The 72089-nt window shown below is 45.0% G+C and overlaps 1 protein-coding gene across 2 annotated transcripts; it reads right to left on the bottom strand.

The window, feature by feature from the left end:
• Positions 1-56087: 56087 nt before the first annotated feature.
• LOC118472060 (probable pectinesterase 8) lies at positions 56088-57976 on the bottom strand. Of its 2 annotated transcripts, none has more exons than XR_004849586.1 (2): positions 56877-57976; positions 56088-56786 (listed from the first exon to the last, which is right to left on the bottom strand). XR_004849586.1 is itself a non-coding variant. In XM_035959140.1 (2 exons), exons 1-2 carry the CDS (start codon positions 57221-57223, stop codon positions 56612-56614), a joined length of 522 nt encoding a protein of 173 aa, XP_035815033.1. In that variant the 5' UTR covers positions 57224-57961; the 3' UTR covers positions 56088-56611. The 2 variants fall into 2 exon arrangements, 1 of the variants encoding a protein (XP_035815033.1); XM_035959140.1 differs by having other exon boundaries at positions 56877-57961.
• Between the last annotated feature and the right edge of the window lie 14113 nt (positions 57977-72089).

Genomic DNA, 72089 nt, shown 5'->3' with positions numbered 1-72089 from the left:
GAACCACATGCCATACAGCAGCAACGCTGTTTGTTAATTTTGTATCTTTAAAATTAAAACAGCGGTGATATCAAACAAATACTCTAGGAGTATCTACACAAAATACTCTACAACTTCAGTATTCAATAGATAATTAAATTCTGCCATCTACAAGTTCTAAAACATCTGACAAGATAACTGACTGAATCTGTTTTAGACAGCAGTATGGTTAACTTTAAAATTCGATATCTCCCAAACTACTGAACCAAAAATTATGAAATTCTGCTGGAAGTAAGAACTTTTATTCCTCTACAAAAGTCTCCATAGTTGGAAGAGCCAATTCGGCCATTTACTAGATGAAACCCACCAGTGAACAGACCCACTCATTTTTGTCAGGTAAACAGAAACAGCCACAGTAAAACAAACATAACTGGAGTTTCACAAATCATATGAATGCACTCTTTAACAATCTGGAAAGCTTATGAAATTATCTACAACTTCTTTTACCAACCCACAGTTTAATTCTGTTGATAAAATTTCCTAAATCTTAAGAGAACAGATTCTGCACAGAATTATGAGACTGAAAAACTGCTATAGTAAAACTGCAATAACTTTCTGGTCGGATGTCCGATTGAGGTGTTCTTCGCGGCCACGGAAAGATCTACAAATCATCTACGACTCATACATAGACTTTTCATTTTTTTGAGGCCACTAAGACCACGGAAAACTGGCATGAACAGAAACTGTCGAATCTGCCATTCTGCAGAAAACTAAATTCGGGATCAAAACCTAACCCCACATCAAATCCAACCTCTAATCCTTTAATTCCCATGATCCACAACCTCCAAAAGCCTATAATTACAGGGAGGAACAAGGATCTCATCCATACCTAGGGTTTCCCCAAGAAATCTTCAAGAAGAGATGGGGAAGAACATCTCCTTGATCCTCTCTTCCTCTTCAATTCAACGTGCCCCTCCTTTTCTCGATCCTTGCTGCGTAGGGGGAGATCTTGGGGGAGGAAGCAATGGATGATGGCTGCCATAGGGGGAGGGGGCGTCCAGCCAAGGGGGAGAAAAGGGGGTGGCGGCCAAGAGGGGGGGTGAAGGGAAAAAAAAGGGGTGGCCACCTAGGGTTTTTGTGGGAGAAAGAAACGACGCCTCAGATGACTTCTATCTTTGCATCCAATGGCCCACAACCATTTACCTCATCCACGCACCAGAGATTAACTTTTGGTCAACATTTTTTTGGGATATTGCAGAAACTCCTCCGAGCTGTCCTCCAGAATGACTCTGTTCACCACACGAATGTGAGGGAGATTCACAAGGATTTCCTCAACTACCACTGGGTAGACAGGAACTTGGCGTGCCGGAGGGATGTAGTTGGTGTTGATTCGAGTGGTTTGAATCGTACGAACCATCTATAAGAGAAAATGTCAACTTAGTTGATGTTTAAAGAGGTAAGGTTAATAAAATAATTTTGTAAGAACAAAATTAGCATGTTTTGAACAGACTAGGCTTTCTATTTCTAACTAGTCTAACGACCTAGAGTCAGCATAGCTTTGATACCACTTCTGTCACACCCGGTTCTAGGGGCAAAACCGAACGCATAGCATTTGTGAGCCAGGATCCATTTTCCACACATATGTTGATGTCACAAGTGTAATATATCAAAAGACAATGCAATAAAGGCGTAAAGAGAGTAGAGTAACTTTATTACATCATCCAGAACATTGTATCTTAACAAGTATCATAATCAAAGTATGACGAAACTAAACATGGACACTCTTCCATAGGAAGGTGACTGGCGCATCGTTAGATTCAAAACTCATCAACGTCATCTGCGAAGTCTTCGTCATCACCCTCTGATCAAAATATTAGCAAGGGTGAGCTCACTTATGGTTGGGGCTCAGCAAGTGGGAGAAATTAATGCAAGTTAACAAGGTAGGCTATAGATAAGCGGTAAGCATTTTAGTTGGTCAATATTTTACTAGCAACACCTGTCTTACTAATAAGTGTGTATCCCAAATTTCACAATTAATCAAAGGCATAAGATTGTATCAAAAACACTTAAGTGAAATCACTTAAGCAAACCACTGGTAGATCCTCAGATCATGATTTATTTTCCATCTTTAAGTTCAATTATCATGTGAGGGTCCAGGTTGCTCTTAACCGTGAGCACGGCTGACATATCAGTTTTACACCCTGCAAAGGTGGTACAACTTTACCCACAAGCCATGTATCCAATCTAGTCTGGGTTGATCAGACCCATAAACACTGCCGAGGTGAATGGCTAGTGTAACACCCTGATTTTGGGGGTATAAAATTTCTTTCTAATTATCACCCAAAATCATGGGTTACTCTTCTTTTTCTCACTCTAGGTTTTCTCTCTCTCTAGATTCATTCTCCCTTTTTTCCTTTTTGATTAGAGATAGCCTAAACTAGTGGAGGTTAATTATTTATTTTTGCCAAAACCTTATGAGTCATGACATGTTGCATCATGCTGAGTTTAAAATATTCTTTGAAGTGTTGCACAAGTTTGAATTTATTTGAATTTGAAACCTAGTTTGAATTTGGATTTGAAAAACCCAATAGAAAAAGAAATGAAAAAGGAATTAGAAAATTCAAAGAAAAAGAAAGGAGAAAGCAGCCCAAACCAGCCCAGTCGGCCCAGCCAGGCCGCGCGCCCGCGCCGTCTGACAGGCGGACCCCGCCTGTCAGCGGCAGTTCTCCCTCACGCGTGCCCTCCCTCCCTCGCTCGCTGCCCAGTGGGGCCAGCCTGTTGGCGCCAGTTTTCTGCGCGCGCGCGCTCCCTCTCTCTCTTTGTCTCGCGGGCCTGGTCCGCTAGTCGCCGAGCCGTTGCCCCGCACGCCCCTTTCTTCTCTCTCTGCGCCGTGGACCCTACCTGTCTGTTCCGCCCCCTCCGCACTCGCCGTGGACCAGCGCGTGTGCACTCGCGCACGTCACCAGATTTCTCGGCCACGACGCCCGCCTACGCGCCCATCTCCCTTCTTAGAGCCCCGCAAGTGCCCCGTGCACACCCCTCACCTCATTTCGCGCTGCTTCACCCTCTCTCGCGCTCTGCCCACGCCGCCAGCCGCCGCCGGAGACCCGCGCCCGTGTTCCCGGCCATCCAGCTCACTAGAGACTGCTCCAAGCCTCCCCGAGCTCCACCCCGAGGTGAGACACCCGTCCCCGTGCCCAATTTCCCTTATTGCGCCCTGTGCTCGGCCAATTGCGCCTTCGCCGGTGCTCGGTCACGGTGGTCCACCGTGCTCGCGCGGTGTCTGGCCGATTTAGCCCGGTCTAGTTCCCCGGAGTAGGTCCCTGTGTCACTGAGAGCACCTAGAGGGGGGGTGAATAGGTGATCCTGTAAAAACTTAAACTTAAAGCCACAAAAACTTGATTAAGCATTAGCACAATAAGGCCAAGTGGCTAGAGAGGAGTTCTTGCAAAACACAACAACCACAAGAGGATCAACACAGATAGACACAGTAGTTTATCCCGTGGTTCGGCCAAGTACAAAACTTGCCTACTCCACGTTGTGGCGTCCCAACGGACGAGGGTTGCAATCAACCCCTCTCAAGCGGTCCAAAGACCCACTTGAATACCACAGTGTTTTGCTTTGTTTACTATATCCCGCTCGCGAGGAATCTCCATAACTTGGAGCCTCTCGCCCTTACACTTTGATGTTCACAAAGAAGCACAGAGTAAGGGAGGGATGAGCAACGCACACGAGACACAAAATCACAGCAAATACGCACACACAAGACCCAGACTTGAGCTCAAAAGAATAACACGAGGTTCTCACTAGAACGGAGCTCAAATCACTAAGAATGTCGAACAAGTGCGCAAGAATGAAGTGTGAGTGATCAACAATGCTCAAGGGATGCTTGGTCTTCTCCTCCATGCGCCTAGGGGTCCCTTTTATAGCCCCAAGGCAGCTAGGAGCCGTTGAGAGCATTCCAGGAAGGCAAATCTTGCCTTCTGTCGCCTGGCGCACCGGACAGTCCGGTGCACCACCGGACACTGTTCGGTGCGGATTTCTTTCCTTATTTGGTGAAGCCGACCGTTGCAGATGTAGAGCCGTTGGCGCACCGGACACTGTCCGGTGCACACCGGACAGTCCGGTGCCCCATTGTGACCATTGGCTCGGCCACGCGTCACGCGCGGAATCCCTGGCCGACCGTTGGCCTGGCTGACCGTTGGCTCACCGGACAGTCCAGTGCACCACCGGACAGTCCGGTGATTTATAGCCGTACGCCGTTAATCACTTCCCGAGAGCGACGACTTCGCGTGTGAATGGCTCACCGGACATTCCGGTGCACCACCGGACAGTCCGGTGATTTATAGCCGTACACCGCCGTCGAAGTCCCGAGAGCAGCAAGTTCGCCAGAGCCAGCCTGGCGCACCGGACACTGTCCGGTGCACCCAGACTGAGCAGACTTTGGCTGAAAGAGCCAAGTCATCTCCAAATTGATTTCTCTTGTTTCCAGCACTTAGACACAATACATTAGTTCTCAAAACAATGTACTAAGTCTTAGAAACATACCTTTACTCTTGATTTGCACTTTGTCCATCAATTGGCATAGATTAACAATTAAGCACTTGTGTTGGCACTCAATCACCAAAATACTTAGAAATGGCCCAAGGGCACATTTCCCTTTCAATCTCCCCCTTTTTGGTTATTTATGCCAACACAACAAAAAGCAACTAAAAGAAGTGCAACATCAATACAAATGAGAACTCATTATTGTTTTGATTCAAAATTGGCATATATGGATCATTCTTTGCCACCACTTGGTTTGTTTTTGCAAATCAAACTCAATTTCCTATCTCTAATTCAAACACAATTGTAGAGACATAAAGAGAGTTGTTCCAAGAGAAATTGATCAAAGATTTCAAAAACTCCCCCTTTTTCCCATAATCAACTATTCTTCCCACAAGAGGCCAACTTTTGACAAAAGAGACAACAAAAGAGTTTTGACAAACCAAAAGCTCTATTCTACTATTTTCAAAATTCTCAAGTGGTAGCTGATCCATTTATTGCTTTGGCCTTATTTTCTCCCCCTTTGGCATCAAGCACCAAAACGGGATCAATTTTGGCCCTTTAAACCCCATTGCCTCACCAAAATCTTCAAGTAAGAGTACCAAGGCAATAAGAGCATGAAGATGAACTTGGAATAAGCTACCCTCTCATCGGAGTGCATTGGAAGTCTTGCATGGTCCAAGTCCACCTTTTCCCTTTCAAACCTCCTTTGAGACTAAATTAAGAAAACTCAAGCACATGGTTAGTCTCAAAGGGTCAAGTTGTAGCACGTCTCCACCTAAATATGTGCATCACATGCAAATGGACTTGTGAGGTCCGGGGAGTGTTTGTACAACTTGAGCACCATAAGTAAACAACAAAATTCATAAGGAACATGATCAAAGGCATAAACACATGTAAGCTATAAATCAATCCATGTTCCGCGAATCTAAGACATTTAGCTCACTACGCAGCCTACAAAAGGTCTTCTCATCTAACGGCTTGGTAAAGAGATCGGCTAGCTGGTTCTCGGTGCTAATATAAAACACTTCGATATCTCCCTTTTGCTGGTGGTCTCTCAAAAAGTGATGCCGGATGTCAATGTGCTTTGTCTGGCTGTGCTCAACAGGATTATCCGCTATGCGGATAGCACTCTCATTATCACATAGGAGTGGGTCTTTGCTCAGATTGTAGCCAAAGTCCCGAAGGGTTTGCCTCATCCAAAGTAGTTGCGCGCAACACTGTCCTGCGGCAACATACTCGGCCTCAGCAGTGGATAGGGCAACAGAGGTTTGTTTCTTAGAGCTCCACGACACCAGGGACCTTCCTAAGAATTGGCACGTCCCTGATGTACTCTTCCTATCGACCTTACATCCAGCATAGTCGGAGTCTGAATATCCAATTAAGTCAAAGGTAGACCCCTTTGGATACCAGATCCCGAAGCAAGGCGTAGCGACTAAATATCTAAGAATTCGCTTCACAGCCACTAAGTGACACTCCCTTGGATCAGATTGAAATCTAGCACACATGCATACACTAAGCATAATATCCGGTCTACTAGCGCATAAATAAAGCAAAGAACCTATCATGGACCGGTATGCTTTTTGATCAACGGACTTACCTCCTTTGTTGAGGTCGACGTGTCCGTCAGTTCCCATCGGAGTCTTTGCGGGCTTGGCGTCCTTCATCCCAAATCGCTTTAGCAAGTCTTGCGTGTACTTCGTTTGGTAGATGAAGGTGCCGTCCTTGAGTTGCTTCACTTGGAACCCAAGGAAGTAGTTCAACTCGCCCATCATCAACATCTCGAATTTCAGCGTCATCACCCTGCTAAACTCTTCACAAGACTTTTGGTTAGTAGAACCAAATATTATGTCATCGACATAAATTTGGCACACAAATAAGTCACCATCACAAGTCTTAGTGAATAAAGTCGGATCGGCTTTCCCAACCTTGAAAGCATTAGCAATTAAAAAGTCTCTAAGGCATTCATACCATGCTCTTGGGGCTTGCTTAAGTCCATAGAGCGCCTTATAAAGCTTACATATGTGGTCGGGGTACCGTTCATCATCGAAGCTAGGGGTTGCTCCACGTACACCTCCTCCTTGATTGGCCCGTTGAGGAAAGCGCTCTTCACGTCCATTTGGAACAATCTGAAAGAATGGTGAGCGGCATATGCTAGCAAAATACGAATGGACTCTAGCCTAGCCACAGGAGCAAAAGTCTCCTCAAAGTCCAAACTTGCGACTTGGGCATAACCTTTTGCCACAATTCGAGCCTTGTTCCTTGTCACCACCCCGTGCTCGTCCTGTTTGTTGCGAAACACCCACTTGGTTCCCACAACATTTTGCTTGGGACGCGGCACTAGTGTCCAAACTTCATTTCTTTTGAAATTGTTGAGCTCTTTCTGCATGGCCAACACCCAGTCCGGATCTAGCAAGGCCTCTTCTACCCTGAAAGGCTCAATAGAAGAGACAAAGGAGTAATGCTCACAAAAATTAACTAATCTAGAACGAGTAGTTACTCCCTTGCTAATGTCACCCAAAATTTGGTCGACGGGATGATTCCTTTGAATCGTCGCTCGAACTTGGGTTGGAGGTGCCAGTTGTGCTTCTTCCTCCATCACATGATCATCTTGTGCTCCCCCTTGATCACACGCCTCTTCTTGATGAACATGTTCATCGTCTTGAGTTGGGGGATGCACCATTGTTGAGGAAGACGGTTGATCTTGCTCCTCGAGTTCCTGTGGTCGCACATCGCCAATCGCCATGGTGCGTGTTGCGGCCGCTGGAACGTCGCCTTCATCTACATCATCAAGATCAACAACTTGCTCTCTTGGAGAGCCATTAGTCTCATCAAATACAACGTCGCTAGAGACTTCAACCAAACCCGATGATTTGTTGAAGACTCTATACGCCTTTGTATTTGAGTCATAACCTAATAAAAACCCTTCTACAGCTTTGGGAGCAAACTTAGAATTTCTACCTTTCTTTACTAGAATGTAACATTTTCTCCCAAATACACGAAAGTAAGACACATTGGGTTTGTTACTGGTTAGAAGCTCATATGAAGTCTTCTTGAGGAGGCGGTGAAGGTAGACCCGGTTGATGGCGTGGCAAGCCGTATTCACGGCTTCCGACCAAAATCGCTCGGGGGTCTTGAACTCTCCAAGCATCGTCCTCGCCATGTCTATGAGCGTCCTGTTCTTCCTCTCTACCACACCATTTTGCTGTGGTGTGTAGGGAGTGGAGAACTCGTGCTTGATCCCTTCCTCCTCAAGGTACTCCTCCACTTGAAGGTTCTTGAACTCGGACCCGTTGTCGCTCCTTATCTTCTTCACCTTGAGCTCAAACTCATTTTGAGCTCTCCTTAGGAAGCGCTTGAGGGACCCTTGGGTTTCAGATTTATCCTGCAAAAAGAATACCCAAGTGAAGCGAGAAAAATCATCAACAATTACTAAACCATACTTACTTCCCCCGATGCTTAGGTAGGCGACGGGTCCGAAGAGGTCCATATGCAGTAGCTCCAGAGGTCTTGATGTAGTCATCACGTTCTTGATGTGATGAGCACTTCCCACTTGTTTACCTGCTTGACAAGCTGCATAAGGTCTATCTTTTTCGAAATGCACATTAGTTAGACCTATCACGTGTTCTCCCTTTAGAAGTTTGTGAAGGTTCTTCATCCCCACATGTGCTAGACGGCGATGCCACAGCCAGTCCATGCAAGTCTTAGCAATTAAGCATGCATCTAGACTGGCCTCCTCTTTTGCAAAATCAACTAAATAAAGTTTGCCGTCTAGTACACCCTTAAAGGCTAGTGAACCATCACATCTTCTAAAGACAGACACATCTATATTTGTGAACAAGCATATATCCCATATTACAAAGTTGACTTACAGATAACAAATTATATCCAAGCGACTCAACTAAAAACACATTAGAAATGAAGTGCTCGGATGAAATAGCAATCTTTCCTAACCCTTTCACCTTGCCTTGGTTCCCATCACCGAAAATGATTGAATCTTGGGAATCCTTGTTCTTGACGTAGGAGGTGAACATCTTCTTCTCCCCCATCATGTGGTTTGTGCATCCGCTATCGATAATCCAGCTTGTACCCCCGGATGCATAAACCTGCAAGGCAAATTTAGGCTTGGGTTTTAGGTACCCAACTCTTGTTGGGTCCTACAAGGTTAGTCACAATGGTCTTAGGGACCCAAATGCAAGTTTTATCTCTCTTGCATCTTGCCCCTAACTTCCTAGCAATTACCTTCTTATCCTTTCTACAAATAGCAAAGGAAGCATTGCAAGTATGAAAAATTGTAGAAGGTTCATTGTTTACTTTCCTAGGAACGTGAACAATATTTCTTCTAGGCATAGCATTTTTTCTAGCTAAATTTCTATCATGCATAATAGAAGAACTAGAAGCAAACATGGCATGAGAATCAACAGCATCATAACTTCTATACGCATTTCTAGAATGTCTCCTATCATGGTACATGAAAGCATGATTCTTTTTAGCACTACTAGCCATAGGGGCCTTCCCTTTCTCCTTGGCGAAGACGGAAGCCTTATGGCTTGTTAAGTTCTTGACTTCCCTCTTGAAGCCAAGACCATCCTTAATTGAGGGGTGTCTACCAACCATGTAGGCATCCCTTGCAAATTTTAGTTTGTCAAATTCACTCTTGCTAGTCTTAAGTTGGGCATTAAGACTAGCCAATTCATCGTTCAATTTAGAAATTGAGACTAAGTGTTCACTACAAGCATCAACATTAAAATCTTTACACCTATTGCAAATTATAACATGTTCTACACAAGATGTTGATTTATTAGCTATTTCTAACTTAGCATTCAAATCATCATTTATGCACTTTAAGCTAGAAATAGAGTCATGGCATGTAGACAATTCACAAGAAAGCATTTCATTCCGTTTAATTTCTAAAGCAAGGGATTTTTGAGCCTCTACAAACTTATCATGTTCTTCATATAAAAGGTCCTCTTGCTTCTCTAATAATCTATTCTTATCATTCAAGGCATCAATCAATTCATTAATCTTATCAACTTTAGTTCTATCTAAGCCCTTGAATAAGCATGAATAGTCTATTTCATCATCGCTAGATTTTTCATCACTTGAGGAAGCGTAAGTACTAGTATCACGAGTGCTTACCATCTTTTCTCTTGCCATGAGGCAAGTGTGATGCTCGTTTGGGAAGAGGGATGACTTGTTGAAGGCGGTTGCGTCGAGTCCTTCGTTGTCGGAGTCGGACGACGAACAATCCGAGTCCCACTCCTTGCCAAGGTGTGCCTCACCCTTAGCCTTCTTGTATGCCTTCTTCTTTTCTCTCTTGTTCCCTTGTTCCTGGTCACTCACATTATCGGGACAATTAGCGATAAAATGACCAATCTTACCACATTTGAAGCATGATCGCTTCCCCTTTGTCTTGGTCTTATTGGGATGCTCCTTGCGACCCTTTAGCGTCGTCTTGAAACGCTTGATGATGAGGGCCATTTCTTCATCATTAAGCCCGGCCGCCTCCACTTGCGCCACCTTGCTAGGTAGCGCCTCCTTGCTCCTCGTTGCTTTGAGAGCAATGGTTTGAGGCTCTTGGATTGGGCCATTCAACGCATCATCAACGTATCTAGCCTCCTTGATCATCATCCGCCCGCTTACGAACTTTCCAAGTACCTCCTCGGGCGTCATCTTGGTGTACCTAGGATTCTCACGAATATTGTTCACAAGATGTGGATCAAGGACAGTAAAAGACCTTAGCATTAGGCGGACGACGTCGTGGTCCGTCCATCGCGTGCTTCCATAGCTCCTTATTATGTTGATGAGGGTCTTGAGCTGGTTGTATGTTTGGGTTGGCTCCTCGCCCCTGATCATCGCGAATCTCCCAAGTTTGCCCTCCACCAACTCCATCTTGGTGAGCATGGTGACGTCATTTCCCTCATGTGAGATCTTGAGGGTGTCCCAAATCTGCTTGGCGTTGTCCAAGCCGCTCACTTTATGATATTCATCCCTGCACAATGAGGCTAGAAGAACAGTAGTAGCTTGTGCATTTTTGTGAATTTGCTCATTTATAAACATGGGACTATCAGTACTATCAAATTTCATTCCACTTTCGACTATCTCCCATATGCTTGGATGGAGAGAGAACAAGTGACTACGCATTTTGTGGCTCCAAAATCTGTAGTCCTCTCCATCAAAGTGAGGAGGTTTACTAAGTGGAATGGAGAGCAAATGAGCATTTGTACTTTGCGGAATACGAGAGTAATCGAAAGAAAAGTTCAAATTGACCGTTTTCTTTTTCTCGTAGTCATTGTCGTCGTCCTTTTGGGAAGAGGAAGATTCGTCGCTGTCGTAGTAGACTATCTCCTTGATGCGCCTAGTTTTCTTCTTCTTCCCGTCTTTTCTTTTGTGGCCCGAGCCCGAGTCAGTATGCTTGTCATCTTTCGGCTCGTTGACGACGGACTCCTTCTCCTTATCATTGATCACAATCCCCTTGCCCTTAGGATCCATCTCTTCGGGCGATTAGTCCCTTCGTGAAGAGAACGACTCTGATACCAATTGAGAGCACCTAGAGGGGGGTGAATAGGTGATCCTGTAAAAACTTAAACTTAAAGCCACAAAAACTTGATTAAGCGTTAGCACAATAAGGCCAAGTGGCTAGAGAGGAGTTCTTGCAAAACACCACAACCACAAGAGGATCAACACAGATAGACACAATGGTTTATCCCGTGGTTCGGCCAAGTACAAAACTTGCCTACTCCACGTTGTGGCATCCCAACGGACGAGGGTTGCAATCAACCCCTCTCAAGCGGTCCAAAGACCCACTTGAATACCATAGTGTTTTGCTTTGTTTACTATATCCTGCTCGCGAGGAATCTCCACAACTTGGAGCCTCTCGCCCTTACACTTTGATGTTCACAAAGAAGCACGGAGTAAGGGAGGGATGAGCAACTCACACGAGACACAAAATCACAGCAAATACGCACACACAAGACCCAGACTTGAGCTCAAAAGAATATCACGAGGTTCTCACTAGAACGGAGCTCAAATCACTAAGAATGTCGAACAAGTGCGCAAGAATGAAGTGTGAGTGATCAACAATGCTCAAGGGATGCTTGGTCTTCTCCTCCATGCGCCTAGGGGTCCCTTTTATAGCCATAAGGCAGCTAGGAGCCATTGAGAGCATTCCAGGAAGGCAAATCTTGCCTTCTATCGCCTGGCGCACCGGACAGTCCGGTGCACCACCGGTGTGATACCCAATTTCCAAAAGGAAGAGAAATTGAAGATTATTCTTTTTTTCCTTGTTTTCTCTTTCGGGTCCTGTGCTACAGGGGATTGGAACTTTTAGGAAGCATTCACTAGTAAAACAGTAGAATTCTTGTTGGACTGGTGCCCTGGGATCGGGAACGGTCGTGAGAGCGAGTTTGGGCCGTGGATCTCGATCCGGCGGTGGGGAGCCCATTAGTTCTCCCCCCTTAACCCTAGCCGCCCCCTCCCCTATTCCCCTTTGGTTGCAGCCGCCCCCCCTTCCCTATTCCCCTTTGTGGCCGCCACCCCCCCTCTCTCTCCCTCTCTTTCTCCCCCAAGTGATTGCAGCACCACCCCTCAACCCTAGCCGCCCCCCCCTCCTCCTCTCCATGGTGCATCCTCCCCGCTTGGTACCCCGTCGTGTGGGTGCGAGTCTTCCATTGGAGTTTGGAGGGAGGAAGAAGGAAGAATGGAAGGAGGAAAGGAGGAACCCAAGGTGATTTTAAGATCATTCTTTTTAGTATTTGTGCTGCAATCCAATTGTTTACATGTTTACCTATGCGAATCGGTATAGGTGCTGTCCAGATTTTTGTGGGAGGGCGAACAGCAGTAGTATTAGCAGTTTCTGGGGATTTTTCGTGGGAAATTAGTGATAATCAATATGAGAATCATGTAGATCTTTGTCATACCTTTCCAACGAGTACTTATGCGCTCGATTCGGAGTTATAATTTAGGAGATATCGTTGTTTGAATCCGGTTATGTTGCTGTCCAAAAAAACAGATTTTCAGGTGAATGAACAGCAGTAGTATTAGCAGTTTCTGGGGATTTTTTCGTGGGAAATTAGTGATAATCAATATGAGAATCATATAGATCTTTGTCATACCTTTCCAACAAGTACTTATGCGCTCGATTCGGAGTTATATTTTAGGAGATATCGTTGTTTGAATCCGGTTATGTTGCTGTAAAAAAAAACAGATTTTTCAGGTGGGTGAATAGCAGTAGTATTAGCAGTTTCTGTGAATTTTTCGTGGGTAATTAGTGTTAACCAGTATGATAATCATGTAGGGCTTTGTCTTATCTTTCTAATGAGTACTTATGCGCTTGATTTGGAATTATATTTTAAAAGATATCGCTGTTTGAATCCGGGTATGTCGCTGTCCAAAAGACAAAAAAACAGATTACAGGGTTCATCTTGTGGACTGTTTTGGGCTAATTAGATATTAGAATTTAATTATAAATTGTATACAAAACTTGTGGGGAATTTTATGTAGATGCCTCTGGAGTTTTTGTTTGTTACCACTGTTGTCATAATTTTAAAGTTATGAAATTATTAAGCAGCGCCGCTGCAGTTTGGTGGGTGTGGGGAGAGATGTAACCCGCGGCGGGGTTTGAGTTTGTGCGTAGGTGCGGCGTCGTTTATGAGCCTGATTATGTGAAATAGGTGCACTAAGTTATGTGTCAAAAAACAGGTGGTGGACTTCCGGATCGTACTTAGGGATTTGCCCGAACTTCCGGTAAAGGCAAGTAAATATAGTGGCGGTTGCTACCGTTTGGGTTGCATCCTATTCCCTGTCATTGAGTATGCATAAGTTTTTATTTATGTTAATCATTGAATTCTATGATGAAGTTTATTTGTTTGGAAGTATTAGTTCTCAATTGTGTAATATTGTGGATGATCATAATTTGGTTATGATATATGTGGTTGATTCCCATCTTGGATGAAGTTGAAGTATCTTTTTGAATCACGTTATATGAAGTGTTGTAGGCATGACATGCACATCGCATCATCCATCTTGCATTTTGAAGTTATGTCGTGATCTTATGGTCCGACCGTACCGGTACATTCTTAGCATCGTACGTTGCCCGAGGAGGGGTACGATGCGGCTTCATATCCTTAGAGGTATGAAGGCAGAAGTCATCCTTGCATTTGCAGACATTTGCATTCATGAGGAATATATGAAGTGTGACATTACTATGTTACTATTGTGGTTTCTACCTGCGAGGTGTGGTAACTAGGTGTGTTGTACGTTGTATATGTGCTGCATCTTGGTAATAAGAAGGTTGTGGAATCAGGTGGTGGTAAAACAATGTTCTTATGTGGTTGAATAGTTTGATATTATTTTACTTGCTGAGATGTGTCATCTCACTCTTGCATTACTCAATGCAGGTACTTGATACATGTTGGGAATGAGGGGAGTAGCAGCACGACCACTTACACTCTCACAATAACGCTGCCCAGGCGCAGCCATGATTTAATTAGAAACTTATTGTCAAAGGAAGTTTGTTTTTTTATATAGTCGTGCGCACTGGTTAATTCAGTTCAGGTTGTACGTTTATCTTCCCTTGCTAGCCGATTAATAATACTTAGTATGTTTTTGTCATGATATATGTTTATACCCTGTTGCCCCCTTATTTATGCAATCTTGCAAAGGGGATGCTGCCGAAATTTTATATATGGACGTCAGAAGTGTAGTTCAGTAGCATTCTGGGTTGTTTGTGGAACCTGGGGTGTTACAGTTGGTATTAAAGGATAGGCTTTAGATTCTACGCAATTTGTAGATAAATTTGACACACTTGCACATATAGGAAGGGTATGGGTTCATATATCTTTCATATTAGTATTTTATTGTATAGATGACTAGAATTTCCTTACTCCAAACCCCTTTATGGTTTGAAGAGGTATGTCGTTAACGACGTAATGCTTGATATGAAATGTTACTTCTATTTAATATTGGTTTCTTGATGTGCTTGTTATTGAAATTATTATGCGAGTGAAGCTACTAATGTACTTGTTTTATATACATATCGTCATGATGTTTTTTTGGGATGCAATGTTTACTAATCTCTGAGCTATTACCATCATATATTTCTATATGCTTGACTGTGGATGTTTTTTTCCCAAAAGGATTCTTGGGTTCTAGTACTTGTAGGACCGATTGTTTATTGAGCTTGTGTATAGAGGATCTAATCCGACTTGGTGTAGTGTGAAAACACTATACAATGAAGTTTTATGGTGTTGTTGAGTTTGATTGACTGTTGGGTTACAACCCAACTTTTCAATGTAATATTTCCATGGGTGCAGTGCTTTACACCTCACCTTTTTTTTGGCTAGTGTGGCTACTTGCCAACTTGATCTTAGAGTACAATAGGTTTGTCTCCATAGAGCAAAGGCAATGTTGTACTGTCTATGAAATCTTGAGACTAGAAGAACTCAAGTGAATTTGCAAGATGACGTGGGTAGATAAGTCCAACCATGTTTACATGATAGGTTTTCTTATTGTGTGCAACCTTATCTTTCATAATAAATAGGGTGATTTCAAGTGGATTTTATGTCTATATTATAGTTGAAGAGGCATGCATGTTTTCCTTCTATGGTTTGTTTCTATAGCCAAAAAGGTTATGCATAATTTTTATTTGTTGGAGGCTAGTCATGCAGACGATATGGACAACCCGTTTCATATTGTTTTTAATCGCCGATGATACATGGTAGTTTTTTTTATGATCAGTTCTCTATGCATGCTTGTGGAATTATTATTTGGACCGCTTTATCTTAAACAAAGTCAATGTTTAACTGGAAGTTGCTTATGTTTGTTAGTCATCTATCTCTATAATGATGTGGTTGTTGCATTAGATGGAGATTTTTATTATATGAATGATGGTTTGATAGATCATGTATGTCTACTACTTTGAATTCATCCTATGACATCAGTAGGTACAAATTGTTCAAGTGCAATAATAGGAGGTATTGTTGTATGTGAGGTTAATCAAAGTAGTTGGGTTAGGTGGATTATCTTATTGAAGTCCAATTACTCCTGTTGAGCATAGTATCGTGTTATTATTTTAGTGTTGAAAGTAATATTTATGAAGCTTTTGCATGAGTCTGTGTCAAGAAGTACATTAGTTTTTTCTTGTTGTTATCCCTCCATTGCTTTATGAGTATTGCAAATTTTATCTCTTTTGAGAGGGGGAAAAGATGTTATATGACATGAGCACCATTTGCTTCACGTCAACAGAATAGTTTTGGAGATTTCTAGTACTTGGATTCTAGTGTAATAACAACCATGTTTTATAGAGCTGGAGACGGGTATGTCAGGTGTTTCATACATTGTCGGTACATGGATGTTTGACCTTAGTGGCATTAACAAACGAGGTTGTTGAATTCATTGATTGTTGTGCTTAGTGTTCTAACCTATTTGGTAGAGTGTTATTTAAAGACTTTATGGAGTTGCATCCCAGTTTGGTAGTGGAAAATCCTAGTGTTGATGGCACCTGCCAATGACTTGGGTTTCATTTTATATTGTTTTTTTTATTGTTGATAATGTGTTGTTTGGTTTCGGGAGGCATTTTAAATTAGTTGGAGGCTGAATCAGGCTTCACTTATCTAGAATGTTTTGTAGTATGTTTCTGCATCTTTCCATAGGATGCTTAATCACCATGTTTGGTCTAAACATTTGAGAGATATGGGTTTCTTAAAACATCTTTGTTGGTGTCTCTAGAAGAGTGAGTCTTTAATTTTGTACGGAAGAGTAGACATTGAAGACGGTATAATTTGGTCTTTGTGGATTATGAAAGTTTTAGTAATTTCATGATCTTTTCAAAGAGTATGGGTTTCTAATTCTCATTGCATATAATTGGAGTTAGGTTGCTCTGAAGTTGTTGCACTGTTGTGTCTGAACTTTAGGCGTCGTTATAATCACCAATAAATCGACCACGTTTTGATAGTTGCAGAGCACAAATTTGCGAATTCTCTTTAAGCAAAACTTGTAGGTATTTTCAGTACCTTTTTAATGGGTATTTACTTGTAACTGTCTGTTAAATAGATTTGGAGAGGTGGTTGCCCGGATATAAGTCGAATCTCTAATGTGCAGTATCTCAGGCTGAGTTTAGCTGTAGGTCATGCAGAGTTGTGGGCTATAAGGATAAATTTGGGTGCAACTTTATTGCAAAAGTCGTGGACAATTTTCTAAACTTTTCCAACGCGTGTTCGTTGTAGTTTAAGTTGAGTATAGCAGGAGTTATAGGTTTTTGAATTTTAGTTGTCCATTGTTTCAATCTTATCAGTTTTGAAACAAAAGAGTTGCATTGTTTTATCGGTTTGAAAACCAATTCCGAGACACTCATTATAATAAAAGTTCTAGGGAATGTTATAATCTTTTCAGTGAGTTTATATTTGCAAATTTTTGTTAGCTGCAGGGAGTTGATATCATGTATAGAATGTGTTTGGATGAATATGTGGGCAGACATAACATGCTTAAATTGATTCTTGTTTGCATGATGTGAGATTAGGCTTAAATGATTTAAAAGGTTATCATATTGCTTCTATACTTATATTTGTTCTAGGTGTCTCGTAATGAAGAACCTAAAGTTATTAGTCTTTCAATGAACGCTTAATCTTAGAAGAGTAATGAACCTGATAAAATCTATTGCTTGCTATTGGGACTGCATGACCAGTTTTAGTTATGCAGCTAGTTCAGTGAAGTAAACCATCTTTTCTGTAGAGATGTTATATATAAAAGTTGTAGCCAACTTCTTTATATTACTTGTGTAAAAATTTCATGACCATATGTCTAGTAGTTTGGGAGTTATGATTTTCTCAAGTCCAGTCTTGAAATCTGTGCAGATTCTATACAGTTTTCGAAGCTGGCCTTGTTTGCCCAATTTAAACTTCGAATAACTTATTATAAATTATAAATAAGTTGTAGTACTTTTCTTAATCGTTACAACAAATTTTGGATTAATTTTTTTTTGGAGATCTATAAGTTAAGTTACAGCTGTTTTAAGTGTGATCTCTGAATCTGTCCAAATTTGGACAGCAGAGCCTTTCTCATGTCTTTTGACCTTAATATGCATTGAATTAACTTGATATGTTTATAAATAAATTATAGACAATTCTACTAGCTTTCTAAAAAGTCTGGGAGCACCTGAATTGGATGATTGAGACTCCAATTATGGATTTTTGAATTGAGTAGTTGAATTATGTCCAAGTCTGGACAGAATTTACGTTTAGCACTGTTTGACCTTTCTAAGTGTCAAATCTTGTTGTGATGATAATACCAAGGGTATAGTGGACTTTATAAGTTTTCCATAAAGTCCTAGTTTACTAATTTTCGATGCATATTTTTGTGAGTTAGGTGCAAAACAATTAACCGCTGTGCTGCTATCTAGAAATATGCAAGCATTAAGTTACTCTCTTGAAGTTGCTCGTGTGTGGCTAAGTTTGGTTTAGCCTATAGGAACATTATATGCCTTGCATTCATATATACATTCCTTGAAGTACTTGCATATGTCAATGATTGATTTGGTGTCAGGAAAGCTTGGTCCGAGGTATATAGGACCGTCTACTATCTTGGCCGAGTTGGCAGCTGGGCTTAGCGCATGTAATTATCGGAATCTATGATCAGAGTACACCAAGTATTCCATGTCTTTATGTTGAGGAAGTATTTGCGGAATCCAGACCATCAAATCGAGCTAGAACCGATTCCTGTGTAGCAAGAGCAGACTCTAGAGTGTCGTCTGCTGCGTATCTTAGAATCCTAGGAACTTGAGGAGCTGATGCGGCAGAAGTACCCAAACTTTTCGTTATGTGTGAGTTTTGTTGATTCATTAATTTTTTTTTGTCATTCCGATAGAAGCGTCAGAATTCGAGGTCGAATTCTTTTTAAGGAGGGTAGAGTGTGATACCCAATTTCCAAAAGGAAGAGAAATTGAAGATTATTCTTTTTTTCCTTGTTTTCTCTTTCGGGTCCTGTGCTACAGGGGATTGGAACTTTTAGGAAGCATTCACTAGTAAAACAGTAGAATTCTTGTTGGACTGGTGCCCTGGGATCGGGAACGGTCGTGAGAGCGAGTTTGGGCCGTGGATCTCGATCCGGCGGTGGGGAGCCCATTAGTTCTCCCCCCTTAACCCTAGCCGCCCCCTCCCCTATTCCCCTTTGGTTGCAGCCGCCCCCCCTTCCCTATTCCCCTTTGTGGCCGCCACCCCCCCTCTCTCTCCCTCTCTTTCTCCCCCAAGTGATTGCAGCACCACCCCTCAACCCTAGCCGCCCCCCCCCCCTCCTCCTCTCCATGGTGCATCCTCCCCGCTTGGTACCCCGTCGTGTGGGTGCGAGTCTTCCATTGGAGTTTGGAGGGAGGAAGAAGGAAGAATGGAAGGAGGAAAGGAGGAACCCAAGGTGATTTTAAGATCATTCTTTTTAGTATTTGTGCTGCAATCCAATTGTTTACATGTTTACCTATGCGAATCGGTATAGGTGCTGTCCAGATTTTTGTGGGAGGACGAACAGCAGTAGTATTAGCAGTTTCTGGGGATTTTTCGTGGGAAATTAGTGATAATCAATATGAGAATCATGTAGATCTTTGTCATACCTTTCCAACGAGTACTTATGCGCTCGATTCGGAGTTATAATTTAGGAGATATCGTTGTTTGAATCCGGTTATGTTGCTGTCCAAAAAAACAGATTTTCAGGTGAATGAACAGCAGTAGTATTAGCAGTTTCTGGGGATTTTTTCGTGGGAAATTAGTGATAATCAATATGAGAATCATATAGATCTTTGTCATACCTTTCCAACAAGTACTTATGCGCTCGATTCGGAGTTATATTTTAGGAGATATCGTTGTTTGAATCCGGTTATGTTGCTGTAAAAAAAAAACAGATTTTTCAGGTGGGTGAATAGCAGTAGTATTAGCAGTTTCTGTGAATTTTTCGTGGGTAATTAGTGTTAACCAGTATGATAATCATGTAGGGCTTTGTCTTATCTTTCTAATGAGTACTTATGCGCTTGATTTGGAATTATATTTTAAAAGATATCGCTGTTTGAATCCGGGTATGTCGCTGTCCAAAAGACAAAAAAACAGATTACAGGGTTCATCTTGTGGACTGTTTTGGGCTAATTAGATATTAGAATTTAATTATAAATTGTATACAAAACTTGTGGGGAATTTTATGTAGATGCCTCTGGAGTTTTTGTTTGTTACCACTGTTGTCATAATTTTAAAGTTATGAAATTATTAAGCAGCGCCGCTGCAGTTTGGTGGGTGTGGGGAGAGATGTAACCCGCGGCGGGGTTTGAGTTTGTGCGTAGGTGCGGCGTCGTTTATGAGCCTGATTATGTGAAATAGGTGCACTAAGTTATGTGTCAAAAAACAGGTGGTGGACTTCCGGATCGTACTTAGGGATTTGCCCGAACTTCCGGTAAAGGCAAGTAAATATAGTGGCGGTTGCTACCGTTTGGGTTGCATCCTATTCCCTGTCATTGAGTATGCATAAGTTTTTATTTATGTTAATCATTGAATTCTATGATGAAGTTTATTTGTTTGGAAGTATTAGTTCTCAATTGTGTAATATTGTGGATGATCATAATTTGGTTATGATATATGTGGTTGATTCCCATCTTGGATGAAGTTGAAGTATCTTTTTGAATCACGTTATATGAAGTGTTGTAGGCATGACATGCACATCGCATCATCCATCTTGCATTTTGAAGTTATGTCGTGATCTTATGGTCCGACCGTACCGGTACATTCTTAGCATCGTACGTTGCCCGAGGAGGGGTACGATGCGGCTTCATATCCTTAGAGGTATGAAGGCAGAAGTCATCCTTGCATTTGCAGACATTTGCATTCATGAGGAATATATGAAGTGTGACATTACTATGTTACTATTGTGGTTTCTACCTGCGAGGTGTGGTAACTAGGTGTGTTGTACGTTGTATATGTGCTGCATCTTGGTAATAAGAAGGTTGTGGAATCAGGTGGTGGTAAAACAATGTTCTTATGTGGTTGAATAGTTTGATATTATTTTACTTGCTGAGATGTGTCATCTCACTCTTGCATTACTCAATGCAGGTACTTGATACATGTTGGGAATGAGGGGAGTAGCAGCACGACCACTTACACTCTCACAATAACGCTGCCCAGGCGCAGCCATGATTTAATTAGAAACTTATTGTCAAAGGAAGTTTGTTTTTTTATATAGTCGTGCGCACTGGTTAATTCAGTTCAGGTCGTACGTTTATCTTCCCTTGCTAGCCGATTAATAATACTTAGTATGTTTTTGTCATGATATATGTTTATACCCTGTTGCCCCCTTATTTATGCAATCTTGCAAAGGGGATGCTGCCGAAATTTTATATATGGACGTCAGAAGTGTAGTTCAGTAGCATTCTGGGTTGTTTGTGGAACCTGGGGTGTTACAACCGGACACTGTCCAGTGCGGTTTTCTTTCTTTATTTGGCAAAGCCGACCGTTGCAGATGTAGAGCCGTTGGCGCACCGGACACTGTCCGGTGCACACCGGACAGTCCGGTGCCCCATTGTGACCGTTGGCTCGGCCACGCGTCATGCGCGGAATCCCCGGCCGACCGTTGGCCCGGCTGACCGTTGGCTCACCGGACAGTCCGGTGCACCACCGGACAGTCCGGTGATTTATAGCCATACGCCGTTAATCACTTCCCGAGAGCGACGACTTCGCCTGTGAATGGCTCACCGGACAGTCCAGTGCACCACCGGACAGTCCGGTGATTTATAGCCGTACACTGTCGTCGAAGTCCCGAGAGCAGCAAGTTCGCTAGAGCCAGCCTGGCGTACCGGACACTGTCCGGTGCACCACCGGACAGTCCCGTGCACCCAGACTGTGCACACTTTGGCTGAAAGAGCCAAGTCATCTCCAAATTGATTTCTCCTGTTTCCAGCACTTAGACACAATACATTAGTTCTCAAAACAATGTACTAAGTCTTAGAAACATACCTTTACTCTTGATTTGCACTTTGTCCATCAATTGGCATAGATTAACAATTAAGCACTTGTGTTGGCACTCAATCACCAAAATACTTAGAAATGGCCCAAGGGCACATTTCCCTTTCAGTCACCCCTGCCTCTGCTGAAGCTAGCCCAGGCCTTAGCGCGCCTTAAGTCCCCTCCCCGTGGCCGAAATGGCTCACCGGAGTTACATCGACCCGCCCGAGACCTTCTCACCACCGTTCACCCTTCTCTGTCCGTGGATTCATGGCCTCTTCCCCGCCATTGAGTTCGCCGTGGTGCCCTCTCCCTCTCTGCTCAACTCCGGCGACCTCACCGCCATGGAGAGGACCGGCGCCGCCCGCAGCCGTCAGTTTCCCCCTGGTCTGGTCCCCTCTGTCCGATTCAGATCGAATGGCTCGGACCACGGATAACGCTTCGTGCACGCGTGCCCTGACGCCCTGGACCGCCTGTCAGCGCCTAAGTCCTCTTGCGCTGGGCTCGCTCGGTCAGTGCGCCCTCCCCCTCTGCCGCTGACGCCCCTGGCCTCGCTTGTTAGCCACGCCTGCGCGCCTGCGCCCCCGCGTGCGCCCACGCGATCTAATCTCAACCGTCGGTTTCTGATCCAACGGTTGAGGGAGCCCGATACCCCTTCGCGTGGCTGTTTTGCTTAAGAATCCCCAGAATTTTAGGAAATCAACCCGCCATCCTCTGTTTTAGCGCATAGGTCCCTGGTTTGTTTTAATTAGACCCCTAGACTTTTATTTAATCACAGATTTAGCCCTAATTTCATATTTCATCTAAAGTATATGTTAATTTATTTATTTAATGAAATAAATAAAAGGAGAACCCTATGAATAAAGTATATTCAATCTTGTGAGATTAGTGTTATGCATTACTTGGATTTATTTTTGGCTTATCCTCTAGACCTTAATGACATAAATAGAATTTGGAATGTAATTATGGATAATACTTAAAAGATAATCAAATTTCTAAATGAGAGTAGTTTATCTTATAATTCTAGCTTTCATTTGTTTTAATCACTACTTAACCTTTTTGAGCTATGTTCCAAACATTTAGAGAGTAATCAATTCCCCAATTAGGATTAGTCCATTTTTATAACTTGACCTCATTCCTCTGTACTTAATACTATACCTTCTTGAGTTGTGTGCCAATATTTGTACATGTGTGATGTGATGTTCATTTTTACCTTCCAAATGTATTGAATGTATGCTCGCTTTACTTAGACAACGAGCAGCTCATGGTTCGTGAGTGTGTTGCCGAAGATCCCTCTGAGCAACAACCTGGTAAAGGCAAGTGTCCTCAGACCTATCATGTCCTACTCTACTTTATAATTCACTGTCCCGCATTACTCTATTGAAACCTAAGGATTGACTAGTTTGTATTTCCCTTACTCTTGTTTATCTTTTTGGGTTAATCATGGTTAGCTTATGCTTTTGCTTAAACTTAATCAATGAACATGATGTGATCTTTTATGATACGATGATGTTATACCGATGGGGTCCTTGTGATTACTTTAGGGGGCTCAGGCTCTTTTCTGAGTACCTCTCCGTAAGGACCTGTTTGGGGAGTGACAACCCGGGATAACAATGCAACCATGAGGGTGGAATGGGATGCCCTTAGCTGATTAATTAGAGGAACCAGATGAGTAGTTGGCTTCGCCTAGGGCCGTCAATGGGGTCCAGGCACAGTACTTGCTCTGCCGAGGTTGGTTGCAAAGGTTCTTTGATTTGGTTTTGTTAGTCACCCTTCCTTTGGGGAGATGTACTGTGTTTATCAAACTAGAGAAACCTAATGGGGGGCTATGACCTCTAGGAAATCTTTGTAAAGGCTACATAGTGAGACCCTGCTAGGTCACCTTGGTAGTGATCAATGGGGAGGCTAGAACCCCGGGCAGAATGGGAATCACGGCTTGTGGGTAAAGTGTGCAACCTCTGCAGAGTGTTAGAAACTGGTATATCAGCCATGCTCACGGTTATGAGCAGCCTTGGGATCCTCTTCGATTAGAAGAACAATGGTTACTTTTATGATGATGATTAACAATGGTGATTATAATCCTGATCTCCGGTATTTCCTCTTGGAGGGAGTGCCTCTAGGTAATAACTGGGTTATTACTAAAATTTGGCTCTACTTATAATAATAAAACTTGACCAACTAAAAGCAACTACTTAACCTTAACTCCACATACCGCTAGTCCACCTTAGCCAAACGGGACATTTGCTGAGTACGTTGATGTGTACTCACCCTTGCTTTACAAACCACCCCACCCTAGGTTGTCCCCACTGTTCTCAGTGCTTAGGAGGTGAAGTTGGCAACATGGATGACTTCGAGGAGTTCCAGGAATACGACGAGTTCTAGTTTACTTTAGTGGCAAACCCCCAGTTAGCTGCCTGTGTAGGCTTATCTTCTACGTTTCGATACTCCGCGCTTTGATTTAATATTGAACACTATGTTTATGTAATAGACTCTGTGAATGTCTCAGACATCTTGATGTAACTAAGTACCTTTCCGCTATTTAATTCAAACATTGTGTGATGATGTCCAATTATGTAATTGTTGTGTACGTGAGTTCTGATCCTGGCACATACATGGTTCGCATTCGGTTTACCTTCCAAAACCGGGTGTGACATAAGTGGTATCAAAGCCTTGCTGACTGTAGGACCGCTAACCTAGACTAGAATGGTCGACCTAAGGACTATAGACCCCTACTCTTACCTTGACCTTAGTGTCTTTTCAAAAGTTGGTCACCTTGACCAACTCTATGTTATTTGCTTATCTCAAAAAGTTTCGTCTCACTTTTCTTTCTGCTTACTTTCTAGTCTCATAGTTCTACTCTTACTCTTGTGCTTACGATGTCTTTTGTAGATGGCCTGTATTAGGTGCACTGCACATAAGTCTGTGATCCCCTTTTTGCCTTCTCACCTGGCGGAGCGTCCACTGCGTTGCACGATGTCAGGCCAGTCCATCCAGCTGGAGAGACTGCATCGTCACCTACACGAGGAGCAGGAGCGCCGACGCCAGGAGTTGGAGCAGGAGCAGTAGGACTCTTCCCCCTTGCCTCAGTGGGAGGTGGAGTCTGAGAGGCCGCCTTCCCCTGCACCTCAGCCAGAGATGCCCCCTGCACCACCACAGGGCATCCCGGCTGCTGGAGGAGACCCCAACGGAGACAAGGATGGCGACGACGCCGGTGGCAGTTTGAGCCACGGCACGGAGCATTCGAAGGAGCCAGAGCCGGAGGGATGGATCGCGAGACCCATCACTCGTGACGCTGCTCGCGGGTGTCACTTCCACGACGCTCTCGATACCTTGTTGCGTTGGGCTTTCGACCGGCACACTTGGTCTATCAAGTACCGTTGTGTAGTCTACCAGCATCATCGCAAGCTATACCCGAACTAGTGGGAGGCTACTTGCTTGGTGCGTCGTCCGGACGATGATCTCCGAGGTGCAGAGGACTTCTCAGAGCACTATTCTATCACTGAGAGGGATACTACCGAGGCAGCCATGCAAGATGCAGCATGATGGGCACTTTCTCAGTATTGCTCGTTGTTCAGCGGGGCTGATGGCCTTGACCTGAAGTACTACCCTCGTCGTTTGATCGGCAGTGCTGGAGGTGTGATTGTCTCGCCAGTCGATGAGGGCAATCCCAGGCTAAGTAGCATGGTCAACTTGGCCGTCGTGCTCCACACAGAGTTGGACCACGCCCTTGACGAGTTAGGCAAGGTTCGGGCAGAGGTTGCGGAATTGCGTGCTGAATGCGCGGCATGCCACTATCTTGATGGTGGTTCTCCCGCCCCTATAGGGATTTAGCACCCTTACCGTTCACCGCCCCGTGGTCGCTTCGACTATGGTACCCCAGACTGTAGGACCCGCATAGATTTAGATCCATAGATCCGTGGAGTCAGAGTCTGTAATAATGAATTCAGTGCCTTAGTCTAGTTAGTCTTAGTTCGAGTTAGTTTGCTTATCATATGTTGGAATGTTTGTCATGATGAACATGTAATGAAGTTGGATCTTTGTAATGATTGTCACCAAGGGGTGGGTATCTCCTGCAACTTGGTGTAGTTATTAATAAAGTCAGTTATTTAGTTGGGTAATCCATTTATTTCCACTTTCCTCTTTATCTGAGAAGTTGTCAGTGAAGATGATCAATTGTTCAGTGTTGTGAAGATTTCCGTATATCTTTTCTTATGCTGAAAGACTGCAAAGTCAGATCTGATATGTGTGTGATTCCTACATATGTCTGAGAACAGGCGCAGAGTTGTGAGGCGTGCACAGCCAGAGCAGCAGGCATCCTAAGAGGAGGCAGCTCCGCAGCAGCATTTGCCACCGCCACCCCCGATGACCATTGAGAAGATGTTCTTGATGCACACCCAGGCAGTTCAAGCAATTGGTCAGACATTAGTAGCGATGCAGCAAGTTCAGCAGCAGCCACCACCACCTCAGCCTCTAGTGCAAGTCCAGATGCCACAAGTGCCCAGAGACAAGCGGGCAGAATTCATGAGGGGCCATCCCCCTGTCTTTGCCCACTCTGCTAACACCATGGACGTGGAAGATTGGCTGCATACCGTGGAGCATGAGTTACACACTGCCCAGTGCAACGACCGTGAGAAGGTGTTGTATGGTCCCCGACAGCTTAGGGGAGCAGCACAATCTTGGTGGGAGTCTTACCTCGCCACCCATGCCAACCTTGAAGCCATTACTTGGGAGGCGTTCAGGGACAACTTCCGTTGCTACCATGTGCTCGAGGGACTGATGATAGTGAGGAAGTAGGAGTTTCTCGCCCTGAAGCAAGGTCCCTTGTCCGTTAGTGAATACAGGGATAAGTTTTTACAGCTATCACGTTACGCCCCAGAAGATGTCAACACAGATGCCAAGAGGCAGTACCGCTTTCTGAGAGGATTGGTTGATCCCCTCCATTATCAGCTGATGAACCACACTTTCCCCACCTTCCAGCATTTGATCGACAGAGCAATCATGACTGAAAGTAAGCGTCGGGAGATGGAGGATAGGAAGCGCAAGATTGGTGGACCTTAGGCCGGGAGTAGCAGTCGTCCCCGCTACTCAGGCAACTAGCCACATCAATTCAACTAAGGCCACTAGCACCAGTCAGCACCAGCACCAGTACCAGAGGCAGTTTCCTCAGCAACAGCAGCAGCAGTACCATCAGAACACTAAGCCATGAGGAAATCAGTACCAACGTCAGAACAACCAGGCAGCTCAAATTCCTGCCCCCACAACCAACCAGAATGGCCAAGTAGCCCCAGCACAAGTAGGAGGTCATGCATGCTTCTACTATGGAGAACAAAATCACTGGGCGAAGAATTGTCCAAAGAAAGCAGCCCAGCAACCGCCAGCAGTCAATGCCCCAGCAAGACAAGGAGCACCACAGCAAGCACCAGGAGTCCGTGGTTAGGCCTACAACCGTGGGAAGGTGAATCACCTAGAGGCCGAAGCAATCCAGGAGGCTCAGGACATGGCAGTAGGTATGTTTCCAGTCGAATCCTACCCAGCAAAGTACTATTTGATACGGGTGCCACACATTCTTTTGTTTCTGCATCTTGGGTAGAATCACATAACATCCCCATAGAACCAATGATCCCACCTTTGAGAGTTAATTCAGTTGGGGGAAAAGTTCAGTCTGATAGGATTTGTCTGAATCTAAGGATTGAAATAAGGGGGATAGCCTTCCCCGCTAGCCTAGTAGTCATGGGAACCCAAGGGTTAGATCTCATCCTAGGGATGAATTGGCTACACAGAAATCAAGCCACTATCAGTTGTGACAAGAGAACAATTAAGTTGGTGTCCCCATCCAGAAAGGAAGTAGTAACCAAGCTGTACTTACCTAAACTAGAAGAAGGAGCTTGTCACCATTTATCAGTAGATGACAAGGAGTCCAATCTGATTGAGGCAATTAGGATTGTGTCAGAATTCCCTGATGTATTCCCTGAAGAGTTACCAGACATGCCACCTGAAAGGAAAGTTGAATTTGCCATAGAGCTTATCCTAGGCACCGCCCCTATTTCCAAGAGAGCTTATCGAGTGTCCGGACCAGAGTTGGTGGAACTCAAGAAACAAATTGATGAGTTGTTAGAGAAAGGCTACATCAGACCAAGTACCTCACCTTGGGCAGCCCTAGTGTTATTTGTGGAGAAGAAGGATGGCACGAAGAGGATGTGCATCAATTACAGAGCTTTGAATGAAGTCACTGTCAAGAACAAGTACCCTCTGCCTCGAATTGAAGACCTATTTGATCAGTTGAGAGGAGCCACTATGTTCTCAAAGATAGATCTGAGGTCAGGTTACCATCAGCTCAGGATCCGACCTGCAGATATACCGAAGACAACATTCATCACTAAGTATGGACTATATGAGTTCATGGTTATGTCATTTGGATTGACGACTGCGCCAGCTTACTTCATGTACCTGATGAACAGTGTGTTCATAGACTACCTCGACAAGTTCGTAGTGGTGTTCATTGATGATATTATTGTATATTCCCAGAATGAGCAAGAGCATGAGGAGCATTTGAGGAAAGTACTTCAGAGGCTACGAGATTGTCAGCTGTATGCCAAGCTTAGCAAGTGCGAGTTCTAGATTAGTGAAGTCCTGTTCTTGGGTCACATTATAAACCGAGAGGGATTGGCTGTAGATCCGAAGAAGGTAACAGCTATCTTGGACTGGAAAGCACCAAAAGATGTCCAAGGAATCAAGAGTTTCATCAGAATGGCTAGTTATTATCGGCGTTTCATTGAAGGTTTCTCCAAGATCGCCAGGCCACTAACAGCCTTGCTGGCAAAGAAGGTTGAGTTCAAGTGGACCCCAGCATGCTAGAAGTCCTTTGAGACATTGAAGGAGAAGTTGACAATGGCACCAGTACTGATTCTGCTAGATGATCACAAGCCATTCTCAGTGTATTGCGATGCTTAGTACACCAGACTGGGATGTGTGTTGATGCAGGAAGGGAGAGTAGTGGCATACTCGTCCCGACAGTTGAAGATTCATGAGAAGAACTATCCTACTCATGATCTAGAGTTAGCAGTCGTGGTTCATGCATTGAAGACCTGGAGGCATTATCTTTATGGGCAGAAGTGTGATATCTACACAGACCACAAGAGCCTCAAGTACATATTCACTCAGTCAGAGTTAAACATGAGGCAACGAAGATGGCTAGAGTTGATCAAAGATTATGAGCTAGAGATTCATTATCACCTAGGCAAAGCAAATGTAGTTGCAGATGCTCTTAGCAGGAAGAGTCAAGTCAATATGTTGGCCGCTCACCCGATGCCATATGAGCTAGCGAAGGAATTCGATAGGTTGAGTCTCGGATTTCTGAACAACACTCAAGGAGTGACAATTGAGTTGGAACCCACTCTAGAGAAAGACATCAGGAAGGGTCAGAAGGATGATGAGAAAATCAACGAGATCCGGCAGCTGATCATAGATGGATAAGGCAAGGATTTCCGTGAAGATGCAGAAGGAGTGGTATGGTTCAAGGACAGACTGTGTGTTCTTGATATCAAACCAATCCGGGAACTGATTCTCAAGGAAGCTCATGAGACAACATACTCTATACACCCTGGTAGTGAGAAGATGTACCAAGACCTGAAGAAAATATTTTGGTGGTACGGTATGAAAGGGAGATAGCAGAGTATGTGGCTGTATGTAACAATTGTCAGAGGATTAAAGCAGAACATCAGAGACCTGTAGGTTTGTTGCAACCATTGCAGATTCCTCAGTGGAAATGGGATGAGATAGGAATGGACTTTATAGTCGGTTTTCCCTGCACTCGTACTGGTTATGACTCTATCTGGGTAGTAGTGGACCGTTTGACAAAGGCGGCCCATTTAATACCAGTCAAGACCACCTACAATAGTGCGGTGTTGGACGAACTATACATGGCTCGGATTGTGTGCTTGCATGGCGTTCCGAAGAAGATAGTATCAGATAGAGGCACCCAGTTCACCTCTCATTTTTGGCAGTAGTTACATGAAGCTTTAGGCACGCATTTGAAATTCAGCTCAGCTTATCACCCGCAGACAGATGGTCAAACAGAGATAACTTATCAGATTTTGGAGGATATGTTGAGGGCTTGTGCCTTACAAGACAAGATAGGTTGGGACAAGAGATTACCATATGCAGAATTCTCTTACAACAATAGCTACCAAGCCAGCCTGAAGATGTCACCGTTTGAAGCGCTTTATGGAAGGAATTGCAGAACTGCACTGCATTCGGACCAACCTGGTGAAAGACAGGTGTTCAGACCAGATATTCTGCTTGAAGCCGAAGAGAACATCAGAATGGTCCGGGAGAATTTGAAGGCAGCACAGTCCAGACAACGAAGCTATGCTGACACCAGAAGAAGAGAACTCAGTTTTGAAGTGGGAGATTATGTCTATTTGAAGGTGTCACCTATCAGAGGAACCAAGAGGTTCGGAGTCAAGGGCAAGCTAGCCCCTCGCTATATCGGCCCGTATCAGATTCATGCAAGACGTGGAGAAGTGGCTTATCAACTCAGCTTACTAGAGAATCTGTCAGCTGTGCACGATGTGTTCCATGTGTCTCAGTTGAAGAAATGCTTAAGAGTGCCAGAAGAGCAGTTGCTAGCAGAGGATCTTGAAGTTCAAGAAGATCTGACTTATATTGAGAAGCCAACTCAAATTCTGGAGACAGCAGATCGGGTCACCCGGAGGAACACCATCAGAATGTGCAAAGTCAATTGGGGCCATCACTCAGAAGAAGAAGCAACCTGGGAAAGAGAAGATGATTTAAAAGCCAAGTACCCTGAGCTCTTTTCTAGCCAGCCCTGAATCTCGAGGGTGAGATTCTTTTAAGGGGGATAGGTCTGTAACACCCTGATTTTGAGGGTATAAAATTTCTTTCTAATTATCACCCAAAATCATGTGTTACTCTTCTTTTTCTCACTCTAGGTTTTCTCTCTCTCCCTTTTTCCTTTTTGATTAGAGATAGCCTAAACTAGTGGAGGTTAATTATTTATTTTTGTCCAAACCTTATGAGTCATGACATGTTGCATCATGCTGAGTTTAAAATATTCTTTGAAGTGTTGGACAAGTTTGAATTTATTTGAATTTGAAACCTAGTTTGAATTTGGCTAAACTAGTGTTGGACATGTTGCGTCATGACTTATTGCGCCCTGTGCTCGGCCAATTTCGCCTTCGCCAGTGCTCGGCCGCGGCGGTCCACTGTGCTCGCGCGGTGGCCGGCCGATTTAGCCCGGTCTAGTTCCTTGGAGTAGGTCCCTATGTCAACCCTGCCTCTGCTGAAGCTAGCCCAGGCCTTAGCGCGCCTTAAGTCCCCTTCCCGTGGCCAGAATGGCTCACCAGAGTTACTCCGGCTTGCCCGAGACCTTCTCACCGTCGTTCTCCCTTCTCTGCACGTGGATTCATGGCCTCTTCCCCGCCATTGAGTTCGCCGTGGTGCCCTCTCCCTCTCTGCCCAACTCCGGCGACCCCGTAGCCACTCCAGCTCGCGCTAGCCTCAACTCCGGTGACCTCATGAGAGCACCTAGAGGGGGGGGGGTGAATAGGTGATCCTGTAAAAACTTAAACTTAAAGCCACAAAAACTTGTTTAAGTGTTAGGTGTTAGCACAATAATGCCAAGTGGCTAGAGAGGAGTCTTAACAAAACACAATAACCACAAGAGATCAACACAGAGATGGCACAGTGGTTTATCCCGTGGTTCGGCCAAGACCAACGCTTGGCTACTCCACGTTGTGGCGTCCCAACGGACGAGGGTTGCAATCAACCCCTCTCAAGCGGTCCAAAGACCCACTTGAATACCACGGTGTTTTGCTTTGCTTTACTATATCCCGATCGCGAGGAATCTCCACAACTTGGAGCCTCTCGCCCTTACACTTTGATGTTCACAAAGAAGCACGGAGTAAGCGAGGGATGAGCAACGCACACAAGACACAAAATCAAAGCGACAACACGCACACAAGTCGCAACAAGAGCTCACAACACAACTCGATGAGTTCACAACTCAAATAGAGCTCTAGATGCTATCACAAAGAATCAAATGCGTGGAATCGAGGTCTTGGTGCTTTAGAATGCTTGGGGAATTCTTGGTGTTCTCCTCCATGTGCCTAGGGGTCCTTTTTATAGCCCTAAGGCAGCTAGGAGCCGTTGAGAGCATTCCAGGAAGGAAATTCTTGCCTTTTGTCGCCTGGCGCACCGGACTGTCTGGTGCACCACCGGACACTGTCCGGTGCGGATTTCTTTCCTTATTTGGCGAAGCCGACCGTTGCAGATTCAGAGCCATTGGCGCACCGGACACCGTCCGGTGCACACCGAACAGTCCGGTGCTCCAATGTGACCGTTGGCTCGGCCACGCGTCATGCGCGGAATCCTCGGCCGACTGTTGGCCCGGCTGACCGTTGGCTCACCGGACAGTCTGGTGCACCACCGGACAGACCGGTGATTTTTAGCCGTACGCCGTTAATCACATCCCGAGAGCGACGACTTCGCCTGTGAACGGCTCATCGGACAGTCCGGTGCACCACCGGACAGTCCAGTGAATTATAGCCGTACACCGCCATTGAAGTCCCGAGAGCAGCAAGTTCACCAGAGCCAGCCTGGTGCACTTGACACTATCCGGTGCACCACCGTACAGTCCGGTGCACCCAGACTGAGCAGACTTTGGCTGAACAAAGCCATCTCTTTTCCAACTTGATTTTTCCTGTTTCCAGCACTTAGACACAATACATTAGTCCATAAAACAATGTACTAAGTCTAGAAACATACCTTTACTTTTGATTTGCACTTTGTCCATCACTTGGGATACTCTAACACTTAAGCACTTGTGTTGGCACTCAATTAGCAAAATACTTAGAAATGGCCCAAGGGCACATTTCCCTTTCAATCTCCCCCTTTTTGGTGATTTATGCCAACACAACATAAAGCAACTAGAACAAGTGCAATATCAATGCAAATGAAAACTCAAAATTGTTTTGATTCAAATTTGGCATATATGGATCACTCTTTGCCACCACTTGGTTTGTTTTTGCAAATCAAACTCAATTTCCTATCTCTAAGTCAACTTCACTTGTAGAGACATAAAGAGAGGTATTCCAAGAGAAATTGATCAAAGATTCAAAAACTCCCCCCTTTTTCCCATAATCAACCATTCCCCCCACAGGAGACCAACTTTTGCAAAGAGAAACAACAAGAGAGTTTTGACAAACCAAAAGCTCTATTCTACTGTTTTCAAAATTTCTCAAGTGGTAGCTGATCCATTTATTGCTTTGGCCTTATTTTCTCCCCCTTTGGCATCAAGCACCAAAACGGGATCAATCTTGGCCCTTGAACCCCATTGCCTCACCAAAATCTTCAAATAAGTATACAAGGGCAATAAGAGTACATGAGATGAACTTGGAATAAGTTACCCTCTCATCGGAGGGCAGTGGAAGTCTTTCATGGTCCAAGTCCATCTTTTCCCTTTCAACCTTCCTTTGAGACTAAATCAAGCAAACTCAAGCACGCGGTTAGTCTCAAAGAGTCAAGTTGTAGCACATCTCCCCCTAAATATGTGCATCACATGCAAAAGGACTTGTGAGGTCCGGGGAGTGCTTGTACAACTTGAGCACCATACATAAACAACAAAATGCATAAGGAACATGATCAAAGGCATAAACACATGTATGCTATAAATCAATCCAAGTTCCACGAATCTAAGACATTTAGCTCACTACGCAGCCTGCAAAAGGTCTTCTCATCTAAAGGCTTGGTAAAGATATCGGCTAGCTGGTTCTCGGTGCTAATATAGAACACTTCGATATCTCCCTTTTGCTGGTGGTCTCTCAAAAAGTGATGCCGGATGTCAATGTGCTTTGTGCGGCTGTGCTCAACAGGATTTTCCGCTATGCGGATAGCACTCTCATTGTCACATAGGAGTGGTACTTTGCTCAGATTGTAGCCAAAGTCCCGGAGGGTTTGCCTCATCCAAAGTAGTTGTGCGCAACATTGTCCTGCGGCAACGTACTCGGCCTCAGCGGTGGATAGGGCAACGGAAGTTTGTTTCTTAGAATTCCATGACACTAGGGACCTTCCTAAGAATTGGCACGTCCCCGATGTACTCTTCCTATCGACCTTACATCCAGCATAGTCGGAGTCTGAATATCCAATCAAGTCAAAGTTAGACCCCTTTGGATACTAGATCTCGAAGCAAGGCGTAGCGACTAAATATCTAAGAATTCGCTTCACGGCCACTAAGTGACACTCCCTTGGATCGGATTGAAATCTAGCACACATGCATACGCTAAGCATAATATCCGGTCTACTAGCACATAAATAAAGTAAAGACCCTATCATTGACCGGTATGCCTTTTGATCAATGGACTTACCTTCTTTGTTGAGGTCGGTGTGTCCGTCGGTTCCCATTGGAGTCTTGGCGGGCTTGGTGTCCTTCATCCCAAACCGCTTTAGCAAGTCTTGCGTGTACTTCGTTTGGGATATGAAGGTGCCATCCTTAAGTTGCTTCACTTGGAACCCAAGGAAGTAGTTCAACTCGCCCATCATCGACATCTCGAATTTCTGCGTCATCACCCTGCTAAACTCTTCACAAGACTTTTGATTAGTAGAACCAAATATTATGTCATCGACATAAATTTGGCACACAAAAAGATCACCATCGCAAGTCTTAGTGAAAAGAGTTGGATCGGCTTTCTCAACCTTGAAAGCATTAGCAATTAAAAAGTCTCTAAGGCATTCATACCATGCTCTTGGGGCTTGCTTAAGTCCATAGAGCGCCTTAGAGAGCTTACACACGTGGTCGGGGTACCGTTCATCCTCGAAGCCAGGGGGTTGCTCCACGTACACCTCCTCCTTGATTGGCCCGTTGAGGAAGGCGCTCTTCACATCCATTTGGAACAACCTGAAAGAATGGTGAGTGGCATATGCTAGCAAAATACGAATGGACTCTAGCCTAGCCACAGGAGCAAAAGTCTCCTCAAAGTCCAAACCTGCGACTTGGGCATAACCTTTTGCCACAAGTCGAGCCTTGTTCCTTGTCACCACCACGTGCTCGTCTTATTTGTTGCGGAACACCCACTTGGTTCCCACAACATTTTGCTTAGGACGAGGCACCAGTGTCCAAACTTCATTACGCTTCAAGTTGTTGAGCTCCTCCTGCATGGCCAACTCCCAGTCCAGATCTAGCAAGGCCTCTTCTACCCTGAAAGGCTCAATAGAAGAGACAAAGGAGTAATGCTCACAAAAATTAACTAATCTAGAACGAGTAGTTACTCCCTTGCTAATATCACCCAATATTTAGTCGACGGGATGATTCCTTTGAATCGTCGCTCGAACTTGGGTTGGAGGTGCCGGTTGTGCTTCTTCCTCCATCACATGATCATCTTGTGCTCCCCCTTGATCGCACGCCTCCTTTTGATGAACCTGTTCATCGTCTTGAGTTGGGGGATGCACCATTGTTGAGGAAGAAGGTTGATCTTGCTCCTTTTGTTCCTGTGGTCGCACATCTCCAATCGCCATGGTGCGAATCGCGGCCGTTGGAATGTCTTCTTCATCTACATCATCAAGATCAACAACTTGCTCTCTTGGAGAGCCATTAGTCTCATCAAATACAACGTCGCTAGAGACTTCAACCAAACCCGATGATTTGTTGAAGACCCTATACGCCTTTGTATTTGAGTCATAACCTAACAAAAACCCTTCTACAGCTTTGGGAGCAAACTTAGAATTTCTACCTTTCTTCACTAGAATATAGCATTTGCTCCCAAATACACGAAAGTAAGACACATTGGGTTTGTTACCGGTTAGAAGCTCATACGAAGTCTTCTTGAGGAGGCGAGAAAGATACACCCAGTTGATGGCGTGACAAGCCGTGTTCATGGCTTCTGACCAAAAGCACTCGGGCGTCTTGAACTCTCCAAGCATTGTCCTCGCCATATCGATGAGCGTCCTGTTCTTCCTCTCTACCACACCATTTTGCTGTGGTGTGTAGGGAGCGGAGAACTCGTGCTTGATCCCTTCCTCCTCAAGGTACTCCTCCACTTGAAGGTTCTTGAATTCGGACCCGTTGTCGCTCCTTATCTTCTTCACCTGGAGCTCAAACTCATTTTGAGCTCTCCTTAGGAAGCGCTTGAGGGTCCCTTGGGTTTCAGATTTATCCTGCAAAAAGAATACCCAAGTGAAGCGGGAAAAATCATCAACAATTACTAAACCATACTTACTTCCCCCGATGCTTAGGTAGGCGACGGGTCCGAAGAGGTCCATATGCAGCAGCTCCAGGGGTCTTGATGTAGTCATCACGTTCTTGATGTGATGAGTACTTCCCACTTGTTTACTTGCTTGACAAGCTGCACAAGGTCTATCTTTTTCGAAATGCACATTAGTTAGACCTATCACGTGTTCTCCCTTTATAAGCTTGTGAAGGTTCTTCATCCCCACATGCGCTAAATGGTGATGCCACAGCCAGCCCATGCAAGTCTTAGCAATTAAGCATGCATCTAGACCGACCTCCTCTTTTGCAAAATCAACTAAATAAGTTTGCCGTCTAGTACACCCTTAAAGGCTAGTGAACCATCACATCTTCTAAAGACAGACACATCTATATTTGTGAATAAACAATTATATCCCATATTACAAAGTTGACTCACAGACAACAAGTTATATCCAAGCGACTCAACTAAGAACACATTAGAAATAGAGTGCTCGGATGAAATAGCAATTTTTCCTAACCCTTTCACCTTGCCTTGGTTCCCATCACCAAATATGATTGAATCTTGGGAATCCTTGTTCTTGACGTAGGAGGTGAACATCTTCTTCTCCCCCGTCATGTGGTTTGTGCATCCGCTGTCGATAATCCAGCTTGAACCCCCGGATGCATAAACCTGCAAGGCAAATTTAGGCTTGGGTTTTAGGTACCCAACTCTTGTTGGGTCCTACAAGGTTAGTCACAATGGTCTTAGGGACCCAAATGCAAGTTTTATCTCCCTTGCATCTTGCCCCTAACTTCCTAGCAATTACCTTCTTATCCTTTCTACAAATAGCAAAGGACGTATTGCAAGCATAATAAATTGTAGAAGGTTCATGTATTACTTTCCTAGGAACATGAACAATATTCTTTCTAGGCACATGATGAATATTTTTCCTAGGCATATCTCTACCATGCACAACATGGGAACTAGAAGCAGTCATAGCATATGAATTATAAGCATGTGAAACAACATTATTGCAATTTCTATCATGATGAACATTCCTAGAATATTTCCTATCATGGTATAAGAAAGCATGGTTCTTTTGAATACTATTTGCCATAGGGGCCTTCCCTTTCTCCTTGATGGAGATGGGAGCCTTATGACATGTCAAGTTCTTGGCTTCCCTCTTGAAGCCAAGTCCATCCTTAATTGAGGGGTGTCTACCAATCGTGTAGGTATCCCTTGCAAATTTTAGCTTATCGAATTCACTTTTGCTAGTCTTAAGTTGGGCATTAAGACTAGCCACTTCATCATTCAATCTAGAAATTGAAGCTAGGTGTTTGCTACATGCATCAATATTAAAATCTTTACATCTATTGCAAATTACAAAATTTTCTACACCAGATGTTGATTTACTAGCTATTTCTAACTTAGCATTCAAATCATCATTTATGCTTCTTAAGCTAGAAATTGTCTCATGGCAAGTAGATAGTTCACAAGAAAGCATTTCATTTCTTTTAACTTCTAAAGCATGAGATTTTTGTGCCTCTACAAATTTGTCATGTTCTTCATACAACAAATCCTCTTGCTTTTCTAATAATCTATTCTTATCATTCAAGGCATCAATTAATTCATTAATTTTATCAACCTTGGTTCTATTTAGGCCTTTGAATAAACATGAATAATCTATTTCATCATCATCACTAGACTCGTCCTCACTTGAAGAAGCATAAGTAGTATTTCGAGTACATACCTTCTTCTCCTTCGCCATGAGGCATGTGTGACGCTCGTTGGGGAAGAGGGCCGATTTGTTGAAGGTGGTGGCGGCAAGTCCTTCATCGTCGGATGAAGAGCAATCCGAGTCCCACTCCTTGCCAAGATGTGCCTCGCCCTTAGCCTTCTTGTACTTCTTCTTTTTTTCCCCTTTCTTCTCTTGTTCCTGGTCACTATCATTATCGGGACAATTAGCAATAAAATGACCAATCTTACCGCACTTGAAGTAGGAGCGCTTTCCCTTCGTCTTGTTCTTCTTGGGATGCTCCTTGTGGCCCTTTAGCGTCGTCTTGAAGCGCTTGATGATGAGGGCCATCTCTTCCTCATTTAGTCCCGCCGCCTCAACTTGCGCCACCTTGTTAGGTAGCGTCTCCTTGCTTCTCGTTGCTTTGAGGGCGATGGTTTGAGGCTCATGGATTGGGCCATTTAGCGCATCATCCACGTATCTCGCCTCCTTGATCATCATTCGCCCGCTTACGAACTTCCCAAGAACTTCTTCGGGCGACATCTTGGTGTACCTAGGATTTTCACGAATATTGTTCACCAGATGTGGTTCAAGTACAGTAAAGGACCTTAGCATTAGGCGAACGACGTCGTGGTCTGTCCATCGTGTGCTTCCGTAGCTCCTTATTTTATTGATGAGGGTCTTGAGCCGGTTGTATGTTTGGGTTGGCTCCTCTCCCCTTATCATTGCGAATCTTCCAAGCTCGCCCTCCACCAACTCCATTTTGGTGAGCATGGTGACGTCGTTCCCCTCATGTGAGATCCTGAGGGTGTCCCAGATCTGCTTGGCATTGTCCAAGCCGCTCACCTTATTGTACTCTTCCCTGAACAAAGATGCTAAAAGGACAGTAGTAGCTTGTGCATTTCTATGGATTTGTTCATTTATAAACATGGGACTATCCGAGCTATCAAATTTCATTCCACTCTCTACAATCTCCGATATGTTTGGATGGAGAGAGAATTAGTGACTACGCATTTTGTGACTCCAAAATCCGTAGTCCTCCCCATCAAAGTGTGGAGGTTTGCCAAGTGATGGAGAGTAAATGAGCATTGGTACTTTGCGGAATACGGGAATAATCAAAGGAAAAGTTTGAATTAACCGCCTTCCTTCTCTCGTAGTCGTTGTCGTCGTCCTTTTGGGAAGAAGTGGACTCGTCGCTGTCGTCGTAGTAGACGATCTCCTTGATGCGCCTTGTCTTCTTCTTCTTCCCATCTTTTCGTTTGTGGCCCGAGCCCGAGTCAGTGGGCTTGTCCTCCTTCGGCTCGTTGACGAAGGACTCCTTCTCCTTTTCATTGATCACAATTCCCTTCCCCTTAGGATCCATCTCTTCAGGCGATTAGTCCCTTTCTTGAAGAGAACGGCTCTGATACCAATTGAGAGCACCTGGAGAGGGGGGTGAATAGGTGATCCTGTAAAAACTTAAACTTAAAGCCACAAAAACTTGTTTAAGTGTTAGGTGTTAGCACAATAATGCCAAGTGGCTAGAGAGGAGTCTTAACAAAACACAATAACCACAAGAGATCAACACAGAGATGGCACAGTGGTTTATCCCGTGGTTCGGCCAAGACCAACGCTTGCCTACTCCACGTTGTGGCGTCCCAACGGACGAGGGTTGCAATCAACCCCTCTCAAGCGGTCCAAAGACCCACTTGAATACCACAGTGTTTTGCTTTGCTTTACTATATCCCGATCGCGAGGAATCTCCACAACTTGGAGCCTCTCGCCCTTACACTTTGATGTTCACAAAGAAGCACGGAGTAAGGGAGGGATGAGCAACGCACACAAGACACAAAATCAAAGCGACAACACGCACACAAGTCGCAACAAGAGCTCACAACACAACCCGACGAGTTCACAACTCAAATAAAACTCTAGATGCTATCACAAAGAATCAAATGCGCGGAATCGAGGTCTTGGTGCTTTAGAATGCTTGGGGAATGCTTGGTGTTCTCCTCCATGCGCCTAGGGGTCCATTTTATAGCCTCAAGGCAGCTAGGAGCCGTTGAAAGCATTCCAGGAAGGCAATTCTTGCCTTCTGTCACCTGGCGCACCGAACAGTCCGGTGCACCACCGGACACTGTCCGGTGTGGATTTCTTTCCTTATTTGGCGAAGCCGACCGTTGCAGATTCAAAGCCGTTGGCGCACCGGACACTGTCCGGTGCTCCAATGTGACCGTTGGCTCGGCCACGCGTCATGCGCGGAATCCTCGGCCGACTGTTGGCCCGGCTGACCGTTGGCTCACCGGACAGTCCGGTGCACCACCGGACAGACCGGTGATTTTTAGTCGTACGCCGTTAATCACTTCCCGAGAGCGACGACTTCGCCTGTGAACGGCTCACCGGACAGTCCGGTGCACCACCGGACTGTCCGGTGATTTATAGCCGTACACCGCCGTCGAAGTCCCGAGAGCAGCAAGTTCACCAGAGCCAGCCTGGTGCACCGGACACTGTCCGGTGCACCACAGGTGTAACGCCCTGAATTTGGGGGTAGAATTTTTTCTTCTTTTCTCTCACCAAATTCGGGCGTTACTCTCTTTTCTCTTTCCCCGTTTGCTCTTTCTTCCCAATTTCAAACCAGTATAGCGGCAGGTGTCCGTGTCATGTATAAACCAAAACCTAAGTCTCATAGGTGTTGCATCATGCCGAAGCACATTTCTTTGTCTGATGTTGAATGTTCGTCTCGTTCCGTTCTGGATTTCGGTTCGCGATTTAATTCCGTTTAGTGGTCGCGCTCGTCGTGGGTTTTCGATCCACGAAGTGGCCCGGCCCAGCCCAACCTAGCCCAGCCCAGCCGGCCCGGCCCGCCCCGGCCTGCGCGCCCCTGGCGCCCAAAACCCCCCATGCGCCCCCCCTCCCCTCTCTCTCTCTCATTTGGATCTCCCGCGCAACAACCTCTCCTCTCCCTCTTCCACCTCTCTCTCCCCGTGGTGCCCTAGGATTTGGAGACGGCGATCACCGGATTTTGGACCCCGAGGTGAGCTCCCCTCCCCTCCCCTTCTCTCTCTCTCCCTCTCCCTCCTCTTCTTCCCCACGCGCGCCCTCCCTCTCCCCCTGCCCGCGCGCGACCCCGGCCCCGGCGGCGCTCGCCCGTGGCGGCGCTCGGCCCCGCTCGCCCGCCCGCCCCGCTCCCTCCCGCGGCGGCGCTCGGCCCCCTGCCCGCCCCTTCCCACGGCGGCGCTCGGCTCCCCTCCCCGCTCCCTCCCCGGCGGCGCCCGCCCGGTCTCCCTCCCCGGCGGCGCTCGGCCCCCTTCCCCCTCCCTCCCCGGCGTCCCGCCCGCTCGGCCTCCCCGTGGCGGCCCCGCCCGCTCGGCCCCTCCCCTGCCCGGCGCGGCGATCCCGCCCCCGCCTCTCCCCGCGGCGATCCCGCCCCCGCCCCTCCACGCGGCGGCGCCCCGGCTCGCCCGCCCGGCCCCTCCCCGCTGCGGCGCTCGGCGCCCGCCCTCGGCCCGCCCGCTCGGCCCCGGCCGGTTCAACCGCCCCCCTGGCCGGTTCAACCGCCCCGGCCCCAGCTCGCCCGCCCGTTCCCCCGTCCCGGCCTCGCCCGACCGTATCTTCGCTCGCCCGCGCTCGCGGTGATTATTCGTTAATTAGCGTGTTGCGTCGCGCGCTTCGCCGCGCGACGGATTTGTCTAAATTCAGATTCTATCTTGTGTTGCGTCGTGCGCTTCGTCGCGCGACGATCCATTTTTGTTTCAGGTTGTTTAAGGGGTAACGCCGCGTGTGTATTCACGCGATGTTCCACTTTGGACTCAGTTTAGTCGACGTATGCCGTCGTGCGCTTCGTCGCGCGACGTTTAACGTCTCCTCGTAACTAAGGTGAAGTGTCTCGTTGCGTGCTCGGTCGCGCGACGAGTCGTTAACTTCTTAATTTGTTTTAGAGAGCTTTGTCGCGCGTTTCGCCGCGCGACCATCTTTTTATTTATCTCCACCTGCTTATAATAATTAGACATGAAACATGACTTTACTTTACGCTAAACATAGTGTCTACATTAAATTTCCGTCCATTAAGCGAGTGGTTAATTTATAATCATGTAACGTTATCGTTTCTCGACTGTCTTTTCCTCTTTCTCTTAACCGTACTCGCGAGCCTGCGTGGAACGTCTGTTTACTTATTGCATTCTATTGTATGGTGTACTGTTCTTTTGTATTAAATGTGTGGATGTATGTATGTTTGCGCTCGTATAGAGAACGATCCGGTTGAAGAGCCCGAGGAACCCACAGGAGAAGCCCCTGAGCAGCAGTCGTTGGGTGGAGGCAAGTGTCCCTTGACCTATCTATGTCCTATTCATTATTTAATTCACCTCCCGCTTTACACATTTATGCCTAAGGATTGACTAGCTTTTGTTATCCATGTCCTTGTTTACCTATTTGGGTTGGATTATTACTGTTTAGCTTTATGCTATTGCTCAACTCTAATCAATGAACATGATGAGAATATCTATGATACGCTGTTTTCCCTTCTCTTATTATGATGTTGTGCTTGTGGTCATCAAGGGGGCTCGAGCGGTTTCTCGAGTGCCTCTCCGTAAGGACCTGTTCTATGGATGACCGCCCGGGAAAACAGTGCAACCATGAGGGTAGAATGGGGTGCCCTTAGCTGAATAATTAGAGGATCCCGGGTGTAATTCACTTAGCCGTCGTGCCGTCAATGGGGCTCGGTGTATGCGGCTCGCTCTGCCAAGTTTGGGTTCGCCCCTTGGGGAGGAGTGCGGTGCATTTAGGAAACCTAACGGGTGGCTACAGCCCCGGGGAATCTTTGTAAAGGCTACGTAGTGATGCCCTGCTGGGTCACCTTGGTAGTGATCAATGGAGAGTCATGATCTCCGGGCAGAATGGGAATCACGGCTTGTGGGTAAAGTGCACAACCTCTGCAGAGTGTTTGAAAAACTGATATATCAGCCGTGCTCACGGTTATGAGCGGCCAAGGGAGCTCCAGTGATTAGTGGTACTTGATCAGAGATACTTTGGTACAGGTGGTTATGAGATCGATGATTCTGGTTATGACTATGGTGCAGGTAAGTGGTACTCTTTCCGTTTGGAAAGGAGTACGTTTGGGTTAATAACTTGGGTTAATGCTAAAACTTGGCTTTCTACTAGTAAGTAATAATCTGACCAACTAAAAGCAACTGCTTGACTTATCCCCACATACAGCCAGTCCACTACAGCCAAACAGGATACTTGCTGAGTATGTTGATGTGTACTCACCCTTGCTCTACACACCAAACCCCCCCCATCCCCAGGTTGTCAGCATTGCAACCACTGCTCAGGCGAAGATGAAGCTGTGGAAGGAGACTTCCAGGAGTTCCAAGATTACGACGAGTTCTAGGTGTGGGTTAGCGGCAACCCCCAGTCGGCTGCCTGTGAAGGCCGCGGTTATCTACGTTTCTTTTCCGCACTTTGATTTATTGTAAGAACTATATGGACGTCTCAGACGTATAATGTAATCGACTATTTCCCTTATTAATACTATTTTGAGCACTGTGTGATGATGTCCATGTTATGTAACTGCTGTGTACGTGAATAACTGATCCTGGCACGTACATGGTTCGCATTCGGTTTGCCTTCTAAAACCGGGTGTGACATAAGTGGTATCAAAGCCGTGCTGACTGTAGGACCGCTGACCTAGAGTAGAATGGTCGTTCTAAGGACTATAGACCTCTGTCTCTGCCTTGACTTTGATATCCCTTCAAAAGTTGGTCATACCGACCAAACCTATGTTCTACTATATACTATACCTTGCTGAAAATCATGTTTTATTCTAATCCTTCATTTACTTATGATTCATTATTTGCTGGTCATATTAATTCTGTTCTCACCCTTTTGCTTGCGATGTCTTTTGTAGATGGCTCGACTTAGACACACTGCTCATCTATTATGTTAATGGAGTTAGTTATATAGTTGGGAAACCCCTTTTATTCCACTTTCCTTTCTATCTGAGAAGCTGTGTGGTCTGTGTTGGAGATCAGTGAAGATGCTCATCTGTTCAGTGCTGTTGAAGAATTCTATTCTCTTTCCTTATGCTGCAAGATTTGCCAGATCAGTTCTGATGTGTGGTTGCATTCTGCAGATGTCAGAGAACAGGCGCAGAGGAGGAAGGCGTGCTCAGCAGGAGCGAGCCGCTCAACAGGAGGAGGTGCCCCAGCAGCAGCACCTGCCGCCCCCGCCCCCGATGTCGATCGAGCAGATGTTTCTGATGCAGACCCAGGCAGTTCAAGCCATCGGTCAGACTTTGGCCGCCATTCAGCAGCAGCAGCAGCAACAGCAGCAGGCCCCACCTCAGCCTCAGATGCCTCAGATGCCCAGAGACAAGCGTGCTGAATTCATGAGAGGTCATCCACCAACGTTCGCTCATTCTTCTGACCCCATGGATGCTGAAGATTGGCTGCGCACTGTGGAGCGGGAGTTGCATACCGCTCAGTGCGATGACAGGGAGAAAGTCTTGTATGGTCCCCGTCTGTTGAGAGGAGCAGCCCAGTCATGGTGGGAGTCTTACCTCGCCACCCATGCCCATCCTGACGCCATCACCTGGGAAGAGTTCAGAGGTAGCTTTCGTCAGTACCATGTGCCTGCAGGACTGATGACAGTGAAGAAGGAGGAGTTCCTGGCCCTCAAGCAAGGGCCATTGTCTGTCAGTGAGTACCGAGACAAGTTTCTGCAATTGTCTCGCTATGCTCCTGAAGATGTCAACACCGACGCCAAGCGACAGTACCATTTCCTGAGAGGCTTGGTTGACCCTCTTCAGTATCAGCTGATGAATCACACCTTCCCGACATTCCAGCACCTGATTGACAGAGCAATCATGACGGAGAGAAAGCGTAAGGAGATGGAAGATCGTAAACGCAAGATCAGTGGACCCCAGCCTGGAAGCAGCAGTCGTCCTCGTTTCTCAGGCAATCAGCCTCAGCAGTTCAGGCAGAACCAGCGTCCACCTCAGCAGCATCAGCAGTTTCAAAGACAGTACCCTCAGAATCAGTATCAGAACCGTCAGAGCAATCAGTCAGGAGGTCAGTTTCAGAGGCAGAATCAGCAGGCACCTCGCCTTCCTGCCCCAACAGCCCAGCAGAACAGTCAGGCAGCACCAGCTCAGGTTGGAAACAGGGCATGTTTCCACTGTGGAGAGCAAGGCCACTGGGTGATGCAATGTCCGAAGAAGGCAGCCCAGCAGCAGTCAGGCCCCAATGCCCCAGCAAAGCAGAATGTGCCTCAGCCTGGAGCAGGCAATCGCTCTCAGCCGCGCTATAATCATGGGAGACTGAACCACTTGGAAGCTGAAGCAGTTCAGGAGACCCCCGGCATGATAGTAGGTATGTTCCCAGTCGACTCCCATATTGCAGAAGTGTTATTTGATACTGGAGCAACGCATTCTTTCATTACTGCATCATGGGTAGAAGCACATAATCTTCCAATTACTACCATGTCAACCCCCATTCAAATTGACTCAGCCGGTGGTAGAATTCGTGCCGATAGCATTTGCTTGAATATAAGTGTGAAAATAAGGGGGATAGCGTTTCCCGCCAACCTTATAGTAATGGGTACTCAGGGAATAGATGTCATCCTAGGGATGAATTGGCTAGATAAGTATCAGGCAGTTATCAGTTGTGATAAAAGGACAATCAAGTTGGTGTCCCCACTAGGAGAGGAAGTGGTGACCGAGTTAGTCCCGCCTGAGCCAAAGAAAGGAAGTTGTTATCGGATAGCTGTTGATAGCAGTGGAGCAGACCCAATTGAGAGTATCAAGGTTGTGTCTGAGTTCCCGGATGTGTTCCCAAAGGACTTACCGGGTATGCCACCAGAGCGGAAAGTTGAGTTTGCTATAGAGCTTCTTCCTGGAACCGCCCCTATCTTCAAGAGAGCTTACAGAATATCTGGACCAGAGTTGGATGAACTTAAGAAGCAAATTGATGAGCTGTCAGAGAAAGGTTACATTCGGCCAAGCACCTCGCCTTGGGCCGCCCCTGTCCTATTTGTGGAGAAGAAAGATGGCACCAAGAGGATGTGTATCGATTACCGAGCTTTGAATGAGGTCACGATCAAGAACAAGTATCCTTTGCCCAGAATTGAAGATCTGTTCGACCAGTTGAGAGGAGCTAGTGTGTTCTCCAAGATTGATCTGAGGTCAGGTTATCATCAGCTCAGGATCCGACCTTCGGACATTCCGAAGACGGCCTTCATTTCCAAGTATGGTTTGTATGAGTTCACAGTGATGTCTTTTGGTTTGACCAATGCGCCAGCATTCTTCATGAACTTGATGAACAGTGTATTCATGGATTATCTCGATAAGTTTGTGGTGGTATTCATTGATGACATTCTGGTTTATTCTCAAAGCGAAGAAGAGCACGCAGATCATTTGAGGATGGTATTGCAAAGATTGCGAGAGCACCAGTTGTACGCAAAGTTGAGCAAGTGTGAGTTCTGGATCAGTGAAGTCCTGTTCTTGGGTCACATAATCAACAAAGAAGGATTGGCTGTGGATCCGAAGAAAGTGGCAGACATTTTGAACTGGAAAGCGCCAACAGATGCTAGAGGAATCAAGAGTTTCATTGGAATGGCCGGATATTATCGGCGATTCATTGAAGGGTTTTCGAAGATTGCGAAACCAATGACAGCGTTGCTAGGCAACAAAGTTGAGTTCAAGTGGACCCAGAAATGCCAAGAGGCCTTTGAAGCGCTGAAAGAAAAGTTGACTACAGCGCCTGTCCTAGTCTTGCCTGATGTGCACAAGCCCTTCTCGGTGTATTGCGATGCTTGTTACACGGGTTTGGGTTGTGTGTTGATGCAAGAGGGAAGAGTTGTGGCTTACTCGTCCCGACAGCTGAAGGTTCATGAGAAAAATTACCCAATCCATGATCTAGAGTTGGCAGCAGTGGTTCATGCGCTGAAGTCATGGAGGCACTATTTGTATGGACAGAAATGCGATGTTTACACAGATCACAAGAGTCTGAAGTACATATTCACTCAGTCAGAGTTGAACATGAGGCAACGAGGATGGTTAGAGTTGATCAAAGATTATGAGTTGGAGATTCATTACCATCCAGGCAAAGCAAACGTAGTGGCAGATGCTTTGAGCAGAAAGAGTCAAGTCAATTTGATGGTCGCTCGTCCGATGCCTTATGAGTTGGCCAAAGAGTTCGACAGGTTGAGTCTCGGATTTCTGAACAATTCGCGAGGAGTCACAGTTGAGTTGGAACCTAACTTGGAGCGCGAAATCAAAGAAGCGCAGAAGAATGATGAGAAGATCAGTGAGATCCGGCGACTGATTCTAGAAGGCAAAGGCAAAGATTTTCGAGAAGATGCAGAAGGCGTGATATGGTTCAAAGACCGCTTGTGTGTTCCCAATGTCCAGTCCATTCGGGAGTTGATTCTCAAGGAAGCTCATGAGACAGCCTATTCGATTCACCCTGGCAGTGAGAAGATGTATCAGGATCTGAAGAAGAAATTCTGGTGGTACGGAATGAAGAGGGAAATCGCGGAGCATGTGGCTATGTGCGATAGTTGCCGAAGAATTAAGGCAGAACACCAGAGACCTGCTGGATTGTTGCAACCGTTGCAGATCCCTCAGTGGAAATGGGATGAAATTGGTATGGATTTCATAGTCGGATTGCCTCGCACTCGAGCCGGCTACGATTCCATCTGGGTAGTAGTGGACCGTTTGACCAAGTCAGCCCACTTCATACCTGTCAAGACCAACTACAGCAGTGCAGTATTGGCAGAATTGTATATGTCTCAGATCGTTTGTCTTCATGGTGTGCCAAAGAAGATAGTGTCAGACAGAGGAACGCAGTTCACCTCTCATTTCTGGCAGCAGTTGCATGAAGCTTTGGGCACGCATCTGAATTTCAGTTCAGCTTATCATCCGCAGACGGATGGCTAGACCGAAAGGACCAACCAAATTCTTGAAGATATGTTGAGAGCCTGTGCGTTGCAAGATCAGTCCGGATGGGACAAGAGATTGCCCTATGCAGAGTTTTCCTATAACAACAGTTACCAGGCCAGTCTGAAGATGTCACCATTTCAGGCGCTCTATGGAAGGAGTTGTAGAACTCCGTTGCAATGGGATCAGCCTGGAGAAAAGCAAGTGTTTGGGCCAGACATTTTGCTTGAAGCCGAAGAGAACATCAAGATGGTCCGCGAGAATCTGAAGATAGCGCAATCGAGGCAGCGATGCTATGCAGACACAAGAAGAAGAGAGCTGAGTTTTGAAGTCGGAGACTTTGTTTATCTGAAAGTGTTACCGATCAGAGGAGTCAGAAGGTTCGGAGTGAAAGGCAAGCTAGCACCCCGCTACATTGGTCCGTATCAGATTCTTGCAAGACGTGGAGAAGTGGCCTATCAGCTCAGTTTGCCAGAGAATTTGTCAGCTGTGCATGATGTCTTTCATGTGTCTCAGTTGAAGAAGTGCTTGCGTGTGCCAGAAGAGCAGTTGCCAGTGGAAGGTCTTGAAGTCCAGGAGGACTTGACCTACGTTGAGAAGCCAGTGCAAATCCTTGAGGTTGTAGACCGAGTCACCCGAAGGAAGACCATCAGAATGTGCAAAGTCAGATGGGATCATCACTCTGAGGAAGAAGCAACCTGGGAGCGTGAAGATGATCTAATGGCTAAATACCCTGAGCTCTTTGCTAGCCAACCCTGAATCTCGAGGGCGAGATTCTTTTAAGGGGGATAGGTTTGTAACGCCCTGAATTTGGGGGTAGAATTTTTTCTTCTTTTCTCTCACCAAATTCGGGCGTTACTCTCTTTTCTCTTTCCCCGTTTGCTCTTTCTTCCCAATTTCAAACCAGTATAGCGGCAGGTGTCCGTGTCATGTATAAACCAAAACCTAAGTCTCATAGGTGTTGCATCATGCCGAAGCACATTTCTTTGTCTGATGTTGAATGTTCGTCTCGTTCCGTTCCGGATTTCGGTTCGCGATTTAATTCCGTTTAGTGGTCGCGCTCGTCGTGGGTTTTCGATCCGCGAAGTGGCCCGGCCCAGCCCAACCTAGCCCAGCCCAGCCGGCCCGGCCCGCCCCGGCCTGCGCGCCCCTAGCGCCCAAAACCCCCCATGCGCCCCCCTCCCCTCTCTCTCTCTCTCATTTGGATCTCCCGCGCAACAACCTCTCCTCTCCCTCTTCCACCTCTCTCTCCCCGTGGTGCCCTAGGATTTGGAGACGGCGATCACCGGATTTTGGACCCCGAGGTGAGCTCCCCTCCCCTTCTCTCTCTCTCCCTCTCCCTCCTCTTCTTCCCCACGCGCGCCCTCCCTCTCCCCCTGCCCGCGCGCGACCCCGGCCCCGGCGGCGCTCGCCCGTGGCGGCGTTCGGCCCCGCTCGCCCGCCCGCCCCGCTCCCTCCCGCGGCGGCGCTCGGCCCCCTGCCCGCCCCTTCCCGCGGCGGCGCTCGGCTCCCCTCCCCGCTCCCTCCCCGGCGGCGCCCGCCCGGTCTCCCTCCCCGGCGGCGCTCGGCCCCCTTCCCCCTCCCTCCCCGGCGTCCCGCCCGCTCGGCCTCCCCGGCGCGGCGGCTCCCGCCCGCTCGGCCCCTCCCCTGCCCGGCGCGGCGATCCCGCCCCCGCCTCTCCCCGCGGCGATCCCGCCCCCGCCCCTCCCCGCGGCGGCGCCCCGGCTCGCCCGCCCGGCCCCCGCTCGGCCCCTCGGCGCGGCGGCTCGGCCCCCTGCCCGCTCGCCCGCGGTGGCGCTCGGCCCGCCCGCTCGGCCCCTCCCCGCGGCGGCGCTCGGCGCCCGCCCTCGGCCCGCCCGCTCGGCCCCGGCCAGTTCAACCGCCCCCCTGGCCGGTTCAACCGCCCCGGCCCCAGCTCGCCCGCCCGTTCCCCCGTCCCGGCCTCGCCCGACCGTATCTTCGCTCGCCCGCGCTCGCGGTGATTATTCGTTAATTAGCGTGTTGCGTCGCGCGCTTCGCCGCGCGACGGATTTGTCTAAATTCAGATTCTATCTTGTGTTGCGTCGTGCGCTTCGTCGCGCGACGATCCATTTTTGTTTCAGGTTGTTTAAGGGGTAACGCCGCGTGTGTATTCACGCGATGTTCCACTTTGGACTCAGTTTAGTCGACGTATGCCGTCGTGCGCTTCGTCGCGCGACGTTTAACGTCTCCTCGTAACTAAGGTGAAGTGTCTCGTTGCGTGCTCGGTCGCGCGACGAGTCGTTAACTTCTTAATTTGTTTTAGAGAGCTTTGTCGCGCGTTTCGCCGCGCGACCATCTTTTTATTTATCTCCACCTGCTTATAATAATTAGACATGAAACATGACTTTACTTTACGCTAAACATAGTGTCTACATTAAATTTCCGTCCATTAAGCGAGTGGTTAATTTATAATCATGTAACGTTATCGTTTCTCGACTGTCTTTTCCTCTTTCTCTCTTAACAGTACTCGCGAGCCTGCGTGGAACGTCTGTTTACTTATTGCATTCTATTGTATGGTGTACTGTTCTTTTGTATTAAATGTGTGGATGTATGTATGTTTGCGCTCGTATAGAGAACGATCCGGTTGAAGAGCCCGAGGAACCCGCAGGAGAAGCCCCTGAGCAGCAGTCGTTTGGTGGAGGCAAGTGTCCCTTGACCTATCTATGTCCTATTCATTATTTAATTCACCTCCCGCTTTACACATTTATGCCTAAGGATTGACTAGCTTTTGTTATCCATGTCCTTGTTTACCTATTTGGGTTGGATTATTACTGTTTAGCTTTATGCTATTGCTCAACTCTAATCAATGAACATGATGAGAATATCTATGATACGCTGTTTTCCCTTCTCTTATTATGATGTTGTGCTTGTGGTCATCAAGGGGGCTCGAGCGGTTTCTCGAGTGCCTCTCCGTAAGGACCTGTTCTATGGATGACCGCCCGGGAAAACAGTGCAACCATGAGGGTAGAATGGGGTGCCCTTAGCTGAATAATTAGAGGATCCGGGGTGTAGTTCACTTAGCCGTCGTGCCGTCAATGGGGCTCGGTGTATGCGGCTCGCTCTGCCAAGTTTGGGTTCGCCCCTTGGGGAGGAGTGCGGTGCATTTAGGAAACCTAACGGGTGGCTACAGCCCCGGGGAATCTTTGTAAAGGCTACGTAGTGATGCCCTGCTGGGTCACCTTGGTAGTGATCAATGGAGAGTCATGATCTCCGGGCAGAATGGGAATCACGGCTTTTGGGTAAAGTGCACAACCTCTGCAGAGTGTTTGAAAAACTGATATATCAGCCGTGCTCACGGTTATGAGCGGCCAAGGGAGCTCCAGTGATTAGTGGTACTTGATCAGAGATACTTTGGTACAGGTGGTTATGAGATCGATGATTCTGGTTATGACTATGGTGCAGGTAAGTGGTACTCTTTCCGTTTGGAAAGGAGTACGTTTGGGTTAATAACTTGGGTTAATGCTAAAACTTGGCTTTCTACTAGTAAGTAATAATCTGACCAACTAAAAGCAACTGCTTGACTTATCCCCACATACAGCCAGTCCACTACAGCCAAACAGGATACTTGCTGAGTATGTTGATGTGTACTCACCCTTGCTCTACACACCAAACCCCCCCCATCCCCAGGTTGTCAGCATTGCAACCACTGCTCAGGCGAAGATGAAGCTGTGGAAGGAGACTTCCAGGAGTTCCAAGATTACGACGAGTTCTAGGTGTGGGTTAGCGGCAACCCCCAGTCGGCTGCCTGTGAAGGCCGCGGTTATCTACGTTTCTTTTCCGCACTTTGATTTATTGTAAGAACTATATGGATGTCTCAGACGTATAATGTAATCGACTATTTCCCTTATTAATACTATTTTGAGCACTGTGTGATGATGTCCATGTTATGTAACTGCTGTGTACGTGAATAACTGATCCTGGCACGTACATGGTTCGCATTCGGTTTGCCTTCTAAAACCGGGTGTGACAACAGGACACTGTCCGGTGCACCACAGGACACTGTCCGGTGCACCACCGGACAGTCCGGTGCACCCAGACTGAGCAGACTTTGGCTGAACAAAGCCATCTCTTTTCCAACTTGATTTTTTTTGTTTCCAGCACTTAGACACAATACATTAGTCCATAAAACAATGTACTAAGTCTAGAAACATACCTTTACTTTTGATTTGCATTTTGTCCATCACTTGGGATACTCTAACACTTAAGCACTTGTGTTGGCACTCAATCACCAAAATACTTAGAAATGGCCCAAGGGCACATTTCCCTTTCACCTCAACACCGCAGAGAGGAGCGGCGCCGCCAGCAGCCGTCTGTTTCCCCCTGGTCTGGTCCCCTCCGTCCGATTCAGATCGAACGGCTCGGACCACGGATAACGCTTCGCGCACGCGTGCCTGACGCCCTGGCTCGCATGTCAGCGCCCAAGTCCTCTGGAGCTGGGCTCGCTTGATTAGTGCGCCCTCCCCCTCTGCCGCTGAAGGCCGTGGCCCCGCTTGTCAGCCGCGCCTGCGCGCCCGCGCCTACGCGATCTAATCTCAGCCGTCGGTTTCTGATCCAACGGTTGAGGGAGCCTGATACCCCTTCGCGTGGCTGTTTTGCTTAAGAAACCCCCTGGTTTTAGGAAATCAACCCATCGTCCTCTGTTTAAGGGCATAGGTCCCTGGTTTGTTTTAATTAGACCCCTGGACTTTTATTTAATCACAGATTTAGCCCTAATTTCATATTTCAAACTTCAAAACTTGTTTATTTCATATCTTTTTCATATGAACTCCAAATTTAGTGGTTCAAATTACAAAATGTTCACCAAATTATTCTCTGTTCAAATAAAATATGACCAACTGTAATCTGCACACTTTAATTTTTACACTTAGAATATAGAATTAAAGTATCTTTTGATTTATTTATTTAATGAAATAAATAAAAGGAGAACCCTAGGAATAAAGTATATTCAATCTTGTGAGATTAGTGTTATGCATTACTTGGATATTTTTTTTGTCTTAACCTTTAGGCCTTAATGACATAAATAGAATTAGGAATGTAATTATGGATAATACTTAAAAGATAATCAAATTTCTAAATGAGAGTAGTTTATCTTATAATGCTAGCTTTCATTTGTTTTAATCACTACTTAACCTTTTTGAGCTATGTTCCAAACATTTAGAGAGTAATCAATTCCCCAATTAGGATTAGTCCATTTTTATAACTTGACCTCATTCCTCTGTACTTAATAATGTACCTTCTTGAGTTGTGTGCCAATATTTGTTCATGTGTGATGTGATGTTCATTTTTACCTACCAAATGTATTGAATGTATGCTCGCTTTACTTAGACAACGAGCAGCTCATGGTTCGTGAGTGTGTTGCCGAAGATCCCTCTGAGCAAAAATCTGGTGAAGGCAAGTGTCCTCAGACCTATCATGTCCTACTCTACTTTATAATTCACTGTCCCGCATTACTTTATTGAAACCTAAGGATTGACTAGTTTGTATTTCCCTTACCCTTGTTTACCTTTTTGGGTTAATCATGGTTAGCTTATGCTATTGCTTAAACTTAATCAATGAACATGATGTGATCTTTTATGATACGATGATGTTATCCCGATGGGGTCCTTGTGATTACTTTAGGGGGCTTAGGCTCTTTTCTGAGTACCTCTCCGTAAGGACCTGTTTGGGGAGTGACAACCCGGGATAACACTACAACCATGAGGGTGGAATGGGACGCCCTTAGCTGATTAATTAGAGGAACTAGAGGAGTAGTTGGCTTCGCCGTAAGGACGTCAATGGGGTCCAGACACAGTACTTTCTCTGCCGAGGTTGGTTACAGAGGTTCTTTGATTTGGTTTTGTTAGTCACCCTTCCTTTGGGGAGATGTACTGTGTTTATCAAAATGGAGAAACCTAACGGGCGGCTATGACCTCTAGGAAATCTTTGTAAAGGCTACATAGTGAGACCCTGCTAGGTCACCTTGTTAGTGATCAATGGGGAGGCTAGAACCCCGGGCAGAATGGGAATCACGGCTTGTGGGTAAAGTGTGCAACCTCTGCAGAGTGTTACAAACTGGTATATTAGTCGTGCTCACTGTTATGAGCAGCCTTGGGATCCTCTTCGATTAGAAGAATAATGGTTACTTTTATGATGATGATTAACAATGATAATTATAATCCTGATCTCTGGTATTTCCTCTTGGAGGGAGTGCCTCTGGGTAATAACTGGGTTATTACTAAAACTTGGCTCTACTTATAATAATAAAACTTGACCAACTAAAAGCAACTGTTTAACCTTAACTCCACATACCGCTAGTCCACCTTAGCCAAACGAGACATTTGCTGAGTACGTTGATGTGTACGCACCCTTGCTTTACAAACCACCCCACCCCAGGTTGTCCCCACTGTTCTCAGTGCTCAGGAGGTGAAGTTGGCAACATGGATGACTTTGAGGAGTTCCAGGAAAACGATGAGTTCTAGTTTACTTTAGTGGAAAACCCCTAGTTAGTTGCCTGTGTAGGCTTATCTTCTACGTTTCGATACTCCACACTTTGATTTAATGTTGAACATTATGTTTATGTAATAGACTCTGTGGATGTCTCAGACATCTTGATGTAACTAAGTACCTTCGCTATTTAATTCAAGGATTGTGTGATGATGTCCAATTATGTAATCGCTGTGTACATGAGTTCTGATCCTGGCACGTACATGGATCGCATTCGGTTTACCTTCCAAAACCGGGTGTGACAGCTAGGGATCCATTATGAGGCTTTCACAAAATATCCTTAGTACAAAGCCACCCGCTAAGGTTTCCACGTCAGTATTGATGGCCCTCTAGGTGAGGTAACTTAGCCAAGACTACCACCCCATGTTAACATGAGCTGCCACCAAACCATTGTCACCCCTCTTGCCCATCTTTCAGGTAGGGTTGCTAAGCACCAACATTTCTAATATTTAAATCACCAAGTTAGTGAATAGTGAAATTATTTATTTTTGAAATATAAAATAATACTCGTGTCAAAATATTGTTGCAGGGGCTAGTTCATGATTTAGCGTATACATCGGGTCTCTTTTCAATAGTTTCTAAACTGAAAATCTCAGAATTAATTTTATTTACACGTAGGGACAAAAATGCAAAATGTGCTTCTTCTACCTTGAGCTCTTGCTCACGCGTAGGGATGGAGCTCGGCGAGCAGGGGAGCAGGGCACGCGTGGTCTCGGTCGGGTAGGGAACGAGCGCGTCCGAGGCGGGGCGAGGCGTGGACAGCAAGGCTCGACAGCGAGCGGGCGCGGATGGTAAGGCTCAGGCGGTCGGCGTTTCGGTGAGGAAGAGAGAGCGCGAGGAGTGAGGGAGAGAGCTCGGGTAGGGAGAGAGGTGGGAGCTCAGGCGGTTTTTATAGAGAGAGGGGATGAGAGGGAGAGCCGAGCGGGGAGAGAGATAGACGGTCGACCATCAACGCCATCAATGGCAGCAGCTAATAACTCGGCCGTTACCGGCTTGAAGGAGAGGGAAGTGGGGGAGGGAGAGAGAGGGAAACGGCGCGGGCGGTTTCCGGTTCGGGGAAACAGACTGGCGCGGACGTCGAGGCGCAGGCATGGCGCACGGCGTGGCTCGGCCGGGCACGGGAGGGAGACAAAGGAGAGGGGCCCTGGGTGGGCCCCACTGGTCGGTGAGAGATGGGGAGGAGGGAATAGGGAAGCGGCGGCTGATGGGCCTGATGGGCCGAAATGGCCGGTTAGGTTTAGGGTTTTCGGTTTTTTTCTTTTGTTTTCTTTTCTATTTAAAAATATAAGTAAATATATTTTTAAATAATTCAAAAAAATCATAATAATTATTTCAAAATTATTTATAACTAAAATATTTATTGTTGGACCAATACTTCTATATTAATTAATTGGATTTTCAATATAAAAGAAATTCTACTAAGCATCCATAAATCAAATATGAGCAAACAAAATTACTCTAAATGCAAATAAAAATCAAACACTTGAAAGATGTCGGAGATATTTATGTGCTATATTTTTACTAATAATAGTAATTTAGGCATATATCAATTAAGCTAATTCGGTTTTATACAAAATATATTTGTATACTATTATTAGCAAGATGTCAGAGATATTTATGTGCTATATTTTTACTATAGAGGAGTGAGACAAAGAGTGTCATGTAAGTTATAGAGTAGAAACAAATTCTACTAATGCATAAAATCATTTCCCATTCTCCACCCCATGAATTTGGGATAAGCTTATATCTGAACTTTGGAAAGTGGTGGATATTTAGTGAATTCCAATTCCTCTAAAATGAAGGGATCCAAACACCCCGTAAATGCAAATAAAAATCAAACACTTGAAAGAAAAAATCATTACCATATTATTACCACTAATAATCTAAATGCATTATTTTTAGTTGATGGTTTTTGTGGTGTTACACATATACTAGGAGCAAACATATTAGATACCTTATTTGTTGTCATATCACCACCAAAACCCTCAAATGGGTTGATTGCACTTACAACCATCAAGCCTCCTTCCCCAATCGCACTACTGCGATTCACACGCACAAACATAGGGTCCAGGCCGATGGCACTGGCCATAGACACAGTTGGTCGCTTGCTTTTGATTGCTACAGGACATCAAAAACAAGCCAACACAAGTTATCAAATCATAAACTTCTCCCTTCAATTAATCCTTCTTCGAAGGTTAATTGAAGAGAGAAGAAGAAGGGGCACAAATGCTTATATATTAACAAGGATGAAATGTAAACAATTACGAGCAAGACATGTTACTCATCTTCATGCTTCCACACTTATTATTTCACTCCTTGCAATATAACAAACAATTACAAACATACCTTCGGCTTCATACAAGTGATAGCTCAAAGGTACTTCGAAGGCTGAGCTAAATAAAGCTTTGAGCTCTCGAAAGGTGAATTTATGCATGACACTGTTACTCTATTTATAGACGAGAGGTACAACTTCGTATGAAATTACAAGCACGCCCACGAAGTTTACACATATGATTTACAAGTATCACATGGGAAATATCGTCATTCCTCCTTCCTTCTTGCTGAACAAGACTTCTGGTTCATCCTCTTTTCTACTTTGTTTATTTGTTATTTTTCAATCGCGAGAACAAATGAAGCCCATCCACGACTTGTTTACAACACATGCATAATTTATAGATAGGGATAAAATATATACGCAAAACTTATTTAATTTGGCTCATTATTAATTAGTGGTAGATGATGATCTTTGATGATCTCTGAGGATTCTATATATTCAAACTGATAGCAATGTTTCAGCATCAGTAGGTGGTATGGACAGGATCCATGAATCTCCGTTGATAAAATCTGTCCCAAGAAAGTATATGGCTTCAGCGTATCTAAGTTTGACGTGCCATATTTTCTCTAACCCAGGTCCATAGCACTTGAAAGTGGCACAGCGTCTACCAGTCCTGCATAGATATAGATATGAGATAACAAGTGTATATATATATATAAAGAGAGAGAGAGAGAGATTTTGCTGCATGCATGGGTCGGCATACATATTACTGGGCATGAAGATGTTCCCTTTGTCGTAGATTATGGGCACAACCTCCTTAGCAATCTGGGTGTAGGAGTAGATGGAAGGCGTGCCCATCCTTCCGAGGAAGATTTGTTGCCCTTCCCCGGTGATGGTACATGTCTTGAAGGAGAAGCCTCCCACCCCTGGGGCAACCTTGATTGGATTGTCGTGAATGTCAAGTTGAGGTGGTGCCACAGGCAAGGTCATGATCTCCTCCATGTTGTTGACGGAAACAATGGCGCAGTCCTCGTAAAAGGACTTGGCAGAGCCAAAGATGAAGTCGATGGTGCCCCTGATGGTGCAGGACTTGAAGTAGTGCAGCCCCATCTAGTCATACAGGGCGCCTTGTCCACCTTCAATTGTGCAGTTGTAGAAGGTTGCCTTTGTTCCTAGCACCCGCAACGCTGGCGCCTCGCCTTCTGCCTTCTTCTTCTTCGCTGCTGCTGCAGCATCATTCCTAAAGACGACACCATAGGCAATGAAGTAGTCGGACTCTACGGTCATGGTGCTACTACCATCTACTCCAAGGGGCTTGCTATCCTTCCCCAGGGTGGCGGCAGTGTCATTCCACACAATGATGGCAGGGTTGATGGGGTCATCTGATCTTATGGTGACGAATGGCTTGCTTTTGCTCACCAATACCTTCTCTCGGTACACGGTGCCACCGCTGAGGATGAGGATGTACCGTTTGGTGCTATCATCAGGGATGTTAGCGATGGACTCCCCGATGGTCCTATAGCCTTGTTCCTCAGAGTTGGTAGGGTTGATGAAATTGGTTACCGTGTTAGCCTGGGCAGAGCAGAGCACGGTGTCCTTATTCTTCTTGGTGCATCCATCGGCTGTTGAAACGTCCTTTGCCCCGACCCCCCGTAGTGCACTCACCCAAAAATCCAAGGGCAACTCCTCGCATGACGCCCCCGGCACTAGCGACACAAGCTCCAAGAGTAGGAGGGCCGCTAGGAGCTGGATGGAAATTACAATGTAGCTCGTCTTCTGTTGATTCTTCCTCCTGCTCTCCATGACGATCACTCTTTCTTTCTTTCTCTCCTCAAATTCTTTAATTAGGTTGTCTGTCTTCTTCTTTAATCTTGTTATATATAGATAGCTAATAAGCTAGTTTGCATCCAAAATCCAATTCAAATAATTAAGGTGTCTAATATATGGAAGGTCACCATTAGGCGCCTAATTTTAGACTTGGATTCATTCCACATGCATGCATGCATATATGCAAGGGTAACACAAAAATCTCTGGTGCATATATATATAAGCGATGGAAAAATAAAACAAATAATTGGTTTTATTTGATCCAAGGTGATTCATATAACGTCCAACCGCGCGACTCCTATATATAGATGATATATGCTAAATAAAGTTCTCATGGATTGAATAAGTCGCTACCTTTGCGCATAATCCTAGTAGAACCAATGTTATCATCTTGCAATTTCAATAGACAACACTAACTAAATTTCTATTGTTTTTATAAAAGGTTTTATACATTTGTTTAGCTAGTTTGTTTGAGAATTATATGGAATTTTGTAGAATTCCTATAATTTGAAACATATATGTTTTTGGATTTCTTGCCTTTTCATTAATTTCACTATGTGGAGAAAGAGTTTCAAAAACATCAACTAAATCTCCAAAAGGCTTTTTCTCTTTTTTCAAAACCAAATTTTCAAAGTTATATTTCAAAATACTATTACAACAAATGAGTTTAGATTTTTGTTTCAAAAGTCCTCGTTTGATAGAGCTCTACTCCATGATTCTGTAGCTCAGAGAGTTGATTCTCTAATAGAGCGATTCTGAGGGATTCTCTAACAGAAGTGAACCTATCTAACAAAAATTGTTTGGCAAATAGTATGAGAAGTGATTTATGAGGGGTTGGAGAATGGGGAGCCTTTATAGAATTCAAAGTTAACCCTATCTTCTAGAGCTATGCAAGGCTACACCTCTAGATTACAACATTTTCAAAAGCGGTAACAAGAACAGGTATTGAAATTCTAGGGTAGTCATGCAACAACGAGTATTCAACCAATTCCTACTAACTTAAATGCATCAAGCATTATATTTAGGGTAAAAGTTTTATAAAACACAAGGAACAGGGTTGAATGCACTAGGGCTTGCATTAGTTGTAGTGTAGAGTAGATGACCAAGAAAACCCAATAGTTCCATTGAGTGAAGACAAGGCTCTGGGAATTACTTCACAATATGACCGATTCGTCGTAACATAATCTACGTGTAAAGTAAAGTTGCATGATATGATCATGATGTGATGATGGAATGAACATAGGTGCAAGATAAATAATCTAAAACGACAAAACCTTGAGTACAACTTTCCTTCACAGTAAAGTTGCATTTGATTTCCGATAAAACCCTAATTATTTCGCTAATCAAGTTAAGTAGGGTTCTAGACAACATTATGCATATGCAATGGATCAACTTAGGTGTTTGGGATCAATGGAATTCATACAATCCCAAAACCAGCACAACAAATTAATTATTTTATTACTTCTATTATGTTATTTCTTTGTTAAAGGAAAAAGTACTTCAAATTAAGCAAAACATTGTTAACTAATTGAACATGTTCTAAATAGAATCAAACTTTTTCTATGAGCTACTCTAAGTCTGTGCAATAATAAATCTAAGTCAAAATCCACGAAAACGGCTTTGTATTTTGGTTTCCTTATTGCTTATGGTATCAAATTCACGATAATAGCTTAACATACTTGGTTACCAGATACCCATCGGGAAGCACATTACAGTACATGTATGCTTTTAGCCAGCATTCTATTAAAATGGGAGGATATGGATTGATAAGGTTCAATATGGAATTGTTACCACATGCTCATTGTTTATTTTCCCCTTGGTTGGTAATAATAGGAGCAGTGCAAATAATCTATGCAGTTTTAACCTCTCTTGGTCATTGATTTTTTTTTAAAAAAGAATAGCCTACTCCTCTGCATCTCACATGGGTTTCATAATTATAGGAATTGGTTCCATAACCAACATTGGACTAAATGATGCTATTTTACAAATATTATCTCATGGATTTCTTGGTGGGAATGGCTTGTGATAGAATGTGGCGATTTTGATTCAGACATTACAGTGAACACCCAGTGAGCTCCATATAAAACTTCACTATTTTCACCATTGAAAGTAGCCCAGAAGGGGGTAAATAGGCTACACCTAAAAAATTCACCAAAAACTTGGAAATGATGTCAAATCAATAGTTTAGTGTAGGCCGGTTGAAACGCTACTAGGGGCTGTTGAACTAGTCCAGTTGAGAGAATAGATCTAGCTAAGAACAACATGAAGTATAATGAGAGATTCTTTGAATTGAAAAACACAGGGCATAATCTAAGTGAAAATCCACACACACAACGAATCGCTCAATGTCTTTCTTAACAAAGATAAAGTGCAGCGCATGAACAAAGCAACAACACAAATACACGAGATTTATGCCAAGGTTCGGCCACACCACAAAGGTGCCCTAATCCCTGTTGAGCAGCCCACATACGGCCCGGTCTTTTCCAGCCCTAGCCCTTCACAGGCTGACCACCAAGGTCAATGCAACCACTTTCTCAAACTTGCTCAAAGAGCATGTGATACAAACTTCTTCGGGTCGTCCACAAATTCAGAGACTCCTAAGCAACCTCAACCGTCATGGAACACGAGGTTCAAAGAGTAACAAACCCACACAAGAGAGTGTTTGCAACAAGCTCAAGGGATGGATAAAGAGGAGGGAGATCAAAAACCATGTCTGAAATCAAAGAACTCAAACCTCACACCAAGGCTCCTTCAATCAATTGAACTGGTTTTAGCCTCAAACATCGACGAGGGAGAGAGTTGGGGTGTGAGAGAAAAAGTTAGAGCTTTTTGTCTCAAGTTTGGTGAACAATGAATGTGTTGGTTAGCTGGAGTAAATGAGGGGGGAGAGAGAGAGGAGAGTGTATATATAGGGGCCTCTCAAATGGGGTTGACTGTTCGAACTTTTTGCGTGAAATGCGGTTGAACTACACCCCAAAGCCAATTGAACTAGTTTTTAGCAAAACTAAACTTGGTTCAACAAGCCAACTCAATTGGGGAGTTCAATCATCCTACCCTGGTTGAACCGCCCCTAAGGGCCCATTCAACTGCCTATTTAGCAGGACTTTGCAGAATGGTCCTCTGACCGAGGGATAGTTGAGCCGCCACTAGCTGGCCGGTTCAACCTCCTTTAAAATACAGCTGCCAGACTGTGCTACAAGGTTTGGCAAAACGACCAACTGCTGAGATAGTGGTTGAACAACTCCAAAGGGGCCGACTCAACTGGGTTTGAGCAAAGAGGTCTATGGTGAAAACTCGGTTGAACCACCCTTGGGTCAGTTCAACCCGTTTTGAGCAGAGAGCTCCACTGGCTTGGGCGAGTTGACCTACGCCTGAGGGTAGGTTCAAGTGCCTTTGACCAGAGAGGAAGTCCAACAACAAAACCTCGAACCAGTTGGACTCGCACGAAAGGTCCAAAGATTTGTTTTTTTTTGAAATAAGCTTTTGAAACAGAGAAACTTGAGCTTTGCCAACACCGTTACCTTTGTGGATCCCTCTTAGTTGTACGATGATTCCTACAACTCAAGAAATATGGAATTTGAATCAGTCGTTGCATGGAATCACAGGAAACACGCCATATGATTTGAAGTACTTATCCAATTCGTGTTCCATTTTTGTTTGAAATTAACGTTTGTACTGCTTCTATCTTTGAAATAACTCAACATATTGCCACACCTAGTTCTGGGGGCAAAACCGAATGCATAGAATATGTGGGCCAGGATCCATTTTCCACACATATGTTGATGTCGCAAGTGTAATATATCAAAATACAATGCAATAAAGGCGTAAAGAGAGTAGAGTAACTTTATTACATCATCCAAAACATTGTATCTTAACAAGTATCATAATCAAAGTACGGCAGAACTAAACATGGACACTCTTCCACAGGAAGGTGACTGGCGCATCGTTACACTCAAAACTCATCAACGTCATCTGCGAAGTCTCCGTCATCACCATCTAATCAAAATATTAGCAAGGGTGATCTCACTTATGGTCGGGGCTCAGCAAGTGGGGGAAATTAATGCATGTTAACAAGGTAGGCTATGGATAAGTGGTAAGCATTTTAGTTGGTCAATATTTTATTAGCAACACCTGTCTTACTAATAAGTGTGTATCCCAAATATCCCAATTAATCAAAGGCATAAGATTGTATCAAAAACACTTAAGTGTAATCACTTAATCAAACCACTGGTAGATCCTCATATCACGATTTATTTTCCATCTTTAAGTTCAATTATCATGTGAGGGTCCAGGTTGCTCTTAACCGTGAGCACGGTTGACATATCAGTTTTACACTGTGCAGAGGTGGTACAACTTTACCCACAAGCCATGTATCCCATCTAGCCTAGGTTGATCGGACCCATAAACATTGCCGAGGTGAATGGCTAGGGATCCATTATGAGGCCTTCACAAAATATACTTAGTACAAAGCCACCTGCTAAGGTTTCCACGTCAGTATTGATGGCTCTTTGGGTGAGGTAATTTAGCCAAGACTACCACCCCATGTTAACATGAGCTACCACCAAACCACTGCCACCCCCTCTTGCCCATCTTTTAGGTAGGGTTGCTAAGCACTAAGTCTATAGAGCTAATTACCAAAGCCAGAGCCATTATAGCACTCGTGGTTACACTGTTATCCTAGGTGGTCACTCCATGTTCCATTTAACAAAAAATGTTCTTGTTTAACCATCGGGTTAACCTCATAATAAAACTTCATTTCCGAAACATAGTATCATTTAAAAGAGTGACAACATATTTATCAAGTTGAGCAATAGCAAAAATTGCTAAGCATAGCATTTATCCCAGGGTAATTCAAGGAATAGGGTTGGTAATTCTAGGAAATCCTTATTTAGGAAAATCCCATCAAATTATGCAATATATATCCAAAAGTAAACATTATTGTATGCATTATTTAGGTACAAATAGAAATGCAGAGGGAGAATCCACTTGCCTTGCTCGAAAGTGTCCTATGGGTCGTCATCGAACGTGTTTGGTTCGTCTACCTCATAGTCAACTTCTAGCATCGATTTGCGTATCGTACATACAAAAGAATACGTACGCCAAATAAATAAACATACACCATTACATGGGTAATCATTCACCATTACATATACATTCATACATCACACAACTATACTCATAAATACGTCCAAAGCATAAATACTTATTAATCCACTATGGCTTCTACTTTGAGTTATCATTGGTGGAAATATGAGTAGGTGACTATGACGCTAGTTTATCTAGTATAATGTAAATAAAAATGACTTAACAAACTTTACGGAAAATAATTGTTTTTATTACTAATAATAGACTTTTGGGTTTTATCCTTTTCTTTCTAGATAGAAATTTTACGTATAGCTAAAAATGTTTATTTCTAAATCACCTAACATTAATATTCCAAGAGTTAATGTAGACTACTAATTGGACTTTAGTAATATAATCATGATGATTTTGACATAAAGAAATATTTTACTAATTCTAAGTAATTAAGTGCTATACATATGAATACATTAATCATGACTAGTAAAACCTATATTTTTAATCTGACCAAAAATACGTGGCCTAGTATTTCTTCTATATTCTTATATCAATAAAATAATTAAATTACTACTAACAAATATTGTTCCATGTGCTAAAGCGAAGTTAATCGTGAACGTTTCTAATATTTAAATCACCAAGTTAGTGAATAGTGACATTATTTGTTTTTGAAAAATAAAATAATACTCGTGTCAAAATATTGTTGCAGGGGCTAGTTCACGATTTAGCATATACATCGGGGTCTCTTTTCAATAGTTTCTGAACTGAAAATCTCGGAATTATTTTTATTTACATGCAGGGACTAAAATGCAAAATGTGCTTCTTCTACCATGAGCTCTTGCTCACACGCACGGATGGAGCTCGGCGAGCAGGGTAGCAGGGCACGGTGGTCTTGGTCGGGTAGGGAATGAGCGTGGCCTAGGCGGGGCGAGGCGCGTATGGCGAGGCTCGACAGCGAGCGGGCGCGGACGGCGAGGCTCCGGTGGTCGGCGGTTCGGCGAGGGAGAGAGAGCGCGAGGAGTGAGGCAGAGAGCTCGGGTAGGGAGAGAGGAGGCAGCTCGAGCGGTTTTTATAGAGAGAGGGGAGGAGAGGGAGAGCCGAGGGGGGAGAGAGAGACGGTCGGCCATCAACGCCATCAATGGAGGCGGCCAATAACTCGGCCGTTACCGGCTTGAAGGAGAGGGAAGCGGGGGAGGGAGAGAGGGAAACGAGGCTGGCAGATTCCGGTTCGGGGAAACGGACGGGCGCAGACATCGAGGAGCTGGCGTGGCGTGGCTCGGCCGGGCGCGGGAGGGAGACGAAGGAGAGGGGCCACGGGTGGGCCCCACTGGTCGGTGAGAGAGGGGGAGGCAATAGGGGCAGCAGCGGCTGATGGGCCTGATGGGCCGAAATGGCCTGTTAGGTTTAGGGTTTTCGGTTTTTTTCTTTTCTTTTCTATTTAAAAATATAAATAAATATATTTTTAAATGTGACACCCCAGGTGTCTATTTCGTGTTATGTCGGAAGATTTATCCTAATTTCGGATGCTTAGTAAAAATTTCTATTTCTCGATCGTATCTATCTCCTTTTATCAAGTTACGTGTGAAGGTTTCACCGATCTCTGATTTTATTCGATCGCGAGAGAGTGAGGCCAAATTTGGAGCCTGTTAAGACTTTTATTTCTCGAGACGAATGCAAACTCGAAAATCATTCTTGACTTGTAAATCTCATCCAAAGCTCATTTAATCAAACTCTCGACGGCTGTTATTTGATCTGAGCCCCAGTCCAATTCCTCGAACTTTGATCTATGTTTGACTATTTTATCCGGATCCGTACTCTCAAACAGAATACTCAGTATGTCGTCCTCTAATTAATTCTTACTCGACTCATCCTAGTATCTTTGTGTCTGAACCAAATTCAAAACCCTCTCCGGCAGCGATTTTAAAATGTCACGATTCGCTTCTCCGCAAAAAAAACCAAAGCCGATTTAATCGCTATCTAAATTGAACTCTCATCGAAAAATAAAAATATAATGTCATATTTAGAATGCGCTTGAAGTTCATAACCCAGGTTGTGCGTGTTATCAGACTAAATTACGTACGAGGGTAATAATTAGTGTTCAGATAATCCGTGTTTAATCGAACGACATAAAATAAAATGGAAATAATTAGCGCAGCCCGATTAAGTGTTTTGTGCCAGCCCAGCCCAGCCCACTAAAAAGCTAACCCTAATTACCTGCTATAAATATGTTTCAGCTTGGAAATTTTCCATTTCCCACCCCTAGCCGCCACTCTCTCCTCTCCCATTTTTCCTCTCACACACAACTCTCCCACCTCTCTGTTCATGGCGCGGGAAACTTCTTCCCTGTCCATGGCGCCCTCCCCTCCTCCCCCTTCTTCATCCTCAAGCACAGCAATGGTGGCCGAGCTCCCTCCCTCTCCAATGGTGGTGCTCGCCCCCTCCCTCCCTCCTTTCTCCCTGTTGCAGCAGCAAATGCCCACTGCTCCCCTCCGCTCTTCCTCGTCTCTGCCCAAACCATAGAGCAGCAGCAGCTGGTGAGCTCACCCCTGCATCTTCCCCATGGTCGACAACCTTCCTCCATTGTAGCAGCTCGCCCCCTTCCTCCTTATGCTGCTACGTGAAGCCCATAAGCCGCCGTGCTTGTAAGTCGTTCGACAAAATGTCCCAAGGGTGCAGCAAGCCGGGACAGCGCATCCCCTCGCCGCTGAGATTCCCTTGCAGCCCCGGGGACTTTCCCTTGCTTCGTCTCATTGCCACCACTACGCGCGTGCCAAGCATTCGGCGAAATGTCTAGGTGGGGTGCTGCGCAATGGACAGCACGCCGTGATGCCCGCCGGGTGCTCGATGTGTTGCGCAGCCCCATCTGGACGTCGTCGTTCCCTGTAGCACGCGCTCGGTAAACTTCGCTATGCACGCATCATCAAGCTCCATCTCCTTGTCCATTCCATAGCCGGCCCTCACAGCCGAGTTTTCCCCTGCTGTCCCGCACAGTGACGCGCTCCGCTAGGTGCTCGACGAGCTACCTAACTGGTCGTCAACCTCGCTGGCGCAGCCCCCCTCTGCACCATGCTCAAGCTATGTTCGTGACGTCGTTGTTCTTGCTGTTTTGCCGCACCAACCGGCAGCCACAGCAGCCCCTCCGTGGCTTGTGCTCCCTCTAGCCACGCCCACGGTGCCCGTCGTGCTCCTCCGACTTCACTTCGGTCTCCCGTGCTCGACGGCGCGTTCGTCTTCACGCCATCTGAGCAGCGACCACGACCGGGGTTTGATATGGTGAGCTGATATGTTATTTTGTTGTTGGATTGGATGGATGTGTGGCTATGATAGTTCTTTTGTGTGTTGCAAGGATAGGTCGCGAATGTATTGATGGATTATTAAAAGGTGTCGTCGTTAGGTAGTGTGTTAGTTGTGGAAAATTTAATAAAGCACAAGGCATGCTTGGTGGCTTCCGCAGTCGGCTAATAAGTCTAGTCTTTGATAATTATATTTTATGTATTCTTCGTTGATGTAGGTTAGATTGGGTTGAAAATGTAAATTATGTGACCTATGATTGGGGTTTTGAGGTCGAGAGCTGCGAATAATTAGTTTGGTGTTTCACTCGTCTGGTTGATAAATGTTGTCAAGCATGTGCGCCGAAGTGTGTTGTAGTAGTGATTGCGTTGAATTGAACAGAAGTGTCTCGAGTACACGCCGCAACATGGTTGTATGCGAGACAAGGTAATATAAGGTGTGCTCAACACGAAAGTTCGGTCGGTGTAGGTAGAAATTGTTTTGGCTTAGATAGAGAGGTGGCGACATGCTAAAGTAGTCATCGCTTCCTCTATGTTTATAAGTCGAGTCAATGCACATTATGTGTTCATCGAGATACACTTCGCACCTAGTGTAGGGTTGTGTTCAAGATGCCGAGTAAACGCTTCAAGTAATCAAGTAGGTTCATGTTGGGGACTTGTCCTTAAATGCTATGAATTAAGAACAAGGCAACACAGAAATCATTAAATGTTAAAGTCCTTCGTCCCTCAAAGCATTATTTCCCTTAGGACATAATGGGTTTCAGACGAAGGTTATGAAGAACGTACCTTTATCAGTATAACAAATGATGAAAAAAAGATTCATATAAAGTATGAAAAATGACATAAATAAATATTCAAATATTATTAACTCCTTTTTATTTTTATTATTATAGAAATGACAACAGATTGCAAATATACCTTCGGCTTGAAGGAAAAAATACAGGTGTGACGCAAAAGTGAATGCCAAGTCAGCGTGAACAGTACGGGAGTACTATTCACCTATTTATATGCACGGGTCGCAGCCCATGTAAAATTACATCCAGGTCCTTTGCTTTTGATAATAACTCTATAGTAATCCATCGAGGTCTAGATAGTCTTTTCCTCTTTAAGCCGGTTTCCTCTTTTCTGCCATCATGCCGAAGCTTCCTTACGCACAACTTCGGCTCTGTTCCATCCTTCGTTCTCTTTGTGTTTCTTCATACAAAGATTTTGACTTGTCCGAAGAGTCCATGTTCGAAGGTACCTGTTCATGCATTATACTTCCAGAAACATTGTTAAATCATGTTTTTGAGGACATTCGGAAGCCGAAGGCCCCCAACACTAGCCCCTTGCAATATTAATTTGTTAGAATGATAAATTCAGATTGCAATAAGGACGAAGGCTCTGAGCCGAAGGTCCGAAAAAACACCTTCCCTTTGCTAGAATAGCAATAGTCACCGACAAGCGGGCCCTCCAGTATGCAACGCATCAGGCGTATAAATAAGAGCACACCGCAAACTCATTTGGTATGCTTTTTTTGCCATCTGCTCCTGCTTACTCAATTTTTAGCTCTTGCGCACCAACACTTGCTTGGCTTTTTAAATTTTTAAGCTTCGGCTTCCACTAGTAGAAAAGAGCTCATAGCCTGCGGCACCCATAAATTATCACTGGCGGTTTCAGTTATCGTGCGCCAGTAAAAAAACGAGGTGGGCCCGTCTTGGGAACCGCCAGTGGAAACCTATTTCCACTGGCGGTTATCTTAAGATAACCGCCAGTGGAAATAGGATGTTTCCACTGGCGGTTGTGTTAAGATAACCGCCAGTGGAAACCAATTTCCACTAGCGGTTGGTGTAAGAGAACCGCCAGTGGAAATACCCTATTTCCACTGGCGGTTGTCTTAAGATAACCGCCAGTGGAAATAGGTTTCCACTGGCGGTTTTTAAAGCCAACCGCCAGTGAACTGTCTGTTATAAATACCCCTCTTCTTCCCCCCGACAGTGAACTGTATGCTCGCAGCCAACTTCCATTGGAGGCGATTTTGGAGGTCCAGATTTCACAAAAATATAAGGGGGGAGGTTTTGGTCTTCATTTCTTGGAAGAAGGTGGATAAGAAAGGTTGGTTTATGTTTCTTTGTCAATTTTTGTTCATTCTTGCTCAATTTTAGCCACATTTTGGATCTAGGGTTTTACATGAGAGAGAGAAGAGTATAGTTAGGTTATTTTCTCTATTTCCTCAAATGAGGTTGTTTAAGATGGTCAATTTTTGTCTATTCCCTCTCCTTTTTCATGTTTAGTTCTCAATTAAGTTTATCCATAACACATATTTAATTGCTTAATGAATGGTGAATGTGTTGTATGGAAGGTTGTTTAATTATGTTTAAATTTTAACTACATTTTGAAACTAGGCTTTCACCATGTGTTAGAGATAGGTTTGGGTATTAAATTTTTTTGTTTATTAGTAGTTAGGAAAGTTTGGCTTATGTTTATTTTGCCAAATTTTGTTCATTTTTCCTCCATTTTAGGCACATTTTGGTTGCAGCACTTTGCACATCCAGAATGCCCGTTCTTGCACTGATTTTACACAGAGCAGAGCATCATGCTGGAGCCTACCGATCAATATGTATTGTATATATACATGCATGGTAATCTGACTTGCCATGAAAACTTCGGACTGGAAGGGTAGGCAGCAGATGTCGCACTCCAGCGCGTCATTCTCCATGGATAGTGTCACAGTCGCCTCTTCCTCATCCTCCAACCCCGCCTCTTCCTCATCCTCCACCACCACCTTGGCTTTCTTTGGAGTGCCGCCGTAGAGAAGCCCGCCTCTTCCTCATCCTCCATAGAGAAGTCGTGGTCTTTTTCCGGTCATGGTTTATCACTTAGAACGCGAGGTAAAATAAAAGCATGAAGGACTATTCGACTAAAAGAGAGGAGAGAGAGAGAGTTTCACATTTTAGCCACATTTTTGGATATAGGGTTTCACCATGTGTTTTATGTTACTTTTTTACAGGTGATGATGGAGAGGATATCCTGGATGTATAACTTATCAAGGCTAGATCCATCATACATATCTGAGGTCCATAAGTTTATTGTTGTCGCTAAGAACCATGCTTGGAGAACAAAGACAAAGCACATATATTGTCCATGCATGGACTGCAAAAATGCTGTTGTATTTGATGACACAGAACAAATCATATCTCATCTGGTATGCCGAGGATTTGTGAAAGATTACATAATTTGGACAAAGCATGGAGAGGGTAGCTCTTCGCCTTATACAGCTGGAAACCCTGCAAACATCGACGACAGCTTTCAGTTCGTTCACGAGACACAACAACCTCTTCCACAGAGCGAACATGTAGTGCCAAATGTTACTGATCATGGTTACGCCGGAGGAAATGAACGTGAAAGAACCCATGTTCTGCCAAATGTTATGGACGAGGAAGATGCAGCGTTGTTAGAGGCAATGTTGCGTCGTCATACAGATCCATCGATGTTCTTCATGAAAGGTATGGAGTCCCTGAAGAAATCAGCAGAAGAGCCTTTGTACGACGAGTCTAAGGGCTGTACCAAAGAGTTCACGACGCTCCGGTCTGTGTTAAAGTTGTTGATGTTAAAAGCTAGATCTGGTCTGTCTGATGCTGGCTTCGATGCGTACTTGAGTATTGTCGCAGACATGCTTCCAAAGGAGAACAAAGTGCCTGCTAACACGTACTATGCAAAGAAACTAATCAGTCCACTCACTATGGGCGTGGAGAAGATCCACGCGTGTAGAAATCACTGTATCCTTTATCGAGGTGATGATTATAAAGACTTAGAGAGCTGCCCAAAGTGTGGTGCAAGTAGGTACAAGACGAATAAAGACTATCGAGAGGAAGAGTGTGTTGCATCTGTGTCTAAAGGGAAGAAGCGAAAGAAAGCCAAAAAGAAGACTTCAAAATCCACGAGCAAAGAAAAAGAAGAAGTAGACTATTATGCGCTCAAAAAGATTCCTGCTTTGGTGATGTGGTACCTCCCCGTCGTCGATCGATTGAGGTGTTTGTTCGCTAACCCTGAGGATGCCAAACTTATGAGCTGGCATGCTTCTAATGAGCACAAAAACGATGGGAAGCTTCAACATCCAGCCGATGGGAAGCAGTGGCAAGATTTCAATGAGAACCACCGAGACTTTGCCGATGAACCAAGAAATGTTAGGTTCGCACTGAGTACTGATGGAATGAATCCATTTGCTGAAAGGAGCAGCAAGCATAGCACATGGCCAGTGATCCTCACCATATACAACCTTCCTTCATGGTTGATGCAGAAACGGAAGTACATTTTGCTAACCATGCTTATTTCTAGACCTACACAACCTGGAGTTGATATGGATGTATTTTTAGAGCCCTTAATGGAGGATATGAAAATTTTGTGGGTAACGGGTGTTCAAATGTTGGATGAGTATCGTAAAGATTCATTCATGCTGAGAGCAATTATTTTTGTTACGATCAACGATTACCCTGCACTCTTCACATTATCAGGCCAGTTTAAGGGAAAGGTTGGCTGCACAGTATGCATTGATGAAACTGCTTACGTGTCCCTTACTGCATCTAAGAAGATAGTGTACATGAGGCACATACGCTTTTTATTGGAAGGACACAGGTACCGCATGCGAAAGATGGATAAGTACTTTAACAATAATGGTGAACTACATTTTACTGCTCCATCGGGTAACAATAAAGGTCATAGAGTTTTTGAAATAGTCAAGAATATCAAGTTTGTTTTCGGGAAGAAGACAAAAGACGGAAAAACAAGGAAAGATGTCAAACCAGCTCCGGGGGCTATATTCAAGAAAAAGTCTATTTTCTTCGAGTACTTGCCTTACTGGAAAGAGTTAGATGTGCGGCATGCGATCGATGGTATGCACGTTCAGAAGAACGTGTTTGAAAGCATAATTGGCACCTTGCTAGACATAAAGGGCAAAACAAAAGAAGGGCTCAATTCACGCATGGACTTGGTAAATTTAGGCATAAAAAAGGAACTACATCCTGTTCTTCAAGAAAATGGGAAGTATCATCTACCAGCAGCAAGCTACAATCTCAATGTAGATGAGAAACATACGATGTGTGTTTGGCTTAAGAATTTGAAAGTCCCATCCGGATTCTGCTCTAGCATACGAAGTATTGTGTCAATGAAAGACCTGATAGTCACCAACTACAACTCACATGATTGTCATGTCATGCTGACTACATTCCTACCTATTGCCATCAGGGCTATAAATCCTTTGTTTTTAAAGATGGCAATCACACGGTTGTGCTACTTTTTCAACAGAATTTCACAAAAGGTAATTGACCGTGATGAGTTGGCATCTCTTCAGGAATTCGCAGTGGAGACAATAACACAGTTTGAGATGTGTTTCCCTCCATCGTTCTTTGATATTATGGTGCACCTTGTGGTGCACTTGGTGCCACAAATAGAGGCATTGGGTCCTATGTACTTACATGAAATGTGGACGTACAAGCGTTTCATGTCAATACTGAATGGCTATGTATCAACCCGTGCTCGTCCCGAGGCATCCATGATAGAGGGGTACTGTACTGAAGAGGCCATTGAGTCGGGAGGTCCATTCTGCAATAATATCCTAAAAGATCAGGTTGCAATAGGTCTGCCTCCGTCACGACAAGAGGGTAGATTGTATGGAAGCGGGAGGATGGGACGGAAATCTTTCATTCCACCAGATTACAATACAGTACTTGAGGCACATCACAGCATCCTACATCAGCTAGCGATAATAGAGCCATTTATCCAACAACACATCAATGAGCTTCACG

This window comes from Zea mays, chromosome 5 (genome assembly GCF_902167145.1).
Source record: "Zea mays cultivar B73 chromosome 5, Zm-B73-REFERENCE-NAM-5.0, whole genome shotgun sequence".
Classification (NCBI taxonomy): domain Eukaryota; kingdom Viridiplantae; phylum Streptophyta; class Magnoliopsida; order Poales; family Poaceae; genus Zea; species Zea mays.
The sequence above is the reverse complement of the archived record's forward strand: the minus strand, read 5'-3'. Positions and strand labels throughout refer to the sequence as shown.

Coding starts and splice junctions, on each gene's coding strand:
- LOC118472060 (XM_035959140.1), bottom strand. CDS start 57,223: ATGGGGCTGCACTACTTCAAGTCCTGCACCATCAGGGGCACCATCGAC. Junction 56,787..56,876: donor ATCTTCATGCCCAGTAATAT/GTATGCCGACCC, acceptor ATATCTATGCAG/GACTGGTAGACGCTGTGCCA.